The sequence below is a fragment of the Peromyscus californicus genome, unplaced genomic scaffold, assembly GCF_007827085.1.
Source record: "Peromyscus californicus insignis strain IS unplaced genomic scaffold, ASM782708v3 Scaffold_5__1_contigs__length_169319896, whole genome shotgun sequence".
Classification (NCBI taxonomy): domain Eukaryota; kingdom Metazoa; phylum Chordata; class Mammalia; order Rodentia; family Cricetidae; genus Peromyscus; species Peromyscus californicus.
The window spans coordinates 112,285,230-112,357,318 of record NW_026294573.1 but is presented as its reverse complement, the minus strand read 5'-3'; the positions used below and the strand labels follow the sequence as shown (position 1 = coordinate 112,357,318).

Here is a 72,089-nt window from a genome sequence, read left to right as displayed (position 1 = left end):
GTACCACACTCTCTTGCTGCTGGGAGCCCAGACGCTAGAGGTGGATGGAGGAGAGTTCTCCAGAGAACATCGCCAGACTACTGCTGCATCTTCCCCAGATCCCTCAACCTACCTATCCCTTCATTTGTAAGTTACGCCATTAAATAAATCTCCTTTTAACTACATGGAGTGGCCTTAATAATTTCACCAATACCCTCCCACTACTTCTCCCAATTCTTCCTCACCTCCCCACCCACCCAGATCCACTGCCTTTCCATCTCTCACTAGAGAACAAACAGGCTTCTAAGGAATAATAAGACAAAACCAAACACATAGGAATAGGACAAAGCAAACAGAAGGAAAAGAGCCCAAGAAAAGGCACAAAAAACAGTTACAGACACAGAGACCTGCTCATTTACCCACTCAAAAATCCCATGAAAACACAAAACCTGAAATCTTTAATATACATACAAAGGACCTGTAGGGATACATATGTGTGTGTGTGTGTGTGTGTGTGTGTGTGTGTGTATATATATATATATATATATATATATATATATATATATATACAAAATATATATTTAAAAAGTGAAAGGTAAAACAAAACAAGCAGACAAAAGCCCTGACACACCATTACGAGACCAGGGACCCCCAAAGATGCCACTGAGTTTGTTTTCTGTTGGCCATCACTGCTGGGCAGATGGCCTCCCCTTAAGAATAGTTTATTTTCCCAGTGAGACTTCCTCCAAGTAAACTAAATTTTCATTTGTGAGTGGTTATCAATTGGACGTAGCTTCTGGGTTAGGGATGGGTACGTGCATCTGCTTCTCCTTTCAGCTCTAGGACCCCATCTGGTGCAGACCCATACAGGCTGCCTCAGTCTTTGTGACCTCATATATGTCTAAGTCCTGTTGACTGGAGGGTCTTGATGTTGGTGTTCTCTACCCCCTCTAGCTCTTACACTCTTTCTACCTTGTAGCTAGAGTTTTCCTTCCTGGCCCACAGTCAGGAAAAATCTCTCTCACCTGCCAGTCCCACAGCTGCTCAGACCCAACCAAGTAAACACAGAGACTTATATTGGTTACAAATTGTATGGCTGTGGCAGGTTTCTTGCTAACTGTTCTTATATCTTAAATTAATCCATTTCTATAAATCTATACCTTGCCACGTGGCGTCTTCACATGCTGCTTGTCATGGCGGCGGCTGGCAGTGTCTCCTTCTGCCTTCTTGTTCTCTCAATTCTCCTTTCTGTTAGTCCCGCCTATACTTCCTGCCTGGCTACTGGCCAATCAGTGTTTTATTTATTGACCAATCAGAGCAACATATTTGACATACAGACCATCCCACAGCACTACCTCCTCTTCCACAAGGTTCCCTGACCCCTGAGGTGAGGGATTTGATGGAGACATCTTTTTTAGGGCTGAGTGTTCCAAGGTCTCACTCTCTGCACATTGTCTGGCTCTGGGTTTCTGTATGTGTTCTGTCTGCTGCTAGAGGAAGCTTCTGTGATGCTGCACCCACCATTATAGATCTCAACCCTCTGAAATTGTAACCCCCCATAAACACTTTCTTCTATAAGATGCCTTGGTACTGGTGTTTCATCACAGCAACAGACAGGTTACTAACATACTTGACCACTGTTTCCTATTGTCTTGGTTATTCGAACTGCTTTGTCATATTTTCTAAATGAACTTACTGAGGTAGAATGTCAGTACATGCATCAACACATGCCTCATTGGGGCAAAACAAGAAACATGCTGATTTTTGATTTTTTTTTTTTTTTTTTTGAGACAGGGTTTCTCTATGCAACAGCCTTGGCTGTCCTGGAACTCACTTTGTAGACTAGGCTGGCCTTGAACTCACAGAGATCTGCTTGTCTCTTCCTCCCAAATGCTGGGATTAAAAGTGTGTGCCACCATTCCCAGCTAAGAAACACACTGAAATAAATTTTAACTGGAATGATTTTCTAGATGTGTCAGAGAACTTAACATATTTAAATCACTAAGAAAGTGTGCTGGCATTGACTAGAATAACTGAAAGTCCAGAGGAAGGCCAGTTTTATTATTAGCATAGATAAGAGCATCCACTTCCTTAGCCATTGGTGCCTGTGGTGGTTTGAATGAGAATGGTCCCTATTGGCTCATATATTTGAATACTTGGTCGGTCCCCAGGTAGTGGAACTGTTTAGGAAGGATTATGAGGTATGGTCTTGTTGGAGAGGTGTGTCACTTGGAGTTAGGCTTTAGGGTTTCAAAGATTCAAGCCATTTCTAGTGTCTCTCATTCTGTCTCATGGATCTCAGGACGTGAGTTCTCAGCTAATACTCCAGAGCCATGCTTGCCTGCCTGCTGCCATACTTCCTGCCATGATGGCCCTGGACTCTAACTCTCTGGAACCAAGAACCCCAAATTTAATGCTTTTTTTTTTTATAGGTTACCTTGATCATGGTGTTTTGTCACAGCAATTGAAAAGTAACTAAAACAGATTCTATTCTCTGAATATGCCATATGCTAGCCTTCTCATTAAGATGGAATTGAGCAACTACAGTACTTCTGAACTACATATCCACAAAAAACAACAACAAAAAAACCTGTTTTTTTTTTAAAAGAGTTCCCTCTTGAGATTTAGAAACTACCATCCAGAGGCTTTTTAAATGTCTTATTGCCACACCTGAACCAATCTCATTCCTTAGACTATGCCATTCCATGAAACTGAGTTTACTCTATCAATCACAGGACTGCCATGTCATTTAGAAGCATCAAACAGTGGCCAGAGAGGACACCATTATATTCAACCACACTATCACTGTGCCAGGACTACATAGAAAACTGTCAGACAAAACTATGATATGTCTAGCTAAACTGAAGCTTCTTTATTTCAAAATTATTCAAAATAACAGAAACAACAGAAGAAATAGCAAAGAAGATGTAACAACCTTGAATCTTATAGTAAGATATTTGCCAAACATTATGAAGTTGGGATGGAGATAAAGGACATCAAAGGGTTAACATATGCTTTCTTAAACCGGTAAAACAGAGTTCCAGCAAGTGTCACTCTCCCAAAAGCCTTATTTGAGGATGCTGCTCTAAGAAAAGCAAGGTGTGACTGTCTAACAAGACTATTGGTGGGGCACACAAAAAACTGGTCTGTGATTTGAGAGAGGTTCAAGAACCAGACCAAGAATATACTTCGGGGTTTCTGAATGGAAGTTTTAAAGAATAAAAGAGCATACAAACGCAAGGAAAACATTTAACAGTATAACAACAACAACAACAAGAAAATTTTTCTGGAATAAGTGACAAAATTAAATCTACAAGTTGAAGAAAAACTTGGGGGTGAGGGCTTCACTTACTGGCAGAGCACTCCCCAGAGCTAGTAAAGTCCCAGGTTTGACATTCAGCACCTGCCAAAGCCAAAGCCAAATAAACAAAATACAGAAAGAAAAGCTTAACCCAGAAAAACATGGTACAAAATAATCAATACCAAGCTATACCTCAGTAAAGCTATACATCTTCAAGAGCAAACAAACAAAAATTGGATATTAGGCTCATTCACAGAAGTATCCTAGTAAGCAGAAACAATCAGGTTGAGCTTGTGATTTCTTTCTGTAAGAACTGATTCCATATCAAAGTTTCTATTCATGAATTTGGGGGCTCACAAGGAAGCAAGTTTATTCGGTTTGAATACAGTCAAGAAGCAGCAGTGACTTGATAACAGGGTGCCCTAATAAGTCTCATCTACAAAGTATCATGAACTAAGCATGGTTAAATTTGTGACTGGTGAAGAATCAGTAGTCTTTCATATTGGGCAGAACATAAGGTGATTCGATTATTTTTATGGTTTGGAAACATCCATGCTTTGCTTGACATTGATTCTTATGAAGGTACTTACATTTAACACAAGAACAGCCTAGTTGTGAGTGTCCGGTGGGCTGCTAACTACCAAAGACTGCAGTCTTTCCAAGAGAAAGTTCTATCATACAGACAAAAGCCCATACAACCTATCTTAGAAATTATGACTCTCCTTTTGAACTTGCACTTTGAAAAAAAAAAGTGTAAAAGTGGCCAGAACGGTAAACTATGAAGATTTCATTATGTTTTTTTGTTGTACAGTAGTTACAAAATTATTTGTAATTCTATTCAAAGACAACAGACTAGATGTAATTATAGATAATGAAAGAAATATCCTGAGAATGGGGATTGCTTTCCTAAGTTCACACACAAGCTGTGTGCCAGAGACACAATGCATTCCTCATCCCTCTAACCTTAAACCCTGTAGCTATTGACAAGTGTTGATACAATTTCAGATACCTGTTATTTTCTACTCTAAACGCAAAACAGGAATCGAAAAACCCACCTACAACAACAGCAACAGCAGCAATAATATAGAAAGTAAAGTTTTGTAAGAAAGCAGTTAAGGTGCTATGAGACTCTCCTTGTCTCAAATTTATATTTTTCTTCCTGTTTTGTTGTTCTTTGAGCTGATCCAAACTAATTGGTTTGAAATGAGCTTGTTTTTCCATAGGTTACCAGCCCCATTGTTGAGTAAAACTTAACAAGTTTCTCCAAAATATAGCAAGGCACCCATCTGGATGATATAAACCAATGATCAAAGAACAATGTCACACAGAGACAGCACTTGGAAGTTCCCCCCCTCGATCTCTTTATGATGTATAGAGTGATGACCTGGGATCCCAGGAGAAAACAGCAGCTGCTTTGGACAACAGTTCTTTCTGATTTCCTTCTCTTGTATTACCCTTTAGCTAGAACATCACATGGAAGATGCCACATGGACAATAACATTTCCCAAGAGTCAGCTCTGTCCTTTACAGATTTTACCTCATTCTCTAAGAGGATCATGACTACTAGAAGAAGGGTTGAGTTCTTAAGTTTATAATCTTTTCTTGCATTAATTACCCTGGGTTCTAAATCTTGCATTGCCTTCTGGGATGTGGAAGCAACAGAAGAAAGAGAAAAGCTTTAAAGTAGATTAAGGGATTGGAGAGAGAAACAACTTGGCTGTAGAGATTTTAGCCATCCAAGCACTTAGTAGCTGAGCCATCTCCCCAGCCCTAGAAAAGTTTTTTTGTTTGTTTGTTTGTTTGTTTTGTGTGTGTGTGTGTGTGTGTGTGTGTGTGTGTGTGTGTGTGTGTATGCTAGAATGTGTTCAAAGTCATTGGATCATGTCTGACAGATGTCTGATTGGTCCCCCTGTAGGTCATGGCCTTCTTTCCAGGTGCCAATGCAGGCTTGGCCTTGTTTCATGATCCAGATGAAACCCTTGTCCCTAGGAGTGCCATCCCCCTCTCCTGCACACACACCCCCTGCAGCAACTTCTACAGGAACTTACCTCATCTCATTGTGGAACAACTTATAATTGGGCTATGGGATATATTGACCCTGTCTTATCACCAAAATAATTTTTTTTGAATCATAAGCCAATGTTCTTTGAAAGCAGAAATCTCATACAAGTTTCAGATCCATATTCACAAATCTTCAGTGGTCACAGAGACTGCTGGGGCAGAGGTGGATGAGGTCCACATCACGTAGGTGTATTCATCTCCATTATCAAGGGAAACAAAAATAGAAGATCTTGTCAATCTTTTTTTTAATGGTGATTCCCGATATCTTCCTCTTTGGAGAGAAAATCTCTGTGGGAGGTCCCTTGCAGCAGAACAAAGTCATTTGTGACATTATTATAGTTAAATCAATATTACTAATCAGCTTAACATGAAGGCAATTGTCCTCAGTGAAAACACTGAGGCATGTTTGAAACCTCCTTAATTACCCAGTGGGAGACTCTTGATGTTTTGACCAACACCACAGACCATCCGGTTGTTTTCTCAGGGAAATTAGCACCACTTCAAGCTGTGGCTCCTTGCTTAAAATTGCTGCCTACCAAACCTCTTTGTCACCCACTCTCATCCGACTCCTCCATTTTGCATTGTAAGCAGTTACATCTGTAGTACCTTGTGTTTCTTTTTACCTTTTTTGTGGTCAATTTAATAGTTGGGGTTTGTCAGTTTCAACCAAAGTGTCTTTATCTATCAGTGATATAAATTATTCCTTAACTGTCTGTACTAAGCTCTTTCCTCCTGCTCCTGGGTTTCACTTCCTTACTTGAGAAGGTCATTTCTTTGTTTTTACATGATTCTGTTTACATAACCCTCACTTTTCTACATAGGGTTTTTCATTTCAGTCTAGGTTTAAAACTAAGGTCCATACACTCCTATTTACTTGTAGTCCGTTGTTTCTGATAACTTCCTGCTCTCCTTTTGGTTTTTCAGGTAGCCAACATAGGGACCTGAAATGTGCTTATAGCAATAGGTTCTAGAGCTATGACCTTCAGACTTCTGATGTAACAGGAAGCTTTCATTCCATTTCACTAAATGCTTCAACACAGCTTCTTTTAGATTTTACCCAGCATCTAACCTATGGAGTTGGATGCATAATATTATTGGGTTGCATGTGTTTGCCTATTAAAAAAATAAAAAAACCAGCCCACTTACATCCATAATTGCTGCTTGTCATATAAGCATTCAAGTATTATACTCATAAAATGATAGTTCATAGGAAGGAAGCTAAGTGTGAAGTCAGAAAACCAGCTAAATTTTATCCCATCATGAAGGTGAATTCTTCTACCTCCTCCAAGTTCATTTCTTCATCTTGAAAAGGAGACTAAAGTTGACCTTGCACAGATAATGTAAGATTCAATGTCATCATGAGACAAGTGAAGAAACTTCTAAGGTCTTTTGTTTACAGTTACACTCAAGTGAATCTCACATGGCATTAGGAAAGTTTGTTGAAATACTTTGAGGCAAAAAGATAATAGATACTCAAGAGCAGCAGCATACCCTCTCTCCAGCCCTTTTGGAGTTGGTGATCCTCTTTGCATCTTAAGAATGCAGCAGGGAATTGTTCCACAGCTGCTGTCAAGTCGTGTGAGCATTAGCCATGCAGCAGAGAGCATGTCACAACATTCCTCTCCGTCCTCGGTTACTTCTTTCTGTGATGTTTACTCTCTTCTGGGATGTTTCCTGAACCTTTGGTGGGTGGGGGTTCATACAGATGCTCCACTTATGGCGGAACACTCACAGTTGCCTATTTTCAGCCCTCTGAATGGCTACGAGTCTGCAATAAAAAATCTTCTCTGACCAAGGTTGACAAAAGCACACATATATGGATACAAAAGGGAATTATCATTTTCTTTCTCCTTCCATCTATCACTCTTTACTTGCTTTTTAATTCCATCGTTCATGGTTATTTATTGTGAAGCTGCTTTTACCACTTTCAGGGATAAAGGAGATTATAAAAAGAGGTTCTACATGGAAACAACCCAGATGCCCTTCAACTGAAGAATGGATAAACAAAATGTGGTACATATACACAATGGAATACTACTCAGCAGAAAAAAAACAATGGCATCATGAGGTTTGCAGACAAATGGATGGATCTAGAAAAAATCATCCTGAGTGAGGTAACCCAGACTCAGAAAGACAAACATGGTATGTACTCACTCATAGCAGGATACTAGACATGAAACAAGGATGAATTGTCTGCTACTTACATCACCAGGGAGGCTACCCGGAAAACAGGACCCCAAGAAAGACACAGGGATCGCCCAATGAGAGAGAAATGGAATGAGATCTACATGAACAGCCTGGACATGAGTGGGGGTAATGAAAGGCGAGGGTCGAGGGAAAGAGAGCTTGGGGGAGCGGGAGATCCCAGCTGGATCAACAACAGAGAGGGAGAACAAGGAATAGGAGACCATGGTAAATGAAGACCACATGAGAACAGGAAGAAGCAAAGTGCTAGAGAGGCCCACAGAAATCCACAAAGATACCCACACAACAGACTGCCGGCAATGGTCGAGAGACAGCCCGAACTGACCTACTCTGGTGATGGGATGGCCAAACACCCTGATTGTTGTGCTAGAAACCTCATCCAACTACTGAGGGATCTGGATGCAGAGATCCATGACTAGGCCCTGGGTGGATCTCTGGGAGTCCAATTAACGAGAATGAGGAGGGTTTATATGAGCGAGAATTGTTGAGACCAAGGTTGGATAAAGCACAGGGACAAATAGCCAAATGAATGGAAACACATGAACTATGAACCAATGGCTGAGGGGTCCCCACTGGATCAGGCCCTCCGAATGGGTGAGACAGTTGATTGGCTTGATCTGTTTGGGAGGCATCCAGGCAGTGGGACCAGATCTTGTGCTCATTGCATGAGTTGGCTGTTTGAAACCTGGGGCCTATGCAGGATTGTTTGGCTCGGCCTGGGAGGAGGGGACTAGACCTACCTGGACTGAGTCTACCAGGTTGACCTCAGTCTGTGGGGAAGGCTTTGCCCTGGAGGAGATGGGAATGGGGGGGGGGCGTTGGGGGGAAGGTGAGGGGGACGGGAGGGGGGAGAACAAGGGAATCCGTGGCTGATATGTAGAACTGAATTGTATTGCAAAATAAATTAAAATAAATTAAAAAAAAAAGAGGTTCTATCACTTAGTGACTCAAATAAAATATTTCTTTTCCTCTTTTCTACAGTTTAGAAGTAGGTGTGTGGTCTGGAATGGGTATTCTCTCCTGTCCAAGTGGCTATTTGGGAATCCTTCATCTCATCCCTCCCCTTTCTTATAGTGAGAGCTATAGCACAGGTACCAGATGGAAGCCCACGTTTCAGCCCACTTTCAGGGCAAGGAGAAAGCTGAGATGAGATTTTTAGCTGTGTTGCTGAAAAGAATGATACCATAGAGAAGTCCCCTCCAGTGTCATACATCCTGAAATTGATAGTGATACATCAGTGAAGGACTTCACCAGAAATGCCGAACTGAAGCTCTAGGAATCAATTTGAGTTGGACGTAATATAGACATCTGTGAGATTTAAACCATGGGAAAGGGATGGCAGAGAGGTAGATGGAAAACAGTGTTCCTGAAATACAAGGGAGGATCTTTGACAGAATAGGAACTAGCTGACATGGAAGCAAATGAAAGGAAAAGCAAGTATAGAAGGAAATAAAATTTGTGCCATTTTATTATCTGTTATCAAGTTGTTTGTATAAAAGAAAATAATCTTTTAACAGTTCTGACTCTTACTGAAAAGCAAAGTGAGATGTTGGACATAATTTTTTCTTTCTTTTTTTCTTCACTATTGAAAAGAAATGCCAAAAGGAATAGAACTGTCTTTGATATTTAAATTCTACACTTTGTAGAATAAATGATAGGTATTAAAGTTTTTTTTATTATAAATAGAGTTTAGGATCCAGCAATTATTGAAATCATACTTTTGTAGACATATGTGCTAACCTATTGTTCATCATAACTGTCCATGTATTTCTACACATAAGCTTACCTGACATCAACCTTTAATCAATAGTGTGTATTTTCACCCAGAGTGTATCACACAGGACACTGATTGGAAAGCTGGTCTTAGTGAGGTTCATAGGTGGCAGTGCTGACCGGTGCTTTCTACACTCATAGTAAGATTCCTTCTTGAAGAATGCAGCTAAAAAAGGTTTGTGCTGAGCTAACCATATGCTCACTGAATCTCTTAACACTCACATACATGTTTTTTCCATGAAAATTGTACGTTGAGGACAATAGAAATACTACAGCTCCACTTCTGCACATTCTCCTCACCCTTTAAAAAATAAATACAGCTTTCTTTCAAGAATTACTGAGACAAAACTCAAAAATCTTTCATACGAACAAGTTAGGTTTAAGCACTCTCAGAGAGGTATTGCAATATTTGTATTATTATTCAGTACCCCAAGGTAACACCAATACGTGCTTTACAAAGAAGAGAAATTATCTGACAAAATGAAATCATGTTCTTCCAGAACAAACAATATAAAGCCCTAGAGATGGACAGGAAAGAACATGGTACAGGACACATCCTTTTGTATACTCTGGGGAAAGCACCATGCAGCGTGCAGTTATTACAGTTAGAAGGCCAAGGAGTGCATATGCTGGGTGTTTTTGCAGCTGGAGTAGGGGCTGTGCTGATGTGTATGGGTAGGAGAGTCTGGAGGGCAGATATAGGGTACTGTCCTGGAGTTCTGAGAGCCTAAGGCTGAAGGCTAAAGATTCCAGAGGAAGGAGTGAGGTGAGGTGTAGGATGGGAGCTTCAGAGAGGGCACAGGAAAATGGTAAGCAGGTGCAGAGTCACGGAGAGGCTAGAAGGGGAAGAGAAGCCCAAGAAGAGTGTGGTAGTGTCTGGACAACCAGAAAGGAAAGAGGAATTGTGGTATCATTTGGCACACTTGAAGTACAGAACTGACGAGAGAGGCCAGTGAAGAGTTTGTGCCAATCAAGGCAGGATGTGATGACTTAGGTGTTCAAAATCTAACTTTGTTCTTCAACAAGAGTCAGAAACTGTCAAAGACAAACAATTTTCTATCATACAAACAAACTGATCACAATTATAAGACTCACAAACCTCAAAGTCTAAATAGCCACATAATTGGTTCTGTTATTTTGAAATAGCTGATAGACCACTTGAAGTCTGCCTAATATCTGGCTTGTGAGTCTCTGCATCTGTTTCAGTCTTAAGTTATGGACTCTTCTATGGCCCTGACCTAGAGTGATGCATTTGTACCATTTGCTGAAAGCAGCCAATACAGAAATTGGAAGAAATCTCTCAATATCTACCATAAAGGTTAGAAGCAACCACTTTCGGTTATTGGCTGATAAACATTGATATTTGTTATCTGAATCAGTTGGAACCAGTGACCTCCTAAAGGTTCCAGAACCTCCTAAAACAATGCTACTAAAGTGAACCCTTTGGGGACATTTTTCTTTTCTTTTTTTTGTGTGAGTGTGTTGCAGAATAATTGTTTTTTTTCTTTTTTTTAAATTTTAATTAATTAATTAATTAATTTATTTTTCTATTATCAGCTTGATACAGTATAAATTCTTATCCTAATAGTCAAATGTTTCATTGAGGCTTGCCCAGTAATTGAGTAAAACCAAAATTTATTATAAGCCACAGTCATCCTAGGCTCCCCACTGCTATATAGCCTCCCTGGTTCTGTGGGTTGCAGTCTGATTGTTCTTAGATTTATGTCTAGAATCCACTTATGAGAGAGTACATACCATGTTTGTCCTTCTGGGTTTGGGTTACCTCACTCAGGATGATATTTTCTAGTTCCATCCATTTGCCTGCAAATTTCATGCTGTCATTGTTTTTCTCTGCTGAGTAGTACTGCATTGTGTATATGTACCACATCTTCTTAATCCATTCTTCAGTTGACAGGCATCTAGGTTGTTTCCAGGTTCTGGCTATTACAAATAGTGCTGCTATGAACATAGTTGAGCATGTATCTTTGTGGTATGATTGAGCATTCCTTGGGTATGTGCCCAAGAGTGGTATGGCTAGGTCTTAAGGTAGATCGATTCCCAATTTTATGAGAAACCCTCATACTGATTTCCACAGTGGTTGTACAAGTTTGCACTCCCACCAACAGTGGAGGAGTGTTCCCTTTGCTCCGCATCCTTTCCAACATTGACCATCATTAGTATTTTTGATCATAGCCATTCTGACAGGTATAAGGTGGTATCTCAGAGTAATTTTGATTTGCATTTCTCTGATGTTTAAGGATGCTGAACATTTCTTTAAATGTCTTTCAGCCATTTGTGATTCTTGTTTTGTGAATTCTCTGTTTAGCTCTTTAGCCCATTTTTTAGTTGGATTGTTCAGTATTTTGATATCTAGTTTTTTGAGTTTTTTATATACTTTGGAGATCAGTTCTCTGTCAGATATAGGGTTGGTGAAGGTCTTTTCCCATTCTGTAGGTTGTCTTTTTGTCTTATTGATCATGTCTTTTGCCCTGCAAAAGTTTCTCAGTTTCAAGAGGTCCCATTTATTAATTGTGCTCAGTGTCTGTGCTGCTGGTGTTATATTTAGGAAGTGGTCTCCTGTGCCAATGCATTCAAGAGTACTTCCTACTTTCTCTTCTATTAAGTTTAGTGTAACTGGATTTATGTTGAGGTCTTTGATCCACTTGGACTTGAGTTTTGTGCATGGTGACAGATATGGATCTATTTGTAATCTTTTACATATTGACATCCACTTATGCCAGCACCATTTGTTGAAGATACTTTCTTTTTTCCATTGTATAGTTTTGGCTTCTTTGTCAAAAATCAGGTGTTCATATGTGTGTGGATTAATGTCAGGGTCTTCAATTAAATTCTATTGGTCCACATGTTGGTTTTTATACGAGTACCAAGCTGTTTTTATTACTGTAGCTCTTAGTAGAGCTTGAGATCAGGGATGGTGATGCCTCCAGAGGTTGCTTTATTATACAGGATTCTTTTAGCTATCCTGGGTCTTTTGTTTTTCCATATGAAGTTGAGTATTTTTCTTTCCAAGTCTGTGAAGAATTGTGTTGGGATTTTGATGGGGATTGCATTGAATCTGTAGATTGATTTTGGTAAGATTGTTATTTTTACTATGTTAATCCTACCTATCCATGAGCATGGGAGATCCTTCCATTTTCTGATATCTTCTTCAATTTCTTTCTTTAGAGATTTACAGTTCTTATCAAAAAGGTCCTTCACTTGTTTAGTTAGTGTTATCCCAAGGTATTTTATGTTATTTGTGGCTATTGTAAAGGGTGATGTTTCTCTGACTTCTTTCTCAGCCCTTTTATCATTTGTGTATAGGAGGGCTACTGATTTTTTTGAGTTGATCTTGTATCCTGCCACTTTATTGAAGGAGTTTATCAGCTGTAGGAGTTCCATGGTAGAAATTTTGGGGTCACTTATGTATACTATCATATCATCTGCAAATAGTGGAAGTTTGACTTCTTCCTTTCCGATTTGTATCCCTTTGATCTCTTTTTGTTGTCTTATTGCTCTAGCTAGAACTTCAAGTACTATATTGAATAAATATGGAGAGAGTGGACAGCCTTGTCTTGTTCCTGATTTTAGTGGGATCGCTTTGAGTTTCTCTCCGTTTAATCTGATGGTTGGCTTGCTGTAAATTGCCTTTATTATGTTTAGGAGTGTTTCTTGTATTCCTGATCTCTCTAAGACCTTTATCATGAAGGGGTGTTGGATTTTGTCAAAGGCTTTTTAAGCATCTAATGAGATGATCATGTGTTTTTTTTTCTTTCAGATTGTTTATATGGTGTATTACATTGACAGATTTTCATATGTTGAACCATCCTTGCATCCCTGGGATGAAACCTACTTGGTCATGGTGGATAATTTTTTTTGATGTGTTCTTGGATTTGGTTTGCCAATATTTTGTTGAGTATTTTTGCATCAATGTTCATGAGGGAGATTGGTCTGTAATTCTCTTTCTTTGTTGCATCTTTGTGTGGTTTGGGTATCAGGGTAATTGTAGCCTCATAAAATGTTTGGTAATGTTCCTTCTGTTTCTATTGTGTGGAACAAATTGAAGAGTATTGGAATTAGTTCTTCTTTGAAAATCTGGTAGAATTCTGCACTGAAACTATCTAGTCCTGGGTTTTTTCTGGTTGGGAGACTTTCTATTTCTTTAGGGGTTATTGGTCTATTTAAATAGTTTATCTGGTCTTGGTTTAACTTTGGTATATGGTATCTATCCAGAAAATTGTCCATTTCTTCCAGATTTTCCAGTTTTGTGGAGTACAGGTTTTTGAAGTATGACCTGATGGTTCTCTGGATTTCCTCATTGTCTGTTGCTATGTCTCCCTTTTCATTTCTGATTTTGTTAATTTGGATAGTCTCTCCTTGCCTTTTGGTTAATTTGGCTAGGGGTTTGTCTATCTTGTTGATGTTTTCAAAGAACCAACTCTTTTTGTTTCATTGATTTTTTTGTATTGTTCTCTTGGTTTCTATTTCATTGATTTCAGCCCTCAGTTTGTTTATTTCCTGGGGTCTCTTCCTCCTGGGTGAGTTTGTTTCCTTTTGTTCTAGAGCTTTCAGTTGTGCTGTTAAGTCATTGGTATGAGATTTCTCCATCTTTCTGTGTGCAGTTAAAGCTATGAATTTTCCTCTTAGCACTGCTTTCATAGTGTCCCATAAGTTTGGGTATGTTGTATTTTCATTTTCATTGAATTCTAGGAAATCTTTTTTTTCTTTATTTCTTCCTTGACCCATTGATGTTTCAGGTGGGCATTATTCAGTTTCCATGAGACTGTAGGCTTTCTATAAATTTTGTTGTTGTTGTAATCTAACTTTAAGGCATGGTGGTCCGATAAGATACAGGAGGTCATTACAATGTTTTTGTATCTGTTGAGATTTGCTTTGTGACCAAGCATGTAGTCAATTTTTGAGAAGGTTCCATGGGGTACTTAGAAGAAGGTATATTCTTTTGTGTTAGGATGGAATGTTCTGTAGATAACAATTAAGTCCATTTGAGTCATAACATCAGTTAGGTCCTTTAATTCTTTGTTAAGTTTCAATCTGGTAGATCTGTCTTTTGGTGAGAGTGGTGTGTTGAAATCTCCTACTATTAATGTGTGGGGTTTGATGTGACCAGTACCCTCTACATATATTCATGGTTTCATTTTTGTTCTATATATTGAGGAAATAGTTCACTCATGCCCTCATTGGAGAGTCATGAGGTATGCAGCATACTGAAAGCTTGCTAAGTCCTGAGTAAAAAAGGTTCAACTTATTTTAAAGAAAAGACACATGTCAATTTGAATAGTTTTAGTATTAACTACTGTATCAAATAACTTGTAAATCTCTATGACTTAAAATAGTGAGGTATAATGTATGCTATCTACTGTTGGCTGACTAAAGATCATGTGTCATACAGTTCTCTCTCTGGAACCCAAGCCATCAGAGTTCCAAATGTTTTCTCATATCAGTGTTCCAGCCTCAGGACAACCCAGAACTTTGGAATGTGGGCTAATGACTTACTGGTCAGCACTAGGCACACAGCCCTACCTACCAAAATAGCTAAGAAGTACTGTCCTAGCACATGCCAGAGGTAAGCAGTGAGAAGTAGTCCAAGAAAGAACAGCACTTTACACAACTAGTCTTGTTCAATAATTGAACTCTAATGGCTGTGGAAATATAGTTGGAACTCACTGCCTTTCTGGCTTTAAAAACAAGGACTGATATAATTACTACTCAACAATTTTTAGCCTCCTTACTAAAGGTGCAAGACCATACATACTCAGAAATAAGAACTGGAAGGCTGATTGTTGTTTAACATTTGTCTGAGGTAGGTGTTACAAAATTGTCTTTTAGGAGATTATATGAAAACAATCTCTTTTCACTTAAGGTCTCCAATGGAATTCCCACAACAGACAAAAATCATTTTCTAACTAGTTGATCCTTTCTTCTTTCAGCTAAAACTGCCATGGAACAGAAATAAACAGGGTAACTTTATAATACCCTTTTTCTGTCTGTTAAAGCAAGGTGTGCCATAAATGCCCATTTATAATGTCTTCTGCCCAGTGGATATCATAAACCCTAAAATAAAGCAATGAAGTTAGCATAGAATTCATCTAAACAGAGAAAAACAAAGTTTAGTCTTAAAAGCAATTGCTGGAAAAGACTACTGAGTATAATTCTTAATGCTTTAACATCTTGTTTGATTAGCTGGCTGCATTGTGTCACAGTGGTACGACACAAGATGATTGTGTTCTTTCTATATGTCACCTGAGCACGAGGTACTTGTTAGTGGTCATTATAGAGTTTCTAAGTCACTGCTTCTAGAAGAAATACAAACGACTAAATTCATGTCATTTTCTCAGCCACCTCCAAGTCTTTGTTTAGTTCTTCCATCTGTATTTCCTCTACACAAACATAATCAAGGTACCTAATAAACTGCTTTGAGCAGTGCTTAACACACAGTAGTCACCAAGCCTTTGTTGTTACCACTGCTTCATGTTTTACAAATGATATTTTGTATGTTACACACCCTGCAGAGACTATGAAGTATGATTTACTTTACTGGTTCAGCCCAGTTCTCCCAAGTGGGAAAAAGCTCACTTTCCAAAGAAACTTCAATGTTATAGTTTTCTTATTTAGGACAAAAAAGGCGAATGGCACATGACCTCACAGTGACCAAAGAGATGAGAAACTATTTCTATATACATCTACATAAGTAACCTCAAGCTATCATCAGAAGCAGGAAATACCAAGAACTAATTAAAAGAGAATTTGTCAATTGTACTAAGAGCTGGACTGAATAAACAGCTCTGTCCCCACACTGTATTACCACCATCGAAGTAAATTCAATCCAACATCATTGAAGTATTTCAGTTTTCAAATATATTTTATTTTTATAATAATGAATCTGATACTCTCTAATTGTCTTTGGTTTCTTATATGTCATTCACACATCATTCATTCCATTCACTTAAGGCATCTTCTTCACGTCCAGCTATATCTGTTGGCGACTGGTCAAGAGAAGTCGAGTCTTTGTACCTCATAGAGCTCATCTCAGAATGTATCTCAGTACTTGAAGCTTTCGCCCCCCAGAAAGATTTCACTGCAGCCCTGGCAGAAAAACAAAAGCAAAACACAAAGGCCACAGTTATAAGGAAAAAACAAACTAAATGAGGTGGATGCTTACATCTCCATTGTATAGAAGTGCCTTTTATTCACAGTTCAGCTCCACTTGGAATAATCCATCTGCACTGTGACTGATGCACCCTCAGATCTGCTGGGTGTAATACATATACAGGCTGTTTTTTCATTTAAGTGAATTGGGAGGTTACAACAGCCAAGTTTTAAAGCAGTGAGAGCTACGGTTAAGTGACAAAAGTATTCATTTTTTCTTTTTAAACAATTGCCTTGTAAAACTGTAAAAAGCACATCTGAAAGTTCTCCCATGGCTGCAAAGTATGTCAAGTTGTTGTTTTTAAAGGCATCCATATACAAGATGGGGTAGCCTGAAAGAAGATAGCATCAAGATACATTGAGGGGACACTGTGGGGCGCTGATCTGGGCTTCACTGCAAATGAATGGGGATTGAGGAAGATGTCAATCAAAGGTTAAAGTGCACCCCAGCTATTCACCTACCAATTTATGATGATGAAGATCAATACAAAGATCACAAATATGCAGATAATGACTCCTATGGTCAGCACAAAAACTAAGACTGCATCAGTGTCTGGTCTGGTTGCTCTTCTCATTTGCAGTTCTAAAAGTAGAGAGACACATATGATGACTACTACTGGAAAATCAGTGGGGAATGGCTATCTAAATGGACCACTGTGTAAATGTTATTATGTGGAGCTATGTTTTCCCTTCTCTGAGATAAATAAAAGAGTCTGTGCTGGCAATAGGGTCGGGGTGTACTTAGTTTCCTAACAAACTGAGAGAGAACGTTTTCAACCTCACTATCCTAGCTACTGTTTCTTGGATTTCTCTCAGATTTCAGCCTGACTATTCATTTTCCAAGTGGCTTATTTTGATAAGCTGAAGTTTTTACTTTTGACACAGTGTGATTTACTCAATTCCTAACAAACTGAGAGAGAACGTTTTCAACCTCACTATCCTAGCTACTGTTTCTTGGATTTCTCTCAGATTTCAGCCTGACTATTCATTTTCCAAGTGGCTTATTTTGATAAGCTGAAGTTTTTACTTTTGACACAGTGTGATTTACTCAATGTTACTTTTTATGGTGATTGTTCTGAGTCATGGCTAAGAAACCTTGCCTATTACTGAATCACAAAGAGCTTCTCCCATTTCCTCTTTAAAGCTTTACAGACTTAAATTATATATGCTTAGGATTATGATATAGCTCTGGTTTTTTAAATACAAGATTGGGATTGACACTCATTATTCTCCATACAATATTCACACACTACTCCCAGGTCAGGCATTTCCTTTCTGCAAATAAGGCTGTTAAGAAGGCAGAGCCAGTCTACAGCATGTATGATAGCATCACTATACTGTAAACTGGTGAAGAGAGCTGATCTACAGTGTGTATGACAGCATCACTATAGAGCTGGTCTACAGCATGTGTGTTAGCATCACTACACTATAAACTGGTGAAGAGAGCTGGTTCAAGAGCATGTGTGATAGCATCACTGTACTGTAAACTGGTAAAGAGAGCTGGTCTACAGCATGTGTGATAGCATCATTATACTGTAAACTGGTAAAGAGAGCTGGTCTACAGCATGTGTGATAGCATCACTACACTATAAACTAGTAAGGAGAGCTGGTCTACAGCATGTGTGATAGCATCATTGTACTGTAAACTGGTAAAGAGAGCTAGTCTAGAGCATGTGTGATAGCATCACTACACTATAAACTAGTAAGGAGAGCTGGTCTACAGTATGTGCAACAACATCACTATACCGTAAACTGGTGGAGAAACAGCTGTGTTATATATTTTGTGAATTGCTAGCTTTCCTATGGTTCTTTTATTCTCCAAATTCTAAAACCATACAAAAATAATCCACAGAAAAGGGCTATCCAACTAAATACTATATTATACAGGTAAGTAAAACAAGGACCAGGGAGGTTTAATTATTTGTGTAAACTATGAGCTGACTATTTTAACATTTTAATTTACTACATTAAATGTACACTAACATTTAATTTACCACTCCATGAGAAGTGGTCTCCTGCATATCAGTCTCCTGGATTTGCTCTTATCCTCTTAATGCCATGGATTATAGCCAGCTTTTCTCGGTAGTCAGATAGTAGAAATGCAATCTGGTGACCTCCCTTTCAACAGTCCTAAGCACAACTGCAAAGGTGCATTTTTATATTTATTCCAAGGTTGTCAGATTAAGAAAAATTTTAATGATTTCGGATTTGTACAAAGTGGGAGGTTTTTAAAACATAGAGACAATGTTTAGGATTAGGTTCTGAAGAGAAATGCAAAATTAGTTTGTTTTATTCACTAGCACCCAATGTCAGCCAAGAGAGAATGGAGAGTAAAGAGTATGGGGATTTTCATTCCTGAGGAGAGCAGCAAGGACCATGTGGACTACTTGTATATCTAATTTTTTTTTGAAGAAGGCTGAATTTACTCTTAAAAATTTTAAATGAAATTAAAATTAATGAAAAATGGGTTGAATTTCAATACTTAATGTTTAGGTAAATATAGCTTATGCATATATTATTTCTTATCACTACCATAAACTGGGTGACTTGGCAACAGCATAAATTTGCTTCCTATTCTGGAAGCTATAAATAATAAAACCATTGGTGGGATTGGTGGGGCTCAATGAGTCTTGTGAAGGCTGGGGGCGGGGCACTGTGCTACCTCCTCAGCTTCTGGTGGCCTCAGTCTGGATCTGCTCCCGTGTGCCTGTCCCCACCCTGCCTCTTTCTCATTCCTCTTCCTCCTTCTTCCTTTATTCCTGCCTCTCTTCTCTTAATCCTCCTTCTTTTTCTTCTTTCCTTTCTCCTTCCACTGTCCAAAGTTCCCTTTATGTGGACAGCAGTCACAATCTCATCTTAACTGATTACATCTTCAACGACCGCTTTTTCAAGTGTATCTACAATCTAAGCACTAAAAACTTAGGACATCAATATATCTTTTAGGGGCACACAAGTAAATCCCAAAACAATGCCATATTGTAAAAGACAATAATTGTGAGTGAAAACATGATACAGAAGTGAGAAAGAAAAAAATAGGAATGGGAATTTTTCCCTTCTCTCTCTGAGACGGTGTTTTTCTATATAGCCCTAGCTGTCCAGGAACTTACTATGTAGACCAGGCTGGCCTGACACTCACAGATATTTGCTTGTCTCTGTGTTGGGATCCTCAAGTGGTGGGATTAAACACATATGCCACTATATCTGGTAGAACTTTCCATTAGCTCCATTTATCCTAAAAACATTTCTGTTACATATTTGGTTCATTCCAATACTGAATGATGTGGATATTTGTAATAATATTTGTTTGATGTCTATTGCACTGGTGAGCAACTTGCCATTTTCAGAGAAACTAATGGGTCCTGAAATATTCTGAAGGTATTTTGTTGTTTAAGTGTGCGTGGACTAAGTGGCAGAGTGAGCTCTCCATCCAAGGGCTGCTACAAGACAAAAGTCAACCTAGTCTCAATAGAGGACAAGGATTTGGTGTCTGTGTTCTAACCCTTAGCTTACACATTAGCAGACATATATTACTTTCTACTTGTGAAAATTGCTAACTACTGAAAGGTACCTATTAGGGGCCAGATAGTGAGGACTAAGTACACAAATGGCCAGACACCTATAACATCATCAACTACGGCAGGTTGAGAATGTTTATAAAGCTTGATGGTCCTCCAGTTGTCCAATCTTCTTGTGCTTTTTTTAATAGTTACTTGCTAATGAAATTATCTTTTTGATGATGTCTCAACATAGTGGTTATTAGTTTTTACCTTGAAGATGTTTTGCAAGTTGCCATCTAAAAACAGGTCAAGAAAGTTTAACTCGTAAACATTCATTTTTAAACCCTCTCCAAAACCTTTTGCAGCTTAGTTTCATTTCAGTAAAGGACATTGCAAGGCCTGGTTCTCCAGAATGCAACGAAAGTTTTTTAGACTAAAATAGCTTCAAGAAAAGCACAGACCCCCTAAAGTTATCTATCACTTCTAGAAGGTTTATATATAAAGAGTTCTCTGAGAATAAGAGCTCTAGAATCTTTAATAATTTGATGGCTAATTTGGTTGTCAACTGACTACATATGGAATCAACTAAAACCCACGCAGCCAGCACACCTGTGAGGGATTTTTCTTGATTGGATCATCTGAGGGGGAAAGACTCCTCCTAAGTCTGGGCCACACCTTCTAGTAGCAGCTCACATAAAATGACACAGAAGAGGGAAGCTTCTGCTTTTGCCTGCTTGTCCTCTCTCTTGTTGGCAAGTTCATCTATCCTGCTGCTGGGCCATGTCTTTGCTGGTACTAGACTCTACTTCTTTGAGGCTCCAATTTAGTCAGAAGATCAGTCGAGGCATCCAGCTTTATGGACTGAACAACTACTGGATTCTCAGCCTTCCATAGGGAAAGAGCCATTGTTGAACTCCCTGAACCACAGCCTGTAAACCATTTTTACTAAGTCCCCCCCTTTACTATTCATTCTATCAGTTCTGCTCCTCTAGAGAATCCTAACACAAGTGAGTTCTCAAAAGGACTTGTGACCAGATACTCCAACCAATAGAGAGAGCAACATTAAATATAGTTAAGAGCAACTAACCCCAAGGAAACAGTTACCTGGACACAGAGGATGCCACAGGTTAAACTGAATGAACATGGACATAAATTTTATTTCTCAGGAGAAACAATTTCTAATATGTAAAGCCATGTTCAAGGCTAGATCAAGAACTTTAATACTGAACAATCAAAATATAATCCAAAGCCAGTCTTGATGCACACACCTTTAATTCCAGCACTCTGGAGGCATAGACAGGCAGATGAGCTCTAGGCCAGCCCTGTCTATATAGTGAGGTCCAGGACAGCCAGGGCTACCTAGAGAAACCCAATCTCAAAACACACACACACACACACACACACACTTCAAATGGATAACTTCTTTTTTTTTGTTTTTTGTTTTGTTTTGTTTTTCGAGACAGGGTTTCTCTGTGTGGCTTTGCGCCTTTCCTGGATCTCGCTCTGTAGACCAGGCTGGCCTTGAACTCACAAAGATCTGCCTGCCTCTGCCTCCCGAGTGCTGGGATTAAAGGCATGTGTCACCACTGCCCGGCCCTCAAATGGATAACTTCTTAAGAGAAATGCTCTGATTTTATTAGTCTTAACTATATTTTTTTTTCTGCAATCACACATGACAATCCATTTGTCTATCTTCACTTTTATGGTGGAAATAAATGCACCAATATATTTCAAGTTGAAGGTCTGAGTTTTGTTTTGTTTATTTAAGGTCAACTCTTTTGGTTTAAAGATTCACTTAATTATGTATATGGGTATTTTGCTTGCATGTACGTCAGCACACTGGAAGAGGGCATCACATCTCATTAGAGACTGTGGTGAGCCACCATGGGAGTATATCGGAGTACAGCAGATTGTACTCAGGACTTCTGGAAGAGCAGCCAGTGCCCAGGACTGGCTTTTAAAGGAACAGCTTCATTTGAAAATTCATGGGCCACCTCCATACAGAGCTACTGAATCAGAAGCTCTGGGGTGCAGCTGGTAGAAATTTGTATTTTAAAAAGTCCATCAGGCAGTTTCCTGAAAATAAGTTTCAGACATAAGCAAACCAAAACACTACTGGATAATTACCATTTGTTGTATAGACTGTGAACTTAACAGACGCTATTATTTCATTATTATCCAGGGTGTCACACTCGAAAGCCATGGGATGAAGTTCTCTTTGTACTTCTAGGACTGCTGAATCATTTGCAAGTATAACAGGTTGCTATTAAAAACAAAACAAAAACAAAAACAAAACGTATGAACAGTCTTGACTGGGTTCACTGATTGCGAATGGAGACAGTGAAAGGCAAGCAGGACTGGTTGGATCACTGGCAAACACAACAGGTGACAGCATAAGGAGACATCCCTCTAACTAAAGGAGAATTGCTCACTCCCCTAGCCTACTATGTAGTTAACTGTACATATATGACTTAGAACCAGATAATCTAGACTTCAACTCTCAACCCTGTTGACTATGGACAGTATGTTCTGTGCTAGATTTGTCAACTTTACACAAGTTAGGGCCATCTGGAAAGAGGGAACCTCAGTTGAGAAAAGGCCTCTATGAACTGGCCTGTCGGCAAGTCTGTGGAACATTTTCTTGATTAATGATTGATGTGGGAGGGCCCAGAGCACTGTGGGTAATGTCACTCCTGGGCAGGAGGTAGTCTTGGGATGTATTAGAAAGTAGGCTGAGCAAGTCGTGGAAAGCAAATTTCCGAGGTTCTGCGCAGGCTCCTGCACTGGTTTCCCTCAGTGATGAACTTGGAACTATTTCCTTCCCAGTTTGGTTTTGGTCAGTGTTTTTCAAAGTGGAAGAAAAGCAAACTAAGACACTTTCTATAACTCAATTATTTATCTGAAAAATGACACAATTATTATTTGTTGTTGTTTTTCAAGTTTCTCTTCAGATCGTATAAATCTTTCACCTTTTATATATTTTTAAGTTTATGGGGTTGTTTTATGTCATTTAAGTGAACTCTTATCACTCAGTTGATATCGGGCACTTATAACATCTTTAATTAATGTTAACTATTATTTTTCATGCCATGCCTATATAAACCAGTAAGAATTTTGATGCCAAAACAAAATACATCATAAAATGTGTGAATTTAAGTTATGATTATAGATGACCCTAAGACATATACTTTAATCTGACAAAAATTTAATTCCAATAATACAATAAAGTTGTATGATGTTTAACACCATTTTTCAAATTGCTTTCTTAAAACATCAGAACTAGGTATCAAATGTTATCAGCCATTAAAAACACCAGATTATACACATTATTTACTTACTTGGTCTGCCTTTAGAAGCTTCCACATATATCTGAAACGATTTTCAGGAGATATATGAACACATGACAGTCTAACACTTTCAAGACTCTCAGAAATTGGCCTTCCCCCTGGGGGGAAAAAAGGAAAATAAATAGACAAGTACCAATGGGCAGAAAATTGATTTATCTGGCCATATTCCTTTTTTAATCAACAATTCTTAATTATATCCTCAACCAATAATTTAATTATTTCATCAACCAGGAGACAGCACTATCAAGACACTGAGCATATATTATACACATACATCCACATCCATATATATATTATACATAATATGAGGGTTAGACTGGTTATGACAATCCAAATTTCTAATCTCTCCAGTAAAATAAGCAGATTCAAAGTTATGAGATCTCCTAAAGACCCCGAGAAGACAACAAAAGGCCAGACTAGTGTCCAGGTCTTAGGTCCTATCTCCCTACAGTGGAAAATAAGAAACACTACTGTAAGGAAAACTCTGTATTGTCTGAGAACCCTTTCTCATATGCCATGCTACTATAAAAAGCCACCCTCAGAAGTCAATTAGATGCCAAGGACACTGAATCTCGTAATTTGGAGTCTGACTATAAAGAAGTCACCAAAAGAACCAAGTGAGGAGACAACAGGGCTCTTGATTGGAATGCGGAAAAAGTGAGGAAGAGGGAAAGGCATATCACTTAGTGATATGTTACTTTGAACCTGGTGATCTGCCCATGGCTTCTAATTTAGGGTTATGAAACCTCATTTAGAGACACTGAAATGTCAGAAAAGTATAATTTGATACAGACAGCTCCAAGTTCCAAATTTAAGGTTATCAATCTACAGATAAAATGGCATGGCCACAACATCAGAAGTGTTTCACTCCAGGGCACAGTGAAGCTCCAGCCTATCTCATACTCTCCACACCACTGAATGTAAATCAAGTCAGGCTACTTAGAGCTCTGACTGTCTGGAGAAGGGGTATTTCATTTTTTATTATTTCTTTTTATCAGTTGATTGTCTCCTTGTATTCAGCAGTAGGTTGAGGTTAAAGATATTTCCCCAGCATAAACCCTCCTTCAGATAATAGGGATTCAACTCACAGCCACAGTCAACAGGTCCACGGCATTCTTCCACACGAACAATACACTTGGATTCACCTCCAGGGCATCCATTGGTTAAAATAACTTCTCTGATACCAACACCTTTAGTTAAAGAAATGAGTAAATATTTAAATAAAAGTAACTGCAAAGGGTTGTTCTTCCCGTCCAAGTCTGTATTTTCTTTAGTTTAGTTTTGTTGTGAGACTGTTCTCTTAATTTTGGAAATTACATCCCTAAATTCAGTATGAGTACATGTAGAGCTTTTGTAGACTAGCTACTCTGGTTATTTCTTAAAACAGTGGTTCCCCAAGAAAGTTTCATAAGCTACAGGTTGCTATTCCCATCAGAAAAAGGATTCTATGCTCACATGCACATTTTAAAATGTTACAATAAAGCAAAAGGATCTCTTCAGTATGGAAGTTTTTTGAAACTTTTAGTATGCTAATAAATATACTACCATGCATAATTTTTCATTGACTAAAATATAAAATTTTTACTTTTCAATATCTTTGAAATCAGAACTCATTCGTAACTGTGCATGTTTTAAATTGATAGAATTTTTCTTATTAAGAGTACCAAAAATATTCTTCCTATAACCTATAAATTCAGATATGATATAATACATAGGATTACACAAATGTATTTGATCATGGAACTTTTCAGCATTGGGGTTGGAACTTCTGGAAGAAATTCCAAAATCATATTTTACCATAAAATATGCTTTTTAATTTCTGTATTGATAAATTCTCTGTATCACATATAGATGGGATAAACTATTAACTACACTTCTAGTTTCAACAAGATACTCTTTCTGAAACTGTCACACATTTTTCAGCAAGAAATCAAATCGTTATTAGCTGATTCTAGAGTGTATCTGCTTTCTAATCCTGTTCTATGAGTTGTGTAACAGTCTAGGCAAAGTCTGCCTCCAGCTTCCCTGTTCAATTCCCCTTTTTAGCCCCTAATAAGGTGGTAATCATGAGCCCGTTCCACAGAAAGGAAAAGCTGAAAATGACAGGTGGCTTACAAACGTAAGAGCGCACGCACGTCACCCAGAGAGCTTTCTAAAGTGCAAATCTTGACAAAGTCTGCAATCCTCTGTTTCCAACAAGTTCCTTGGTGATGCTACACTTTTGAGGGCTAAGAAAGTGAACCCCCACAAGATCAGAAGGAACGTTGGAAGATTACTGGAGTTGTTATAAAAAGAACTCTACTGTGGAAAATTCTCAAGCAGCAACAACAACAGCAAAAGACGACTGAACACGCTCAGGCTGGTCCACGAGGATTCCTGTCCTTTGGGCTGTCACTACAAAGCCAAGGCTAGAACTCCATTTTAAGCTAATTAGAAAAAAGTGCCTGCCAGGAACTGGAAGTATGGGTGTGGGGAGAGCTACTGCCTTCTGGGCATGGGATTTTAGTTTGAGGTATTGAAAATGTTCAGGCTGCAAATAGATCCATATCTGTCACCATGCACAAAACTTAGGTCCAAGTGGATCAAAGACCTCAACATAAATCCAGCTACTCTGAACCTGCTAGAAGAGAAAGTAGGAAGTAGTCTTGAACGCATTGGCATAGGAGATCACTTCCTAAATATAACACCAGTAGCACAGACACTGAGAGAAACAATCAATCAATGGGACCTCTTGAAACTGAGAAGCTTTTGTAGAGCAAAGGATACGGTCAACAAGGCAAAAAAGCGACAGCCTACAGAATGGGAAAAGGTCTTCACCAACCACACATCTGACAGAGGACTGATATCCAGAATATATAAAGAACTCAAGAAATTAGACATCAAAATGCCCAACAGTCCAATTAAGAAATGGGCTATAGAACTAAACAGAGAATTCTCAACAGAGGAAACTCAAATGGCTGAAAGACATTTAAGGAATTGCTCAACATCCCTAATTATCAGGGAAATGCAAATCAAAACAGCTCTGAGATGTAGCATGAGTCTTAAAAGTTCTTATTAATAAAATCAAACCCGAGGCCAGTTATTGGGGTCAATGCTGGTAGATCAGAGAGTCAGAACAAGCCACAGCTTTCTCACCTTGCCAATTCCTCAGCTGGTCCTGTTTCCTCAGACTGGAAGCTTCTGTGTCCTCATCCCAATGGCTCTCAGCTGAACTGCTGCAAGAAGCCTAAATGCTTAACCAGCCAAATCTTAACCAGACCAAATGCTGCTAGTTTCTGGTCCTCACGCCTTATAAACCTTTCTGCTTTCTACCACCACTCCCTGGGATTAAAGGCTGCTTTCTGGGATTAAAGGCATGAGTGAGTCACCATGCCTGGCTGTTTCCAATGCGGCCTTGAACTCACAGAGATCCAGAGGGATTTCTGTCTCTGGAATGCTAGGATTAAAGGCGTGTGCTACCACTGCCTAACCTTTATGTTTAATATTGTGGCTTTTCTGTTCTCTGACCCCAGATAACTTTATTAGGACACACAATATTTTGGGGAACACAATACCACCACACTGAGATACCACCTTACGCCTGTCAGAATGGCTAAGATCAAAAACACTGAAGACACCTTATGCTGGAGAGGATGTGGTGCTAGGGGAACTCTCCTCCACTGCTGGTGGGAATGCGAGCTTGTACAACCACTTTGGAAATCAATATGGCACTTTCTTAGAAATTTGGGAATCAATCTCCCCCAAGATCCAGCTACACCACTCTTGGGCATATACCCAAGGAATGCTCAGTCATACCACAAGGGCACTTGCTCAGCTATGTTCATATCAGCATTGTTTGTAATAGCCAGAACCTGGAAACAACCTAGATGCCCTTAAGAATGGATAAATAAAATGTACATATACACAATGGAAAACTACTCAGCAGAGAAAAACAATGACATCATGAGGTTTGCAGGCAAATGGATGGATCTAGAAAAAATCATCCTGAGTGAGGTAACCCAGACTCAGAAAGACAAACATGGTATGTACTCACTCATAGGAGGATACTAGATGTAAAACAAAGATGACTAGACTGCTACTCACAACTCCAAGGAGGCTACCTAGAAAACAGGACCCCAAGAAAGACACAGGGATCACCCAATGACAGAGAAATGGATGAGATCTACATGAACAACCTGGACGTGAGTGGGGGTAATGAAGGGCAAGGGTCGAGAGAAAGAGAGCTTAGGGGAGCGGGAGATCCCAGCTGGATCAAGAACAGAGAGGGAGAACAAGGAATAAAAGACCATGGTAAATGAAGACCACATGAGAATAGGAAGAAAAGTGCTAGAGAGGCCCACAGAAATCCACAAAGATACCCCCACAATAGACTGCTGGCAATGGTTGAGAGACAGCCCGAACTGACCTACTCTGGTAATAGGATGGCCAAACAGCCTAATTGTCGTGCTAGAAACCTCATCCAATGACTGAGGGAACCAGATGCAGAGATCCATGGCCAGGCTCCAGGTAGAGCTCCAGGAGTCCAATTGGCGAGAAAGAGGAGGGTTTGTATGAGCAAGAATTGTTCAGACCAAGGTTGGATAAAGCACAGGTACAAATAGCCAAATGAATGGAAACATATGAACTATGAACCAATAGCTGAGGAGCCCCCAATTGGATCAGGCCCTCTGGATAAGTGAGACAGTTGATTAGCTTGATCTGTTTGGGAGGCATCCAGGCAGTGGGACCGGGTCCTGTCCTCAGTGCATGAGTTGGCTGTTTGAAACCATAGACTTATACAGGGACACTTGGCTCAGCCTGGGAGGAGGGGACTGGACCTGCCTGGACTGAATCTACCAAGTTGAACTCAATCCTCAGGGGAGTCTTTGCCCTGGAGGAGATGGGAATGGGAGATGGGCTGGGGGAAAGGGGGGGCGGGAGGGGGGAGAACAAGGGAATCCGTGGCTGATATGTAAAATTAAATTAAATTATAAAATTTTAAAAAAAGATAAAAAAAGAAAATATTCTACAGCTAATGCTGATGGAGTGTTAGGCCACAATACTTGAAAGTGGTTAGTTATATAGTAACTTATATGTTATGTATATTTTAGCACTCACATAAAAACTGTCAGTTTTGGTAATCCTTTTATAAAACTTTGACCTAAAAAGAAGTCTGATATAGATGTGTACAGACTAGAATCTCGTCACTGTCATGTTTCAAAGTTAGGATAAACAATGTCATTTGTTAATTATCTACTGTCTTCTCATCATGCTGATTCCCAGCAATGGTTACAGAAACCAAGGGACTTCCAGCACTAGCAAGATCAGCTTCCTTGTGAATTGATCAGAACTTCAGATCCTTAGGCCTCCCCATAGCCCTAGGTTGTTAGAAAGTTTGGGTTAGCCCAGCAATTATAACATACTTAGGGTAGCTGTTTAAGAACCAGTGGGCTCTATAGCACATGTATCCTGAATCCCAATCCTACTTAAGAGATTTTGTTTAAAATCTCTCTTCATGGAATGGACAATGTCACGTTCTTTCACCATTATTCACCTTACAAGCTAATACTTCTTTTCTCCAAAATATAATACAAGCTAGACAAATGGAATATTTGTAATAGTCTACTGCAAATAAGCCTATTTCTTGGCAGGTTTGCCAAAGTAGTGTGGGAAGGCATCTGTTAGATGCACTGAAGATCTCTCATCTTTGAACATCTGTGAAACAGAATTTTAGTTAAATGAAGATGGTTTATATGCAAAAATACCCCAAACCTGAAAAATATACCTTTTGAAGCAATTACCTAGTGTTGTGCGTAAATTATAGTAGTAGGCATAGAAAGCAATGAGAGATGATAAAGTATAAGTAGCACAGAAATCACAAATAATTGGCATTTTATCTTGGTAGAAATCATGGCAGGTTATTCCTTTGGTCTATGCTACTTACCACATGTGACTGTGCACATTCCAAATTCTACTTCTTTGACTATTGTTCTGTTCTGAACTAAACATAAAGTTAAAAAAATGTTATTTAACCATATGAAAACTTTTATAAGTGACAGACATCTTACTTGGGGGTTGAAAGGTACAAGTAATTGTCATATGGGCAATAGAGGATTTTTTAAATGTTCTATTAAAACCAGGAAGTCAAAGTTGCTCCTCACATAAACACAGCTATCATCATTCTAAATCAGAGAAGCCTAACACTTTAAGGACATTCATTAAGTTAGAAATAACTCAAGGTTTGTTTTTGAATCTCATATATAACACAAGCCTTTTCTTTTTTACTAGCTCATACATAGTGAATTAAAACTCAGCTGAAAAAGTATAATAAAACATACATACAACAGTCTTTGAACTTTAGGAACCATTTTAAAATATTCTCTATTTTCTATAAGAAAAGAAAAAGAAAATAGTACAAAACAATTTACATCCCCAAATAAGTCTTCATACCAAGTATACATCAAAATTTAAAAATTTACAAATAGATTTCATTCATTCACTTTGCAGGTTTGATGGCAGATTTCAATGTTTATAAGAATCCATTCCAATGTTTTATTCAGCAGGATAATCTATAATCCATACACTTATTATGTAATTGTTTGAGTATCTAATTATTTGAGAATCTTAGTAGTCTTAGTTCTCAATCACATTTTCTTTTGACTTTCCTTTTGTGATTTGGGAGTTTATTTGGGGAACAGGATCTTGCTACACAGCACAGATTGGCCTTGAACTCAATGGTCCTCCTGTCTCAGCTTCTCTAGGATTACAAGTAGGAGCTACCATTTGAGGACATTTCCTTTTCCCTCCTAATCATTAGCCTGCATTCCTATAGCTGTAACATGTAACCAAGTCTTCAAAAACACAGATTAAGACTCAAATCTCAACAGAAAAAATACAGGATGCGCTGCTAAAGGAGAATGTTGAAAGTGAAAGGCACTAGGTCTCTAAGGAACAAATCACACAGACAGCCCATTCAACTTGAAGTCCAAAACACTGCTTCCGCCACTAATTTGCTGCTTGAATTTGAGTGAAGCAACTCAATTTTGCCAGACCTAGTTAACCCTTTGAAAAATTGCAAAGCCTATCTTACTTGATATTTAAAATTGAATAAAATGGTGTATGAAAACATTCTATAAACTGCTTAGGACTGTGTACCCACTAAAGACCCAATAGTTAACCCAATTCAAACTCATTTTGTAGTTATTAATTTCATACTCTAATTTTTCCCATTTTCAATATTGTAAAACATTAATAGTTTCACAAACACTTTGTTCTGTATTTGCAAGCATCAAATACAGTACTGTGAATACTGAGCAGGTATATGATACATGTAATTTAAATCAATATTGACTTGGTTAAATGATTTGAACTAACATGATGATCAATTTGAATTGACATTTTAATACTTGGAATGCTTGAATACTTTCGGTTGGCATATTATGAGTCATAAGCTAAAAACTGGACGCTCAGCATAAAAACATGTAGAAGAGAATGCCTACTGGACCACTTATGAACCATCAGTCAGTCAGCTCTATTATTCACTACCTCTGCTACTCTGGGAAAATTGGTAGTTCCTTCTCACTTGAGTTGCCTCAGAGGGGGAAAAGAAGGACAAGGAGATGGAACCAGACAGTTTCCAAAGATTCTTTCAACTTCGGTTTCACTGGGTCAATCAGTCACTTTATAAAACCGTAAATCCTACAATGGTGGGTCAAGAAAGTGATACATATCTGGACTTCCATGTGGCATTTGTCAAAGTTTCCCATTATGTTACAATGTATCAAATGAAAAACAGTCTGGCCTCAGTTCATCAGGAAGTCCACAGGTGCTAATTAACTGGATGGTGTCAATGCAGAGGTAATAATGTGTCAAAGATCTGTGTCTTCCTCAGCATTTTATTAATAACCTGTAAAGGGAACCTTGATAACATGCAGACTGAATCAGGGGTCCTGAAAATATGCCTGATTATAAGTTTGGATTTAAAGTGGCAAATAGGCCAAATCTAACAAAATGAAACCTCAGATGAAATTAAAGTCTTATAGGCTGAAACCTCAACTGTCCAAAAATACTGTGTGGTGTGTCATGAGAGAAGGAAAAGTAAAAACCATCAGTGAGCTCAACAGTGAATTCAAAAGGAGGCTAGAATATGGTAAGGATTCCTAAAGCGTCCCCAAGCCTCGCCCCCACACAGCCTGCGGCAATCATCCTGCTGCACAGTATGACTAGTGGCACACACCATCAGGGGACAACCAGAACCCTCAAACTGTTTCTCGGGCGGCGGGGGGGGGGGGGGGGGGGATTGTAAGGTGGATATTTCAGGACTTTTATTCTTTCTTAGATTGAAGGACATAGTTTTTACTTTATTTTTATTGCACTACTGGGTATTAATCTAGGGTCTCAAATATTCTACGTGAGTGTCCCACCCTGAGCTGTATCCTCCCCTGCTCCTCATTTTGTTTTTGAGACAGATTTTCTTTCTTTCTTTCTTTCTTTCTTTCTTTCTTTCTTTCTTTCTTTCTTTCTTTCTTTCTTTCTTTCTTTTTCTTTTCTGGGTTTTCAAGACAGGGTTTCTTTGTGTAATAGTCCTGGTTGTCCTGGAACTTGCTTTGTAGGTTTTTGTAGACCAGGTTGGCCTCAAACTCACAGAGATCTGCCTGCCTCTGCCTCCTGAGTGCTGGGATTAAGGGCATGTGCTACCACTGTCCCAGATGAGACGGGTTTCTTTAAGTTACCCGGCTGGGGTATGGAGCTTGAATTCACTTTGTATGCCAAGTTGGCCTTGAACTTACAGTATTCTTGCCTCAGCCTCAGCTGGGATATAGTCCCATGCCACCAGGATCAACCACAGTTGTAGTTTAATAGAGTAAAACTGATTTTATAATTCACTATGTATTTCTACTGGACCTTTTAATAAGCCTAAGAGCATATCGATATAGAATGTTTGTATTTTAAAAGATATATAAGGCACAGAAAGGAGGAGATAAGTTAATCAAACATACTCTGTTGTTTCTTTTATCTTGAAATATTGTTATTTCATCATTGGTCACCAATATTTCCAACTATACTTTAAAAACTACAATTATCAAATTGACGACTGATTGCAATTGTCTAGAAAGATGAGCAGTTATGAAATAAACTGAAGCTCTGTGGTCACTATCTCTTTCCATTCTCTTCATTCACTGCTCTGCACTAGTTTTAAGGAACATGGGACAAGTGTCTAGAGGTATCCTCCTGTGCAGTCGGTTTCTGGTGAACAGTCAGCAGAGCTCACCAGAAATGAACAAAGTTGGGATTTGACAACTGGGTTTTTTGTTTTGTACTGTTTGGTTTTTGTTAATGATGGTCAGGGAGAAAATGGACAGGTAAAATTTTTACAACTAGTAAACAAAGATAAACAGAGACAGTTAGCAATGTAAAGGGAAAACAATTAGTTACCTAATCAAAACCTCAGTGACACATGGCATGGTGGATGAATAGTCTGGATTTTCTCTAACTTAATAGGTAGACATGGAGTTTTTTTTAAGATGAAGAGGACATACAGTATATCTTCCAAGAGGAAGGGTTTTCTCCTGAAATATTCTACTACAAAAACCCAAATCATCTTGTTTTCCTAAAATCACAAGGACAGTATTCTTTCCTTTTTCATGTTTATACATCAAATTAACTCGACAAGATTTGTAAGTAGATAAATCATGACAGCAGGTCTCTATGCGGGGACTCAAAGAAAATAGATGATGTTGACATGAATAAAACTCGTTGACTAATCTTCCAATTGTTTACAAATCTAAAACTGTAAATGCTTTGCAATTATGCAGGAAAAACAGCATTCTCTCCAAAGAAATGTGTGCCTTTCATATTTTTCAGAAGTATTGTGTTTTGACAATAGGGCAAAAAGAACCACAATAATGATGAACCAGACTCTATTAGAGATGCTGCAATTGAATTTACATGATGGCTACATTCCAGCTTCATGTTTAACAGTTGAGAATTTAGGTGCATTCAAATTATTTGCCCAGTTTAGGAGTGTGTATAGCTTCAGAGGTAGGGCATCTAAAAATCAGGGCATTATAAGATTGAAATTTCTACTGAAGCTTCTCACAAAGTGTTTTTGCCAGACCAGCCCCTTTTTTTTGTGGACTATCAGGAAGCAGACTTTAAAGTAAAAAAAAAAAAAAAAAAAAAAGAAAGAAAGAAAGAAATACACTAGCCAGTAAATGATGAAAAGAAAGAAAGAAAGAAAGAAAGAAAGAAGAGAAAGAAAGAAGAGAAAAGAAAAACGTTTACAGATCCACTAGGCTACAAGGATCATGCAAATTTACCAAGGTTCTGAAATGTTCATATATCTATCTGTTTACACTTCCGGGCTCTTAGTCTACCTAGGAAAAAGCACTTAGGTGTGAAACTGTACATCTAAAATTTCAGAGGACACATGAATTCTCAGAAGTCCAGATGTAGAAACTGAAGCACTACAAGAACAAGTGCACTTAACTTTTGAATTTGAATGCAAGAGATTATAAATCCATCACATCCATAAATTCACCTCAACATTATTTGGCACTTTACAGCTAGAATTTTCCCAGTTTAATATTAAAGTTGTTCAAAGAATAGAAGCAATGCTTAGCACATAGTCTCTTCTATAGTCCTTTCTTTCTCCCATTTCCAAAGTCAAGGAGCTCTTCAAGGTCTCTGTAATGTTGGATCCCCAATCACCCCCAGACAGTCAATTTCTTTCTGATGCTCAGAGTCACTGTCTGTCATCAGGACATACAAGGACAGCAGGTGCAGCACCCATGCTTTATGTATAGATTGAGAAGACACAAGAAAAACAAAGATATCAAGACTATGTCTGCTGGGCCATTTGTGGGGGTAGGCAATCACCCTCCTTTAGAAGTCTGCCAACTTGCTCCTGACCTACCAGCGAGTGAGTTACTCATGAATATGTACAACTGTTTGTAAGGTTCTCCTGTTTAATGAGCCAGGAGTATAAGCAATGTTTATGAACCAGCACAGGTTTGTGTTAACACATCATCGGGCAGTGACGTCAGTACTTGGATCCTTCTGTTTTCTACTACCTCGGTCCTTTGAAGGACAAACACCACATGGCCTGCTGTCAGGGTGCTGACGGCTGCACCAGGATCATGGGAGCTTTGGGACAGTTTTGTCAGTATGTTCATTTAGATCTGTCACAGTAAAAGGAATCCTGACTTCCCTTGAGTTCCCATCTCAAGAACAGGAAAGGAAGAGGACGGCAAGCATTTTGGAAATTTAAAAATGCAACAACAACAAAAACAACCTCCTAGGGAAAGATTACTGCAGAGTAAAACAACAAGCACACACACACACGTGATTTCCCATGGTGAGAGGGTACCTCATTTCTTAAAAACGTGATTTCCTTCTCCAAAGTAACACTTGAATGTCTTTCTATAGCAATTTCAATAGTCGTGCTTATTTTCCTGGAGCCCTAGACAGTAGCACCTTGTGTTTTAAAGGCTAGAGATGCACCAAGTGGGTAAACTCGGGGCTGGTGTGTATGCCAGAGAACTCTACAGAAGGTGACACTGGTAGTCCTTGTCTGAGGAAAGGGTGGGCTTCTGCCCTCTTGGGGGGCCTCACGTGCCAGGAGCCACTGCCCTCACCCTCTTCCGGGGCCTCGGCCTCGGTCGAGGGCTCGTTCTCCGGCACTTCGGTGTCGTTATCGGTGTCCTCGTCCACCTCGCCTTCACCATCGCCCTCGTGGCCCATGCCGGGCTCCTGGACCGCGGCGGCGGTGACATTGGCTGCCCGCGAGGCCTGCGGGCCCACCAGGAGCAGCCAGGCGACGACGGCCAGCAGCAGCCCGGCAGGCCAGCCCGCGCCCGCGGCGCGCATGCTTCTCGGCCTCACGGCCGGCCGGCCGCCCAACGCACAGTCGCAGCCCAGGCTCTGGAGGAGAGGCGCTTCGAACCGCACAGCGGTCACCACCAGGCGCCGCGCTGCGAAGCCCTGCCTGCCTGGCGACCATTGAGGCGTCATCGCGCGTCACCCCGTTCGAGACCGGGCCCCCGGGAGCCGGAGCTGGGCCGAGAACCCCGCAAGAACGCGCGTGGGGGGCGGGGAAGGGGTTCGCGGGAAGGGGTCCGGGGCGCCGGGGGGAAGGGCGGGGCTTCCGGCGCCACTTCCGGTCCCTCCTTTTCTCCCTGAGCGAGCATGTGTGGATGGTCATCCTTGTTCTCTGTGCTGCGGTCACCTGTTTCTGATGTCACCTGGCTGAGTTGCTTTATTAATCTAGTCACTCACCAAAGACCTGGGACCTCTTGCTTCCTTCCTTCCAAGACATTACTTTTTCTTTTTTTTGTATTTCTTAGGCTTAGGTGTTCAGAGCTAGACTCTGCCCACACTTCAGGTGACTTGGTTTCAAAATTGCCTGTCCTTAACATCCAAATTGGACTCGTTGCAGTCCTTTTTAAGTATGAGGCATAGGGGATCCACAGCTGCAGGTGGGACTGATCTGCAAAGCATGCAGGGGAGCACTTGCTGAGAATTTCCTGGATGCTGCTCAATCATATGTTTACCTTTTGAACACTGTGCAGCCTTGCCAGCTCCACGTGGGGCTTCTAAGCGATAGACAGGGGCGGGACAGGAAACGGTTAAATCGTCAACTTTTCGCCCCATTGTATTTTTGGACACCTACATTTGGGATGTAGGGTTCAACTTTCAGGGAGATTCTTGAGTCCTGTTATCGAAAATCAGCTCTAGACCAGCTTTGATTTGGAAAACAGCTTCAGATGGCTGTGCCAGAGGTCAGTGATCAGACCCAGAAGAGGTACTGTCACAAATACTCCACAGATCCCTATACTGATTTAAACTAAGAATCTGCCCTGCTAGTTACGTTTTTTCGCTAAGGTTGAGTCAGACTGGAAGCCAAAATTAATAGCTTACTATTCCTACTTGAATCAGCAGATCTTAGAGCTTGTAGTTTCCCACTACCACATTCAACATGCACTTTTATGTCACAGGAGTGAAGAGTGAGGTTCAATTGCATTCCTTGTATTGGTTATGTTTTCTCTGGTCTTTAATTCACATTTCTTCCCTGGCAGTAGAAACATAAGGACTTTGAGTCAGAAAGAAACTTAGAAATCATCATATTCTGAGTCCCTCATTATTAGGCCAGGAGATGAATAACTGGACAGATTAAGTGACAAGCTCAAGACAGCTGGAGAAACTGGGTCTCACAAGCAGAGCTCTGAAGTGTGTAGTGATTCCTGTAATTCTGAGTTAACAGTGAAGATGTACTTAGTGCAGGGCTAGAAATTGGGAGTTCAATGACTGACAAAAATTAGGATTGGTATGCGTCTTAGTTAGGGTTTCTATTGCTGTGAAGATGCACCTAATCACAGCAACTTTTATAAAGGAAATGTTTAAGTGGGGCTGGATTACAGTTCAGATGTTTAGTCTATTATTGTCACGGCAGGAAACCTGGTGGCATGCAGGCAGACTTGGTGCTGGAGAAGGAGCTGAGAGTTCTACATCTGGAACTGCAGGCAACAGGAAGTAATTGTCACACTGGGCATGGCTTGAACTTCTGAAACCTCAAAGCCTAGGCCCCAGTGACACATTTCCTCCAACAAAGCTACACCTGCTTCAACAAAGCCACACCTCCTAATAGTGCTGCTCCCTATGGACCTATGTGGGTCAGTTTTATTCAAACCACTACAGTATGTTTTTAAATCTGGTTTCAAATTTGATTTTATCTGGTAAGTGCCATGTAAGAGCTTGTTGCTGTTACTGGAATTTTTTAAAAGATACAGGCACAGTAATGCTTTGAGATTCACTATTTAAATTCCTGTGGCATGGGATGAAGAGTCACATGCTACAGAGAGCAATGAGGTGTGAACTGGCTTCTGGAACATTTGTAGATCTAGTCTCAGTAGACTTAACAGTAAGTGGGTAGGTAATAGATTCTGTCAGGGCTACATGTTTGTAACAAAAGGACACATTTTTATTTTTATTTTTCCTCACAAGGGTTTTAAAATCCAAGAGCTTCTAAAATTGTCAGCATTAAAGTTGACCATTGGCAAGGCATCTCTGGGAGTGTGTTTTAAATGAACTAAACTACCATAAAATATTATGGCTCTTGAGAATATTGTGCAGGACATCACATTGAGAAATTTTAAAATGATCTTAAGAAATAGAGACCCTCTCGAAAAACCAAAAAAAAAAAAAAAAAAAAAAAAAAAAAGAAATAGAGACCCTTGTTTCATGGTTAAATTAAGTAATAAAATGTTTTCTTTTGCTGACATTGGGAAGAAAATAAAAAAATGTGCCTTCAAATAGAACATCTAAAAAGATATATTGCATTGTGACAGGCCAATTGTTGAGTGTTTCACCTTCAATTTTAGTACCTCTTTTCCTCAAGATACTAATCTTTTGAAGCAGAAGTCCCATATATCCTAAATTCAAGAAAATGTTAATAACCTCATAAATAAACAGCTCCAAAGGGAACCCAGATGGACCTTTAAAATAACTCTGAAAGATATTAAAATTGTATCCACAATAGCAACCATATTGTGTTACTTGTATAAGAAATTTCACTCTAGTAGAATAAAAGGCATAACTATTCTGTAGAGTAGTGAACTTACACACTCTCACACAGAAAGCTTTCTTTGTGTTGGTTTTCTTGTAACAATGAGGACTGAACCAGTGTTGGGAATGGAACCTATAGCCTTGGAATTGCTAGGCAAGAACTCTACCCTGTGTTAATGTTCCCAGCCTTGAAACTTACACACTGTCTAAGTGAAGCTATGTAAAGGGTAGATTATTAGCCAGAAAATCCGGAAAAGTTGTCCCTACTCTGGCCTGTGGACATCAAATAACAGTCATTTTAACATTGTCCCCTAGTTTATAGTGCTGCCTCTCATTACCCAGTTTACTGTGCTCACCCTACCTTCCCCTGCCACAGCTCTAAGAGGCAAGGATGAGAACCCCAGTCTCCTCTATCTGCTCCACCCCATCCATTCTATCTGTTGAGGTTAATTTTAATCTTCAGTTTGACACAGCCTGGAGTTACCTGAGATGAAATCCTGAATTGAAAAATTATCTAGATCAGATTAGTCTGTGGAAATGTCTGTGGGGGTTGTCACTTTCTTTTTAAATAAAATGATACCTCACAATTAACTTTATTTTTTATTAAAAATAGATTTTCTTTTCATTTAATATATCCTCATTATGGTTTCCAATCTCTCTACTCTTCCCAGTAACTCCCCACCTCCCCTCCCATCTTGATCCATCTCCTTACTGTCTCCCATTAGAAAACAAAGCTGCTGCAAGGGAATCTCCCAGGAATCTGCAAAAATGACCCCAGCCAAGACTCTAGTGATAGTGGATACATAGTCTGAACTGGCCAGGCAAGTTCCTTCCTTGACCAGGCAAGACTTTAAATGGAGCAAATGTGAAACCAACCCAGCCACATAACCTTCAACCTACAGTCTGTCCTGCCTATGGGATGTACTGGGGTAAGGGTGGCCTAGAGATTGGGGAAGTGGCCAACCAATGACTGGTCTAGCCTAAAATCCATGCCAGGAGAGTAAGCCCACCCCTGACACAGGCTGGAGTACCAGGACCCACAGGCTGGTTGACCCAGAAACCTAGGATAGAACCAAACATGACTATAGAAAAAATTTCAATGTAAAGATGCCTAATGACATTCTGCTATAATCATAGATTGGTGCCTAACCCATTTGTCATCAGAAAGGTTTCATCCAGTAACTGATGGAAATAAATGAGGAGAACCACAGCCAAACATTAAGCAGAGCTCAGGGAATCCTGCAGAAGGGGAGGAGAAAATGATTATAGGAGCCAGAAGGGTCAAGAACACCACAAGAAAACCTACAGAATCAACCAACTTGGGCTCATAGGGGCTCACAGACTGAATCAACAACCAGGGAGCCTGCTTGAGACTGACCTAGGCACTATGCATATATGTTACAGTTGTGTAGCTTGGTCCTCTTGTGGGACTCCTAACAGTGGGAACAAGGTCTGTCTCTGACTTATTTACTGCTTTTTTGGGACTCTACTCTTCATATTAGATTGCCTTGTCCAGCCTTAATACATGGAGAGGTGCTTATTCTTACTGCAACTTGATATGCCATGTTTTGTTGATACTCATGGGAGACCTGCCTTTTCCTAAACAGAAACGAAGGAGGAGTAGATTGGGGGTGGGAGGTGGGAACAGAGAAGGGTTGCGGGGAGGGACTGAGAGGAGAGAAAGAAGGGGAAACTATGGCCAGGATGTAAAATAAATAAATAAATTAAAAAAAAAACAAGGCTTCTAAGGGACAATAATAAAATACAAAGTAAAATATAATAAGATAAATATAGTGATTTGAATAAGAATGGCTCCCATAGACTCATATATCTGAATGTTTAGCTAGCAGGGAGTGGCACTATTTGAAAGGATTAGAAGGATTAGGCAGTGTGGCCTCACTGGAGGAGGTGTGTACTGGGGGTGGACCTTGGGGTTTGCCCTCAGTTAAATGTGCTTTCTTTCATAAGAGTTGCTTTGGTCGTGGTGTCTCTTCACAGCAACAGAACAATGACTAAGACAATACAACAAAAACAAACACATTAGAATAGGACAAAACAAACAAGCAGAAGAAAAAGAACCAAGAAAAGGCACAAGAAACAGATACAGACACAGAGACCCACTCATTCACACACTCAGGAAGCCCATAAAAACACAAAACTGGAATGTTGTTAGAGTTTTCCTGCCTGGCCCACAGTCAGGGCAAATCTCTCTCACCCGCCAGTCCCAAGCCGCTCAAACCCGACCAAGTAAACACAGAGACTTATATTGGTTACAAACTGTATGGCCGTGGCAGGCTTCTTGTTAACTGTTCTTACAGCTTAAATTAATCCATTTCTATTAATCTATACCTTGCCACGTGGCTTGTGGCTTACCGGTACTTTACATCTTCCTTATCTTGATGGCGGCTGGCAGTGTCTCCCCCACCCAGCTTCCTGTTCTCTCAATTTTCCTCTCTGTTAGTCCCGCCTATACTTCCTGCCTGGCCACTGCCAATCAGTGATTTATTCATTGACCAATCAGCAACACATTTGACATACAGACCATCCCACAGCACCTCCCCTTTTCTTTTCTTAAAAAGGAAGGTTTTAACCTTTACACATCTCCAAAGTCAGCTTGGTATATTTGGGAATTTGGGCGTAGCTTCTCTTACTACTTCCTGCTGGAGGGGGGCGCTGTATCTTCTGGGGAAACAAAGAAAATTTTAGGATCATGGAGTAGTCCGTGAGGCTGTATCATCTGAGCCAGTTGTCTTGAAACGGTTCTGGATGTTGGATCATCTGGGCCATGGTGTCATCGGAGACCTTTCAGCGGGTCTTGGCTGGTCAAACCTGATGTATCTTACTCTGGAACAAATCCATAGCCTCTTGCTTTTTGTGGAAACAAAAGAGACTCTTTTCCAAAGCAACATATCCTTACATCCAAATTTTGAAGTCAAAGTATCTTTAAAATATACGTACTGGTTTAACTCAGCTTCCTTTACAATCAAACATCTCTCTGTAGTTAAGAATCCCAAAGACAGCACAATCCAGACTCTCTGTGTAATAGTCATCTCTACGTGGCTTATTTTTTATATTAATTTTACTGTCTCTTTAAAGACTTTATTTTTTAAAACCATGTATTTGTTTCTATATTGTATATATCACCTTTTTTTTGTCTCTTTCAAGCCTACGTATATTTTACACACATTTTAAACTATTACATCTGAATCTGTCTTATTGTGAATCTATTGCTTTAAGCTGCAGCAGCTGTGGCTGCTGGCTCCGCCCACCGCAGCTTCCCAACATGGCGTGGTACTTTACCACCAGCTCTGGGTGCTATCGTGGGTCTATGCTTTTATCCAAGCAGCGTGTAGCCCAGAAACCTCTTTTTTTGTTTTGTACTAGCAAAGGCTAAATCCACAATGTAGCTTAATGTGCCACTTGCAGAGGCCTCATTCCCGCCATACTGCAGGTCGAGTGCGCACGCCAGCAACCCGCCAGTAGCTCAAACCGGCAGCTGCCGCTCATTTGAGAGAGACAATTAGGAAGCTGTTTTTAGCTCCGTTTTAGAATCTTTTTTCTCAGGTTTTAGGTGGAAACTCTTGCCACCACGTTGGACGCCATTTGTTGTTAGAGTTTTCCTGCCTGGCCCACAGTCAGGGCAAATCTCTCTCACCCGCCAGTCCCAAGCCGCTCAAACCCGATCAAGTAAACACAGAGACTTATTTTGATTACAAACTGTATGGCCGTGGCAGGCTTCTTGCTAACTGTTCTTACAGCTTAAATTAATCCATTTCTATTAATCTATACCTTGCCACGTGGCTTGTGGCTTACCGGTACTTTACATCTTCCTTATCTTGATGGCGGCTGGCAGTGTCTCCCTCTCCAGCTTCCTGTTCTCTCAATTTTCCTCTGTTAGTCCCGCCTATACTTCCTGCCTGGCCACTGCCAATCAGTGATTTATTCATTGACCAATCAGCAACACATTTGACATACAGACCATCCCACAGCACTGGAAGTCATGTACTATACATGGAAAGGACTTGTAAGGTTAAAGACACATACACACACACACACACACACACACACACACACACAGAGAGAGACAGAGAGACAGAGAGAGACAGAGACAGAGACAGAGAGACAGAGAGAGAGACAGAGAGATATTAAAAATATTTTTAAAAATACTGAAAAAAGAGAAGTCCCTGGCACAACAGTATGAGATAAGAAACCTTTATTGAGTTCATTTTCTATTGACCATCTACTACTGGGTGTGCGGCCTACCCTTAAGAGTAGTTTGTTTCCCCAGGAGGCTCCCTTGGAGGAAAGTAAATTTTCATGTGCAAGTGGTTATTATTTCGGAGAGAGCTTCTTGCTTAGAGATGGGGACTTGTGTCTACTTCTCCTTTTAGCTCTAGGACCCCATCTGGTACAGATCTAGGCAGCCCCTGTTCATGCTGCTTCAGTCTCTGTTAGCTGGTATGTGTTTCTGTCCTGTTGTGTTTGGAAGGCCGTGTTCCCTCGGTGTCCTCCATCACCTCTGGCTCTCACACTCTTTCTGCCTCCTCAGGATTCTCTGAGCCCTGTGGGAAGGGATTTGATAGAGTCATCCTGTTTAGGACTGAGTGTTCCAAGGTCTCTTGATCTCTAGATATTGTTTGGCTAAGGGTCTCTGTATTTGTTCACATATGCTGCAGGAAGGAGCTTCTCCGATGATGGCTGAGCAAGGCTCTGATATGAGTATAGCAGAATGTCATTAGGAGTCACTTTATTGTGATGTTCATTTAGTAGAACAGCAGCATTTGGTTTTACTCTAGGTTCCTGGCCTATCTATAGTATCAGATATGCGTTCTGTTTTGGGGAGTAGGCCTTAGGTCAATCAGGTATTCCTTGGCTACTCCCATAAGCTTTGTGCCATCATTGCACTAGTGTGTCTTTCAGGCAGGACATCATTGTAGATTGAAGGCTCTGTAGCTGGTTGATGTTTACATTTATCCTTTAGTAGTGTGCAGAGTACCTTCCAGTACCAAGAACACTAGCCAGTAGGGGTGAAGGTTCTAGGTAGGCACCAGATTGGCTTCTCCATGTTCAAGAATTATGTAGCTTTGTCTTTAGCAATAGGGCCTTGTCATAAGTTTGTGGAAAGCAACCTATATATAGCCTTGGCAACAGTCTGGGTTGTTTGGGGATTCCCACTGGACTCCTTTGGACAACAACTAAATCAGATTTAACACATTAATGGTACTAGAAACTTCATTTGGTGACAAAAGATGTCCATTTGAGATTCTGTTTCCCAGTATTTGGAATTTCATTTACATTGCCTTCTTATATGTATTTTAGGAAACTTCTGCTGCATTAGGTTCCCATACTACCCCTCAGATGGTTTCTAGTGACAGCTGTCTCTCCCCATATTTTCTCTCATTCTCCCTCCCTCCAACCCCACTGATTCTCCTTATTCAGTCCCCCCATAGCCATCTATTCTATTTTCCTTTCCTAGGGAGATCTAACTGTCCCCACTAGTCTCTTACTCTATACCCAACCTCTGTGATTTTATCAATTATATCTTGGTTATCATTGCCTTAACAGCTAATATTCACATATTAGTGAATACATGCCATATTTGTCTTTCTGGGTCTGGGTTACCTCACTGAGGATGATGTTTTTCTACTCCCATCAATTTACCTGAGAATTTTGTGATTTCATTTTTAAAATGACTAATATTCCATTGTGAAAATGTACCAAATTTTCTTTATCCACTCATCTGTTGAGGAACATCTATAAATTGTTTCCAATTTCTGGCTATTATGAATAAATGAACAATGAACACAATTGAGCAAGTGTCTCTGTGGGAGGATGCAGCATCTTTTGGGTATATGCCCAAAAGTGGTATAGCTGGATCTTGAGGTAGATCAGTTCCCATCTTCCTGAGGAATTGCCATACCAATTTTCATGGTAGCTATACAAGTTTGCAGTCCCACCAACAATGGATGAGTGTTCCTCTTACTTTACTTTCTCTCAAGCATGTGCTGTCATTTGTTTAAAAATGCTACATGTACAAAACAAAGAAAAAATATTAAAAGCTACAAAGGAAAAAGACCAAGTAACATATAAAGGCAGACATATTAGAATTGCACCTGACCTCTCAATGGAGACTCTAAAAGCCAAAAGGGCCTGGACAGATGTTCTACAATGCCAGCCCAGATTACTATATCCAGCAAAATTATCAATCACAATAGATTGAGAAAAAAAGACATCCCATGATAAAACCAAATTTAAGCAGTATCTGTCTACAAATCAAGCCCTACAGAAGGTACTAAAGGAAAACTTCAACATGAAAATGTTAACTGCACCCAAGAAATAAATAAATAAATATGGTGATATTTTATTTGTATTAAAATGTTATTTGTATGTTAATAAATAAAGTTGCCCGGGGGTCAGAGCTATTAGCAAGCCATAGGAAAGCAGGGCAGTGGTAGCGTACGCTTGTAATTCCAGCACTTGGTAGGCAGAGCTGGGTAAGTCTCTGTGTGTTCAGGGATACAGCCATTATTGGATACACATGCCTTTAATCTTAATACCAATCATGGAAAACCTGGAGGCCTATACAGACAGGCTGTGAGGAGGCGGTCATGTGGTTGGGTTTACAACCAATGAGAAGGCAGGACAGGAACTCTATATAAAGACTTTAACACAGGGGTAGCTCTGGTTCGGAGAGGTAGGACCACCGCAGGAGGAAGGGTAAGATTTTAGCTCTTAGCTCTGACCTCTTGGCTTTCTTCTTTGCATTGGTTCTGTGTTTCTTATTTAATAAGAAGGTTGGATACATCTACAAATAATCCCAGTCCAGCAAAGCAAAAGAGGAGGACAATATAACACATCTCACAACAAAATAGCAGGAATCAACAAACACCACTTGTTGATAACTCTCCACATCCATGGTCTCAATTCCTCAATAAAAAGACACAGACTAAGAGAATGGATGAGAAAACAGGACCTCTCCATCCTTCTGCTACATCTATGAAACACACCTTAATATCAAAGATAGACATTATCTCAGAGTGAAAAGATGGAAAAAGATATTCCAAGCAAATGGGCTTAAGAAGCAAACCGGTGCAGCTGTTTTAATATCTGACAAAATAGACTTCAAGCAAACACTAACCAGAAGAGGTAGGGGTTGCCTTATTAGTCAATGCATGAAGGCCCAGCCCACTGTAGGTGAGAGCACCCCAGGCCGGTTGTCCTAGGCTATATAAGATTAGCTAAATCATCAAACCAACAAGTAACATTTCTCTGTGGTGCTTCAAGCTCCTGCATGAGTTCTTGCCCTGACTTCCGTCAGTGATTAAACTATGACCTGGAAGTATAAGCCAAACAAAACTTTTCCTTCCATAAGTTGCTTTTCATCCAAGTTTTTATCACAGCGACAGAAGAAAAAGCTAGAACCCTAGCCACCTGTCTTGGCTTTACCTTCTTTCCTGAGCTGGCCTTGCTTGGATTTTCTTGACATTCCTGCAGGCAGGAAAATTGTCCTTTATCCTGTTGCACTCCATCTACCCTACATGACTCCATGCTCTGAAAAGGAATAAAATTTGAACTTTTGTGTTATAAAAACAAGACAACCAAGTCATAAATAAAAGATTGCCATAAGATAGAAAAAGAAATGGGTAAGGAAGAAATTACAAAGGGAAGAGTAACAAAATAGAAAGATTGGATGTCAAAGCTGAACGGAGAGGAGGAAAGAAAGAGAACCAGGGAAATCATCAAATGTTTTGGTGAAGCAGGCGTAGTTAGAAATGGCGTCAGAAGTAGGATGGCCTGCTGGCACAGGCCTATAATCTTAGATACTTGAGAGGCTAAAGCAGGCAGATCATTGTTTCAAAGCTTTCCCGGGTTCCAAAGCAAGTTCAAGGCCAGCTTGGGTAACTTAGCATGACCCCGTCTCTAAGTAAAAAGGCTGAGGCTGTATCTCTGGTGGGACACTGGCATAGTGTGTCTGTGTTCTGGGTTCAACCTCCAGCACTGCCAAAGACTTAGGAGGAAATATGCAGTGGGCAGTTTGCCATGACGGAACTGTTGGAACAGGGGCCTGCACTTTTAGGCCAAATCCCAGAGCCGCATCAGGCCAGATCTCCCGGAAGCTCTTTCTGGGATGGACAGGTAAGAGTTTTTGACTTCGCGCCTCCATGCTCCCTGTCACATATGATATGTTGAAGTGAATCAAGTGATGTAAACTTCTTGCCCTTCAAAAGGTTATTAAAAAAGTCTGCTCTCTCCTTCGTTGGAGTTATTGCTCTGGAGAAAATTTCCTCAGGGAGGTGATGGGAAGACTGGTCACTGCCGAGGCTCCTCTGTCCTTCTCTACTGTCTCTCTCAGGATTCCCCTTTTCTCTCTCCTCTCTCCTCGCTCCTTTCCTCCTTACTCCTCTCTCCCTTCCTCCCTTTCCTCTCTCCTCTTTCCTCTCTCTCCCTCCTCTTTCTCTGTTTTGTTTGGCACCGTTAACCTCCTGTGCCCCACTTTCTCTTGATGGCTGTACACTGGAGGAGTTTTCTGGCAGGAACTATAGAAAGTCCCCTGGAGTTCTTGAACACAGCAGTCATCATATATCCTTGCAACGTGTCCCGTGGAGTAGCTCTCCTGCTCCCTGGCCAAGACTTCCTCTCTAAAGACTTTCTGAAGACAACAGAATTTGCAAGGTTTTAAGTGACAAGCAGTCACAAAGGATGTTCTTTCTATTTCAATAAGAAATTTTGAAAAACCACTGAAAAGTAAATAATATTCCAGAGAAATGTGGCCATCTTTTGTGACAGAAATAAGTATGACATTATGAACAGTTTTAATAAAACGCACATTGTACTCTCAAATTCTTCTCTTTATAGGGCTGTGGAAGCTCCATTTTTCTAAGACTGAAAAAGTGCCCTCCCTGTGGTGATTCAGCCTCACTCGGTAACATATGCCAGGACGGATACAGAGTTATATAACTTGTACAGATACTGAGTTTTCCTTCAGGGTTTATGATCCCAGCTTTCAGTTCTTTCCCTCTGAGTCTACAATAAGAGCAAGTGCTCCTGTTTGGCTGTTGAGGAACGGAGGCTACCCACAGCTCCCTGTCAGTTCTGCTCTGCTCTCACGCCTGCCAACCCCAACTCAACAGCTTCCCTGCGTTTAGCTACCCCACACTAGATATGCCCCTATCCTGCTTTTCTAAATGTGGCCTCCCAGCTGAAAGCCTACATAGTCTTAATTTCTGAATTTAAAAGTTCCCTTGAAGTCCGCAGTTCCTTTGTAGAGTTCCTTCCAATTGTATTCCCTGGCACCAGCAGAGCACAAACCTCCTATGTATTAACACTATACAGTACCCAGTCTAGAAAAATCTACCATCTTTTGATATTCTCGGAGCCATTTATCAGAGCTGTTAAACATTTCCCACATGCGGGCAATTAGAGGGACACATAGAACTGGATGTCTTCAGAAAGGCTGATAGAACAGGGTGGACTTTCTGAGGAAGGGTCCTTCGGGAACAGAGGTGAGTAGAAATTTACGAGATTTACCTTGAAAACACTCGGGCACTTTGAAATTCAATGAAAAATTTTTGTCTCTAAATTACACTTTTAAAAAACTGTCAATAGACCTTGCGGTGGTGGCACACACTTTTAATCCCAGCTCTCAAGAGGCAGAAACAGGCGGATCTCTGTGAGTTCAAAGCCAGCCTGGTCTACAGAGTGAGATCCAGGACAGGCACCAAAACTACACAGAGAAACCCTGTCTGGAAAAAAAAAACTGTCAATATTGAGATACAATGTCCTAAAATGAACTGAACCCATCTGAAGTATATATCTTGAGCAAATTTTACATATATGTGTACAACTATGAAAACGCTACCAATTGTCAGTGTAGAAAGCATGTTGTTGCCCCAGAAACTCTTCCTATCTCTTTTTCTTCTCCATGCCCTAGGCAGCCATGGATTTGTTTCTTTAATGAGCAGATTAATTTTTGTATTGTTTTAGATTTTATAAAAATGGAATCATGCAATTGTATTCAGGGTATTATTTTGAGGTTAATTTATGTTATTTGTGTGTGTGGTAGGTTATTCCTTTATACAGGATAGTATTCCATTGAATCAATAATAATACAGGGCATTGTTCCTTTCACCGTTAGTGAGTATTGTAGAGATAATTCCAATTTTCTTTTACAAACAAAGTTCTTATGAACCATTCTGCACAGGTTTTTCTATTGATTATTTGCTCTGGGCAAATATCTGAATATAAAATTATTATTAAATTATATAGTAGGTATATGTATTCCTTTGTGCTGGCTAGTTTTATGTCAACTCGATACAAGCTAGAATTGTTGGAGGGAACCTCAACTGAGAAAATGCATTCTTAAGATCAGGCTATAGGAGCCAGGGAGCCTGCATGGGACCAACCTAGGTCTTCTACATATATGTTGACAGTTGTGTAACTTGGTCTACTTGTTGAACTCCTAGCAGTGGGAGCAGCGACTGCCACCAACACTTTGACTGACTTTTAGGAACCTATTGCTCATACTGGGTTGCCTTGCCCAGTCTTTTTTTTTTTTTTCTTGCCCAGTCTTAATACAAGGGGAGGATCTTAGTCCTGTGTCAATTTGATATACCATGCTTTGTTGATACCCATGGGAGGCCTGCCCCTTTCTGAACAGAAATAGAGGAGCAGCAGATGGGAGGTGGGGTGATGGGGAGGTGGGGGAGGGAATGAGAGGTGAGAAGGGAGAGAAAACTGGGGTCTGCATGTAAAATAAATGAATAATTTAATTTTAAAAAGATGAGGCTGTAGGTAAGCATGTAGGGCATTTCTTGATTAGTGATTGATGTAGGAGGGCCAAGCCCATTGTGTGTGTAGCCAATCTGGGATGGTGGTCCTGGGTTATATAAGAGAGCAAGCCATGAGGGGCAAGCTAGTATGCAGCACCCCTCCATGGCCTCTGCATCAGCTCCTGCCTCCAGGTTCCTGTCCAGCTTAAGTTCCTGCCATGACTGCCTTCAATGATGAACAGTGATGTGGAAGCAAAAGCCAGATAAACCCTTTCCTCCCCAACTTACTATTGGTCATAGTGTTTCATTAGAGTAATGATAACTCTAAGTAAGACACCTTATTAACAGCTTCTATGCTTTTAAATCTCTGCCATCAGTATATGAGAACTCTAATCCTTCCATATATACATTCTAATAGGAAGAGTCATCATGGGAAGTCTTCAGCAGAGTTACAGTTGGATCCTGACATTTGGCATCTTTCCACAAGCTTCTTGGCCATTTGTGTAGTCATGTGAAATGTCTGTTCAAGTCTGCTGTCTACTTTTGGTCCTCTTTCCTGAGACTTAAGAGCAGGTGTTACACTGGAGATGTACTGTGGGGACCCAACAGTTATCTGTTCTCTGCATTCTGACCAGTTGTGGCTTTCAGCAAAGTTGCCATCTGCTTCACAAAGAAGCTCCTTTGATGAGGAGTCTATCTTCAGATAGGTTGAGATTTATACTGCAATTTAGGAAATTAGAATGCAGGTGAGAATTATAATGGTTTAGGAAAATGGCGGTTACAGGTTCTTCTCTAGGGTCCATTACCTTATCAGGCATGGGTTTGCAGTACCAGGCAGTGAATTCCCTCCTATTGAAAAGGCCTTAAGTACAATAAGATGGCTGTTGATTACCCAAGAAATAAGTGTCACTATTGTATCCTTGGGGATAGCTTGTATCCATGCTGGCCATTTTTGTGATTCACAGGTTTTACAGCTGGTAGTACTGTTAATTGCTTTTCTTCCTTGGCAGCTTGTATTGTATTTTCAGATACTATACAAGCTCATTCTCAGAAAGGAGCCTTCTAGGCCAGTTCCAGCTAGAATCTTCTAAATCTTTTGTGTGAAGTCTGTGGTGCCTTCATCCATGGGGTCTTAGCTTTAAGTTCCTGGAAAAAATCAAGGGCAGTGGTAATAGTGTACATCCACCCGGAAGACCCTTAAACCCCCTGATCAAAAACTTGAAGTGACGTTTCCCATGCCTGATATGGGGTTTTCCTAGGTAGTCTATGGCTCTACATGGCATAAATTCATTTAAATAAATTATTTATATTCGTATATTCACTTATATGTATTATATTTGTATTTTTAAGTAAACATAATATAATGTTTCCCTGCAGCTTTTTCAGTCATCCACAACGTCCCTATTCAATTTTCATGACAGGCTGAGTGTTCACAATCCTTGTATAATGTCACACAGAAATGTGAGGGCAAATTTCTTTGTCTTCACTGTTTTGACGGAAAGCGTTCATTCTTTCGCTGTTAAGGATATTAAATTCACGTGTTTAGTGGTTGCCTGTTATGAGTTTGAGGATGTTCTATTACTAGATTTGGGAAAATAAATTTTAAGAGGGATGTTGGTTTTTGTCAGTTGTTTATTCCTGTGTCAATAGAAGGTTTTATTTTAATTTGTTACTATGAGAAATTGTGTTGGTTTTCTAATTCTAACCCCATCTCGCAACCCTGGATGAAAACTACTTAGTCATGATGTATTATTCTATTATATATTGCTGTATTTAATTGGATATTTTCTTTACTAATATATTTATATATTATTTTTGAAGGATAGTGGTTTATAATTTCTTATAATATCTTTAGTTTCTATCCCTGAAATACTGATCTCAGATTGAGTTGAAGTGGTATGCTTGCAAAAATTTTTGAAAGGCCAAATCATTGCTCTTTTAAATGTTTGATGGAATAATTGTCTTGGATTTTTCTTTCTAGGGAGATGTTTTTTAACTACAACAGTCATTTATATAATAGATATGATGATATTCAGGTTGTTTTCTTTTATAGTATGTTTTGTCTTTCATAGATTTATTTCAACCAAGTTATCAAATTCGTGCAGATTAGTCTTAATAATATTTCTATAATCTGGTTGAAGGTTTATCATTCTTATTTATTTATAAACTCTCAGAGAACCAGATTATGTTCCAGAGACTTTCTCTTGTTTTGTTTTGAGCCAGGGTCTCACTACTTAGCTCTGGATGGCCTGGCTCTCACCATGTAGACCAGTAGTTCTCAATCTTCCTTATGCTGTGACCCTTTAATACAGCCTCTCATGTTGTGGTGACCCCTAACCATAAAATTATTTTCATAGCTAACTTCATAACTGTAATTTTGCTATTGTTATGAATCATAATATAAATATCTGTGTTTTCCAATAGTCTTAGGTGAGCCCTGTGAAAGGGTCATTCAAGCCCAAAGAGGTCATGACGCACTAGTTGAGAACTACTGATGTAAACCAGATTGGCCTCAAACTCACAGAGATCACCTGCCTCTGCTTCCCAAGTGCTGAGACTGAAGGCATGCGTCACTTCTCCTGGCTTCCTCTTATTTTTATGTTGTCGATTCACTGATACCCACTTTCACCCCTTTCATCTCATTACTTTAGACTGCATTTGCCCTTCTTTTTTTTTTATAATGCTTTAGATGAGAAATGATATCCTTGATTTGAGGTCATTCTAATTCTTAAAATATAGCCTTATTATAAATTTCAACATAACTGTTTTAGTTTTAACCTACAGTTTCTGATCTCCTGTGATTTCCTTTACATTCAAAACAAAATATTTTCTGATTTTCATTTAAATTTCTTTTTTAATCTATGGATTATTGAAACATATGTCATTTGATTTTCAAATATTTGAAAAGTTTGCAGATTATTGAGTTCCTAGTTGTATTATGGTCAGAGAACATACTTTTTATTTTTTGAATCTTTTTAAATTGTTGAAATTTGTTCTATGTGCCATGATATTTTCTATATTGGTGAATGTTTCATGTGCTTTGAAAATAACATGCTGTTTATTCTTGTTGAGTGGAGGGTCCTATAGATGCTGACTTGGCCAGGCAGGTTGATGGTATTTGTCAAGTCAACTGCCTCTTTGCTTATTTTACATTGACTTCTTCTGTCAAATTTGAGAGAGGGGATAGATATCTCAACAATAATTGTGTCTTTGATTAATTCTTCTTGCACTTTTTCACTTTTCATTTCTTTCTGATGCTCCTAATTAGTATACACATACTTAGACTTTTTTACAGTTTCATTTTATTTTATGTGCCTGGATGTTTGCCTGCATGTATGTCTGTATACCATGTACATGCCTAGTACCCATGGAATGCAGAAAAGAGTGTCAGATACCCAGGAACTAGAGTTACAGACAATTGTGAGCTGCCATGTGGGTGCTGGGAATTGAACCTGGGTCCTCTGGAAGAGCAGTCAGTGATTTTAATTGATGGCACATTTCTCCAGTCTATATAATTAGGATTTTTATGTTCTTATGATTAATGACCCCTTCTTATATTAAAATAGCCAATCCATCTGTCTTTTGGTTAACATCAATCTGCTATTTCTCTTTCTACCAATTTATTTTTAACCTAGATATAAATATGAGTTTAAATTGTGTTTTAGCTAGGTAATATTTAGTTGCTAGTTATTTTTAAAAATTTAATTTAAAGACAATTGTGGATGCAGTTACAATAAATAATACAGAAAAGTTCTTTCTGTCTTTTGACTAGTTTCCCTAAAGGTAAAATCTTACAAAAATATAACAAAATATCATCCAGGATATTAACTTTAGGACAATCAAAGTGTCGAGCATCCACATCACCTCATTCTGACTTCCATTGCCTTTTATAAGTACACCCACTCTTTACCTCTTAAAACCCAGAAATCATGAATATGATCAATTACTACAATTTTACCAAATTAAGAGTGGTATCATGTGGAGTGCATCCCATTGGGATTCTCTTTTAAATTCCGTGTCTTTCTCAGCATAATGTGGCATATCAATAGTTCCTTTTGAGCATAGTTTGCTTAGCTTTTCATTCACTGAAAGCATCCAGGTTATTGCTTGTTTTGGGCTATTACAAGTACAGCTTCTATGAACATTCATAGAGTTTTGGCTGAGCATAGTTATTTTCTCAGTGATAATGCTAGGAGCACAATTCCAAGACTTGTGTAAATGAATGTAGAGTTGTTTTTTAATCTAGTGCATTTCTTTTCATTGTTATTTAAAATAATTTTCATATAGTCTATTTTTATTATATTATTTTGCCTACCCCAACTCCTCCCATAGTCTCTCCACCTCCCTGCCCACCCAACTTTATATTTTTTCTCTCTCAAAAAAGAAGCCCCCCAAAAAATCAAAACAAACTAAAATTCAATAAAAACCAAAAATACCAAAACAAAAGAAAAACCACACACAAAAAAAACCCCATGGAGTCCATTTTGTGTTGACCAGCTACTCGTGGGCATGGGACTTGCCCTGGAGTGTGGCTGATATACTCAGTGACACTCCATTAGAGAAAGCTGATTTTCCCTTTTACAGCAGGTATTAATGCAAATATCTTCTTGGTTGGGGTGGGACTTTCTGTATACTTCCCTTTCTCAGTGCTGGAATTTTGTCTGGTTTGATCTTGTGTAGGTCTTGTGCCTGCTGTCACAGTCTCTGTGAGTTCACCTGTTGTGTCCAAAACATCCTGCTTTCTTTGAGCCATCCATCACCTCTGGCTCTCAAAATCTTTCTGCCTTCTCTTCTGCAAAGATCCCTGGGCCCTTATGGGCAGGGGTTGATAAAGACATTACATTTAGGCAGAACGCTCCAAAGTCTCTCACTTTCTGCAAATTGTCCAGTTGTGGATCTCTTTGTTAACTACCATCCACCTTGAAAAGAGGATTTTCTGATGAGGGCTGTGTGATGCATTAATCAATGGGCATAGCAGCATGTCACTAGGAGTCATATATCGTTGCTGCATTCCTTTAGCAGAATAATGCTAGAAAATTTCCTCCTAGGTCCATGCGTTGTCTATTCTCAGGTCCTTGGTCACTTCAGCAGCGTCAGGGATGGGTCCCATCTCGTGGAGTGAGCCTTAAATCCAAGCAAGAAGTGGTTGGTCACTTCTGTGACATTTGTGCCACTGTTGTACCAGCATATCTTACAGGCAGGTCTCTGTTATAGGTTGCAGAGTTTGTTGCTGGGTGATGTTGATATTTACTTTTCTCCTCTGGTAGCATACTGAGTACCTTCCCAGTACCACGAATGCTAGTTAGTAGAAGTGAAGCTTCTAGTGGGAACCAACTGTTATACAGCAGTTTACTACAAGATTTAAACATTCTGTCCTTCAGAAAAGCTCACTAAGATGGGAAGTAAACAATTCAAAATAGCCTTAGGAAGTCCCTGAAACTGAGTAGATTCACTAGGTTCTTCCTCCCTTAAGAGTATATTAAAAAGTAAAGACTACTGAGAATCACTCTCAGATGAGCCAAGCTGCAAAGACTCTGAGGTAACCAGCCACCTGGAAGAAGCAGAGACAAGCCAAACTGCCTAGAAAAAAACAGGCCAGCTGAGTTGCCTAGAAGAGGCTCAGACCAATGGAAAAGGACATTCTTTAACCTGTTAAGCTGCCTGAAAGCTGTGTAATATGCTCCAGGTTTCCAACTTTTGTGAGCTGTCACTCATGCTGGTGTGGTCTTTGGAGATACATCTGTCTCCGAGTCATTTCTGCTCCTGTAAATAACCTTTCACCTACATTCCTGTAAGTAACTTCAAAAAATTTATTGATTCACCTAATTGTACTTTGGTGATATCTGTACTTTGATCTGTTGTGGGCTCCCTATCTGGAGTGAGAAGACGTGTGTGTGTGTGTGTGTGTGTGTGTGTGTGTGTGTGTGTGTGTACCCATGTTCAGTGATAAAAATGACTGGTGTCTTCAGCAATGGGGCATGACCACCAGGTTGTAGAAGATAACCAATAGCCATGGCAATAGCCTGTAATGTTGGGTGTGGGAGGTTTATGAGTTTTATTGGTGGCATAAGATGCCTAGTTGGGGTATTGCCTCAACTGTTATTCAAATTCTTTTCACATATGTGTGGATCAGGAAGCTCCTACAGTAGTAGGTCTCTACACGACTTTTCAAAAGACCTTTAGTGATAGTTATTCCTCCCCATTTTCCATCCTTTGACTTGCCTCTCATCCCCTACCCTATCTAATCCTTCTATTCTAATTTCTCCCTTGTCTATATATAGCACTATAGTCTCTTTTTCCTTCCTCACCCCATCCCTTATTAGCTGCCTAACCTCTGTGGTTATTGTAATTGAAGAACACATAACTAAAGCTTAAATGCTAACATCCAGATGTAAGAGAAAACATGCAATATTTGACTTTCTGGGTCTGAGTTACCTCAGTCTGGATGATTATTTCTAGCTGCACCCATTTATCAGCAAATTCCGTACTTTCAGTTTTCCTAACAGCTGAATTTTATTACATTTTATGAATATACCACATTTTCATTATCCATTCTGCAGTTGATGTACATCTAGTGTGCTTCCATATCCTGGCCATTAGGAATACAGCAGCAATGAGCATGGTTGAGCAAGTGTCTCTGTAATGATTTTTTTTCTAGTTTCATTCATTTGCCTGCAAATTTCATGGTGCCATGTTTTGGTTTGATTTGGTTTTTAACAGTGGAGTAATACTCCATTGTGTAAATCTACCACATTTTCCATTCTTCTGTTGAGGAACATCTAGGTTATTTCCAATTTCTGCCTATTATTAATAGAGCATCAGTGAACATAGTTGAGGAAATGCCCTTGTGGTAGGATGAAGCATCCTTTGCATATATGCTTAAGAGTGGTATATCTGGGTCTTGAGGTAGATTGATTCCCATCTTTGTAAGGAACTGACATACTGATTTCCATAGTGGCTGTACAAGTTTGCACTCCATCAGTAATGGATGAGTTTTTCCCTTATTCTACATCCTTGACAGCATGAACTGTCACGTGTTTTACTGATCTTAGCCATTTTTACAGGTGTAAGATGGAATCTCAAAGTAGTTTTGACTTTCATTTCCTTAATGGCTAAGGATATTTAACATTTCTTTAAATGTTTCTGTGCCATTTGAGATCCCTCTATTGAGAATTCTTGGTTTAGATCTATACCCTATTTTAAATTGGATTACTTGGATTTTTGATATATAGTTTCTTGAGTTCTTTATATATTTTGGATATTAGTCTTCTGTTTGACATGAAGTTGGTAAAAATTCATCCCATCTTCCCATTCTGTAGGTTGCCACTTTGACTGAATGACAGTCCTTTACCTTACAGAAACTTTCCAGTTTTGTGAGATCCCATTTATTAATTGTTGATGTTACGGCCTGCATTAAAGGTATTCTGTTCAGAAAGTCTTCTTTTGTAACAATGAGTTCAAGGATATTCCCCACTCTCTCTTCTATCAGATTCAGTGTATCTGGTTTTGAGGTCTTTGATCCATTCAGAGTTGAGTTTTGTGCAGGGTTATAAGTATGGATCTATTTGCATTCTTCTACATGCAGACCAGTTTGACTAGCACTGTTTGTTGAAGATGCTGTCTTTTTTTTCCAGTGTGTATTTCTGGCCTCTTTATCAAAAATTTGATGTCCATATTTGGTTTATGTTTGAGTCTTCAATTCAACTCCATTGATCAGCATGTCTGTTTTTATGCCAATACCATGCTGTTGTTATTACTATAGCTTTGTAGTACAACTTGCAGTTGGGAGTGGTGAGACCTCCAGCAGTTCTTCTATTGTTCAGGATTGTTTTAGCTATCCTGGTTTTTGTTTTTTTGTTTGGTTTGGGTGTGTGTGTGTGTGTGTGTGTGTGTGTGTGTGTGTGTGTGTGTGTCTGTGTCTGTGTGTGTGTGTGTGTCTGTGTTTCCATATGAAGCTGAGAATTGTTCTTTCAAGATACATGAAGAACTATGTGGGAATTTTGATGGGGATTGCATTGAATCTGTAGATTGCTTTTGGTGTGATGGACATTTTACTATTTACTACTAACCCTACTGATCCATGAGCATGGGAGATCTTTCCATCTTCTGATATCTTCTTCAATTTCTTTCTTCAAAGACTTGAGGTTTTTGTTTCATAAGTCTTTCATTTGCTTGATTAGAATTTCCCCAAGATATTTTATATTATTGGAGGCTACTGTGAAGGGTGTTGTTTCCCTGATTTCTTTCTTAGTCCATTCGTCATTTGTATACAGGAGGGCAACTGATGTTTGTGAATAAATTTTGTATCCAGCTACTTTGTTGAAAGTGTTTATCAGCTGTAGGAGTTTCCTTGTGGAATTTTTCAGGTCACTTATATAGATTATCATATCTGCAAATAATGATACTTTGACTTCTTCCTTTCTAATTTGTATCCACCTTGATCTCTTTCAGTTGTGGTATTGCTCTAGCTAAGATTTCAGGTACTTTATTGAACAGGTATGGTGAGGGTGAACAATCTTGTCTTAGTCCTGATTTTAGTTGAGTTGCTTTGAGTTTCATTTAACTTCATTTAAGTTGATGTTGACTTTGGGTTTGCTGTAAACCACCTTTATTATGTTGAGATATGTCCCTTGTATCATTAATCTCTCCAGGACTTTTATCGTGAAGGAGTGTTAGATTTTGTTGAAGGCATTTTCTGCATCTAATGAGGAGACATGTTTGTTTGTTTGTTTGTTTTTCAGTCAGTTTGTTTATATGGTAGATTATACTTATTGATTTTCATACATTGAAACTTTCTCTTCCCTGGAATGAGGCCTACTTAATCATGGTGGATGAACTTTTTATGTATTCTTGAATTTGGTTTGCAATTATTTTATTGAGTAATTTTACATCTATGTTCAAAAGGGGAATTGGTCTGTAATTCTCTTTTTTGTTGGGTCTTTATGTGGTTTGGGCATGAGAGTTAACTGTGGCCTCCTAGAAAGAATTTGAAAATGTTTCTTCTGTTTCCTTTTTGTGAAATAATTTGAGTATTGGCATGAATTCTTCTTTGAAATCTGGTAGAATTCTGTATGAAAACCATTTCTTGGGCTTTGTTTTCTTTTTTGGCTTGGGAAATTTTCAGTGACTGCTTCTATTTCACTAGGGATCATAGTTCTGTTTAATTGCTTATCTGATCTTGATTTAATTTTAACAAGTGGTATCTATCAAGAAAATTATCCATTTCCTTTAGACTTTCCAGTTTGATGGAGTGCAGTTATTTAAAGCATGTCCTTGTGAGTCCCTTGATTTCTAGGGGTCTGCTATTTTGTCCCTTTTCATTTCTGATTTGTTAATCTGGATAATCTCTCTGTGTATTTTAGTTAATCTGGATAAGAGTTTGTTGATCTTACTGATTTTTCTCAAAGAACAGACTCTTGGTTTGATTGATTATTTATATTTGTTTGTTTCTATTTTATTGATTTCAGCCCTGAGTTTGATTAGTTATTGCTGAATGCTCCTTTTACATGTGATTTCTTCTTTTTGTTCTAGAGCTTTCAAGTGTGCTGTTAAGTTACTAGTATGATATTTCTCATACTAGTATTAATTTTTTTGTGTAAGCACTTAGTGCTATGAATTTTCCTCTTAGTATTGCTTTCATTGTGTCCCATAAGTTTGAGTATGTTGTGTATTCATTTTCATTCAATTCTAGAAAGGCTTTATTTCTTTCTTATATTTTTGACTATAAGCCTAGCTTTTAACAGCTGTACCATATTTACAGCCCTTTAATTTCTTTCTTGACCCATTTATTATTCAGTAGAGAATGTTCAGTTTCCATGAGTTAGTAGTTAGTACTTTCTGTTGACTTTGTTGTTGTTGATATCCAGCTTTAATCCACGCTGGTCTGATAGGATGCAGTGAGTTATTTTAATTTTCTTGTATCTGCTGTGACTTGTTTTGTGTTCAAGTATGTGGTCAATTTTTTAGAAAATTTTATGAGGTGCAGAGAAGAAGGCATATTCTTTTGTGTTTGGATGAAATGTTCTGTAAGTATCTGCTAGGTCCATTTGTTTTAGTACGTCTGTTAGCTCCAGCATTGCTTTGTTTAGTTTTTGTCCAGATGACCTGTCCGTTGGTGAGAGTAGGGTATTGAAGTCTCCCACTATCAGTGTGTGAGGGCCAATGTGATTTAAGCTGTAGTAGTGTTTTGTTTTGTTTTGTTTTATAAACTTGGTGCCCTTGTGTTTAGGGCATAGATGTTAAGAATTGAAATGTCATCTTGGTGGATTTTTCCTTTGATGAATATGTAGTGTCCTTTCCTATCTCTTCTGGTTAGTTTTGGTTTGAAGTCTATTTTGTTAGACATTAAAATGGCTGTACCAGCTTGCTTCTTAGGTCCATTTTCCTGAAATATTTTTCCAACCCTTTGCCCCAGGGTAATGCTTTTTGATGTTAAGATGTGTTTCTTTGATGCAGCAGAAGGGTGAATCTTGTTTTTTGCATCTATTCTGTTAGTCTGTGTCTTTTTATTGAGGAATTGAGAACTTTGATGCTGAGGAATATCAATGACCAATGATTGTTGATTACTGCATATTAGAACTGTCTTCATTGTGTTCCTTGGGACACAGTTAGTATGTTATGTCTTTATTTTCATTCAATTTTAAAACATTTTAAATTTCTTTCTTGATTTATGTTTTAACTATTTTTTTACTCAGTAATGAGTTCAGTTTTTATAGGTTTATATAACTTCTGCCATATCTATTGTTGTTGGTATCCAGCTTTAATCCATAGGGGTGAGATAGGATGCAGGGTGTTATCTTGTATCCATTGTGACTTGCTTTGTGTCCAAGTATGTGGTCACTTTTGGAGAAAGTTCCATGAGTTGATAAGAGGAAAGTTTATTCTTTCGTGTTTGTGTGAAATGTTCTGTAGAAGTTGACTAAGTCCATTTCATTTGTAATATTATTTAAATTCAACATTTCAAGGCTTTTTTTCTGGATGATCTATTAGCAAGGGTAAAATATTAAAGTTACTCACTATCACTGTGCAGCTTCAGTATGTAAATTTATCTGTAGTGGTGTTTCTTTTAAGAACTTGGATGCTCTTATGTTTGGCACATAAACATTTAGAACAGCAATATCCTCTTGATGGATCTTTCTTTTGATTACTATTCAGTTTCCTTCTCTGTCTCTTCTGATTAGGTTGGTTTAAAGTCTGCTTTGTCAGATAAATGACAACATCTGATCCTTGGTCTATTTACTTTAAATATCTTTTTCTGCCCTTTTACCCTGTAGTGATAGCTATCCTTGATGTTAAGGTGTGTTTCTTGATTGCAGCAGAAAGATGGATTCTGTTTTCTAGTGCAATTTGCTAGTCTGTGACTTTTGGGGGTGGGGGTTTTCACCATTAACACTGATAGTTATTAATAAACATTGTTTATTATGCTTTGTTATGATGTCAGTGTTTTTCCTTTTTTAGTTTACTGTTATGAGATTATTTCTCCCTGTGTGTTCTTGGATGTAGTTAACCTCTTCAGAATGAAGTATTTCTTCTAGTGCCTCTGTAGAGCTGGATTGGTAGATAGAAATTGCTTAAATTTGGTTTTATCAAAGAATGTATTTCTTTTTCCTTTGATTATGATTGATAGTTTTGATAGGTATAGTAGTCTGAACTGGCATCTGTGAACTCTTAGAGTTTGTGGAACACATTTTACCAGTCCCTTCTGGCTTTCAAAGACTCCATTGAAAAGTTAGGTGTAATTCTTATAGCTTTGCCTTTATATGTTACTTGGCCTTTTTCCATTGTAGCTTTTAATATTATTTATTATGTACATTTAGTGTTTTGACAACCTGTCATGGGTAATTTCATTATGGTCCTGCCTTTTGGTGTTTCGGATGCTTCTTGTATCTCTAAAGGCACCTCCTTTAGATTGGAAAGATTTTCTAATTTTGTTTAAAGTATTATTTGTGTTAAAATATTGTCTGTGTATTTTTTTCTTCTCCTTCCTCTATACCTATTATACATAGATTTTTGTTTTGTTTTGTTTCAAAATGTCCAGGATTTTCTGGATGTTTTGTGCCTGGATATTTTTTTATTTGACAATTTCTTTGACTGTACTATCCATTTTATCTACCTAGTCCTCAACATATGAGACTTACCCCTGAGGCTTTACCTAGTCTTCAACACCTGAGGCTTACCTCTGAGGCTTCTGTCTGACTTCATAATTTTTCTTTCCAGTCTTATTTCAATTTGAGGATTTTTTTTAGTGATTCTATTTCTCTGTTATATTCTATTTTTATATCTTGTATTGTTTTCTTTATTTCATTCAACTGTTTGTTTGCCCTTTCACTGACAGATAGAGGTTTTCTGGATGTTGTACTCCCAACAGTCTTTGCTTACATGTAGTCCACAGATCCCTCTGGAAAGAAACCAAATTGATAGTTTCAGTCCATACTTCACTATCTGTATACACTTTGTTTCCTTCCTTGTGGTGGTATTTTACTTGTACTGAAATGTGATTTTAATTGTATGTTAATAAATAAAGTTGTCTGGGGGTCAGAGCTATTAGAGCCATAGCAAGTGCGTGGCGGCAGTGGCGCACGCCTTTAAGGACCTGGAGGGCGGTACATTCAGGCAGTGACGAGGCAGTCACATGTGGGTTTACAACCAATGAGAAGGCAGAACAGCTAGACTATATAAAGACACACACAGGAAGTAGGTTCCCTTTTCGGAGAGCTCTCTTGGCTGGAGAGGATCCCTGAATCAGAAAGGGTGAGGCTCTTAGCTCTGACCTCTTGGCTTTCTTCTCTGAATTGGCTCTGTGTTTCTTATTTAATAAGACCATTGGTTACATCTACATTTGGTGCCCAACGTGACAAGAATCCATTAAAAACCGCTTAACTTGGCTTGGCGGCAGGTCCGGTTTCCTGCCAGGGCGGCCAGCAGGTCCGGTTTCCCGCCAGGGCGCCCGGCTCCCTAGCCCGGGCCCAGGTCGGCTTGGCCTCAAGCCGGACTAACTTTGAGTTACTTGCTTAAAGCCGGTGCTACAGACAATTCAGGCCTGCCCTGCCTAGCAGGGCCCCTGCCTGTAAAGCCAACACACGTGGTTGGAGCTTAAGGTAGCCAGAGCCAAGGCTTGACTAGGCTCAAGCGGGAACACGTGGCTGGATTCAAGCTCTTAGGCAGAACTTGCTGCTACGGTTCTTGCGTGTTCTCTCTCTCTCTCTCTCTCTCTCTCTGGATTCACACCTCGGACACTAGGTGGCTGTTTTGAAATTCCCTTGGATTGGTACTGTTCTATGAGGACTTGGTAAGTCACTTAACATATCAGATATTTTAAAGGAAACTATTTAAAAGAGAAATTTTTTTCCACATTAAAAAAAAATGGGTTTTCTGTGTTCATTGGAAGAAAATTGGGCTTTGTTTGCAATTTTAAGCAGTCTGACAATGGAACAGCTATATGAGAAGATTAATGTTGATCAAATTATGCATTTTATTACTATGCTTATTCTCATTTTACTATTTAAAAAGATAGTCAATTTAAGTGCCAGGGTGACAGCTTTAGAAAAACTTGATAAACCTGTAAAAACTCAGACAGAAGAAACTAACAGTGAAGTTGCTTCAAGATTGGATCATAGGGTTACAGAAAGAAAGCCTGTTTTCACACAGTCACCCTTAGTTTGTCTAGTAACCATACAGGAGTTGCCTGATCAAATGACTACACAAAATATTTGGGCTCCAATTGAAATGTTAGATTTACGAAGGTTTAAGGAGGCAATAGTATCTTATGGCATGCATTCCCCATATGTAAAGCAAATGTTAAACTCTTGGTCAACATATAATAGGATTGTACCACAGGACTGGCGGGAGCTGGCACAAGCTGTTCTTGAACCCAGTCAAAGGCTTCAGTGGCTAACTTGGTTCAAGGATGAAGCTAAAAACATAGAAAAACAGTGGAGGGATAAAGGAATACAAGTCTGCCAGGATCAGCTTATTGGAGAAGGTCAATATGCTTCAGCACAAGCACAATGTTTATATGATGTCCAAACCCTAATTTTATGTCGAACAGCAGCCTTGAATGCGTGGGACAGAGTTGAGGAATCAGGAAAAAAAACCGAGTCATTTACAAAGGTTGTACAACTCCCAAAAGAATCTTTCACAGATTTTTTACAAAGACTGGCTTCAGCAGTAAAGAGAATGGTCCCGGATTCAGAAGCTAGTAAGATAATAATTAAATCTTTGGCCTTTGAGAATGCGAATGCAGCATGCAAAACAATAATCAGGCCGTTAAAGGCAAGATCTGCACCTTTGGAAGATTGGATTAGAGACACGGTTAATGTTGAAGCTCATGAGCATGATGATACGTGGGTAGGAGAAGCAATTTCAAAAGGTTTGAGGAATGTTAGATGTTTTGGATGTGGAAAGCAAGGACATTTGAAAAGGGACTGTAAACATGTCATTCCTAGAAACAATGTTTCTTCAAGGAACAATGGCAACAGACTGCCCCTTCCTTCTGGAGTATGCAGAAGGTGTGGTAAGGGAAAACACTGGACCAACGAGTGTAGATCAACAAGGGACAGACAGGGTAATCCTTTGACTCAGTCTTCGGGAAACTCCCAGAGGGGCCTCATGCAGGCCCCAATAGCAAATCCAGTTCAAACCTTTCCTGCAGTCATAGAGGAAACCCCTACTCAGAGCAATTAAACAACCAAATGCCTATTGGAATAAGTCATGCTGGTCAGGATGATGAAACAGAGAGAATAGAAAATTCAGGAGAAAACATAAAGAAAATTTTTTGGCAAACTTCTATTAATGAACAAAGACCAAAATTATCGATAAAAATAAATGGTGTTTTGTTGTCTGGTCTGGTAGACACAGGTGCGGACGTTACCATAATTGCACCAGAATTTTGGCATCCAACTTGGCCTCTTCAGGAGGTAAACATTCAACTGTTAGGAATTGGGACATTATCTCAGGTGAAACAGAGTGCAAGATGGCTCGAATGTATAGGTCCAGAAGGACAGAGAGCAAAATTAAAACCATATGTGGCTAACATAGATATGAACCTGTGGGGTCGAGACTTGTTACAACAATGGAATACTCAGATTAACATCCCTCCAATCTCAGAAACAAATCATAAACTAGCACATGTTTCTGAGAGAAATATTAGAAGGCATTATTCTGAGTGGTCACCAGCCATCCATATTATACAAGAACAGGGCACAACAACTGATGATCTTCCAAAAATAACAACAGCTCTACCTTTAAAATGGTTAACAGACAAGCCTGTATGGGTCCAGCAATGGCCTTTAACAACAGAGAAACTCCAGGCTTTAGAAGAGCTGGTAGAAGAACAGTTAAATGCTCAGCATATTGAAGAATCAACCAGCCCTTGGAATTCTCCTGTATTTGTTATTAAGAAGAAATCTGGTAAATGGAGAATGGTAACAGACCTTAGAGCAATTAACAAAGTAATTCAGCCAATGGGCTCTCTACAATCTGGAATTCCTTTGCCTACTCTGTTACCAAAAGGATGGCCTCTCATAGTTATTGATTTAAAAGACTGTTTCTTTTCAATACCCTTACAAGAAAAAGACAGAGAAAGATTTGCTTTCACAGTGCCTACTTGTAATAATTCTCAACCGGTTAAAAGATTTCAGTGGAGGGTCCTCCCACAAGGAATGTTGAATAACCCAACTCTGTGCCAATATTTTGTACAACAGCCATTGGAAGTGATACGTAAAAAATTTCCTAAATCTATAATTTATCATTATATGGATGATATTTTACTAGCTGACTCAAATGCAGATACTTTAGAAAGAATGTTTGAAGAAGTAAAGAAAATTTTGCCTTGCTGGGGATTACAAATTGCTCCTGAAAAGATACAAAGAGGAGATTCTATTAATTATTTAGGGTATAAAATAGAGCTACAAAAAATTAGACCCCAAAAGGTGCAAATTAGGAGAGATAGACTACAGACTCTTAAAGACTTTCAAAGATTATTTGGAGATATTTCTCATCTACGAACTATTGTTGGGGTAAAAAATGATGAACTGCATAATTTGTTCAAAACCTTAGAAGGTGACAAGGACTTAAATAGTCCAAGAGAATTATCACCTGAAGCTGAGAAAGAATTGGCCTTGGTAGAAAAGAAAGTACATGAAGGGCACGTGGATCGTATTGATCCAAAGCTGGATTGCATTTTGGTTATTTTACCTTCTTGGCATTCTCCTACAGGAATATTAATGCAGAGGGAAGATATTATATTAGAATGGATATTTTTACCAAATAAACCAAATAAAAAATTAAAAACTTATGTGGAAAAAAATCTCTGACTTGATTTGGAAAGGAAAATTGAGACTTCGTCAATTAGCAGGAATAGACCCAGCAGAAATTGTCATACCTTTAACTAAGGAGGACATTGAAAAATTATGGACAGAAAGTGAACCTTGGCAAAGAGCTTGCAGTAATTTTTTGGGAGAAATTAACAGCAAATATCCCAAAAGTGATAGAATTGATCTTATAAAGAGAGCTGATTGGATCTTGCCTCGAATTGTACGGGAAAAACCCATATCTGGAGTTCGTACATTTTATACAGATGCCAACAAACAAGGAAAGGCAGGTTACAAATCAGAAAATTTAAGTAAAGTGGTTCAAAGTCCTTTTAATTCAGTTCAAAAATCAGAATTGTATGCTATTCTGTTGGTATTAATGGATTTTTCAGAACCTCTCAACATAGTAACTGACTCTCAGTATGCTGAAAGAGTAGTATTACATATTGAGACTGCAGAATTTATCCCTGATGCTTCAGAATTAACTTCACTATTTATTCAATTACAAGATACAATCAGGAAAAGGAGTCATCCTTTATATATAACTCACATCCGATCCCATACTGGTCTGCCAGGCCCTCTAGCACAAGGCAATGATGAGATTGATAAATTATTGATAGGAAATGTGCTGGAGGCCTCAGAATTTCATAAAAAACATCATGTCAATAGTAAAGGTTTAAAAAAGGATTTTTCCATAACCTGGCAACAAGCCAAAGAAATAGTAAAGAAATGTCCTACTTGTTCCTTCTACAATCAAACACCATTACCAGCTGGATGTAACCCAAAAGGTACTCAAAGGAATGAAATCTGGCAGATGGACGTGTTTCACTTTGCAGAATTTGGAAAACTGAAATATGTACACCACACTATCGATACTTATTCAGGATTTCAGTGGGCAACTGCTTTGAGTTCTGAAAAAGCTGATTCTGTAATCACTCATTTGCTAGAAGTTATGGCCATCATGGGTATACCTGCACAAATCAAAACTGATAATGCTCCATCATATGTCTCTGTTAAAATGAAACAGTTTTTTGCTTATTACAATATAAAGCATATTACAGGCATACCACATAATCCTACAGGTCAAGCAATTATAGAAAGATCAAACAGAACTCTAAAGGATATGCTAAATAAACAGAAAGGGGTAACAAAAACCCCCAGAAACAGACTGCATAATGCTCTATTAACTTTGAATTTTCTTAATGCCAATGAGAAAGGAACAACAGCTGCAGAGAGACATTGGATAATAGAAAAAACTACAGAATTAAATCAGCCTATATACTTTAAGGATGTGCTGACCTCAGAATGGAAACCAGGGTATGTGTTACGTTGGGGATGAGGTTTTGCTTTTGTTTCTACAGGAGAAGATAAGTTGTGGGTACCATCAAAATTGATAAAGGTTCGATTTGAACAAGAGAAACCTCTTAATTAGAGGAGGTGATAGTTCTTCAACCAGCATGAACATCCAATTTAAACTAACTTATACCAGTAACACATGTCTTTTCATTTAATCAGATAATAACTTGCCAAAAAGAAACATCCCCAAAAGTAGTCTTGGGGAAAGGTTTTTGTTTTTGTCTTTTAGGAGAATGAAGGTTAAGGAATCTGAAGAACACTGGACAAATGAGACAACTGAAGAAAAGGGACAAATCATCTATCCCAGGAAACAGAGTGAAACGGCGTATGGGTATATATTATCTAAAAAATTTTATGTCTTCCTAAATGTTTGTTTCTGCTTTTCTCTAAAAATTTAACACTATTGGTCTTCTAATAGTCCCAGTTCAATTAAAATTTAAAGCTGACTTTAGAGTTGGAGAATGGCTCTCTCCTTCTTTAAAGTCAAGCATGTTGTTAAAAGGAAAATGCAAACCCCCTGTATCATGCCAGAATAAAAGAGCCATCTTCTGCTATGGGACAGGAGAAAAGCCAAATTAAGTAAGGGGCTATTCTATTACTAATCTCAACTCTTTGATTCTATTCTGATTCGTTAAAACTTTTCTTAAAGTATAAATTTTATATCAAAATTTACAAGATTAATATATATAGATATATAGTTATATATACATTTTAAACTTTAAGATATAAATGGTCATATAGAGTACTAATTAATTCTAGAAAAAAGGCTTCAATTAGCTGCATATATATATGTCTTTGTGTTCAAGTCTCTTATCAGTTTTCTGCAGGAAATCACGGCCAGGCCTAACATCAACTGAAGTCTCCAGGAAGAAGTTGGGGCTCCACAACAACAACAATTCCACGTGGACAATAATCACATCATTAAGCTGACAAACATCATCTACAGATCAGCTTTGAACTACAAGGTGCTCAGAGCAATTTTGAGATGACTAGCTGAGATGATCCACTCTCAAAGACTACTTGAATAAAGACTTGAGATAAACCCTGAACTTTGGCATTATACACAGACTGGATAATGAAGGACATAGTTACCTTTCCTAGAATTTGACAATTAACATAAAATTTTTCTTTCAGGATAAAGATAACTTCGCCCATACCCAGCAGGAAGCAATTTTAAGAATACAACGCCCACATTCCCAAAGAGGTGGTGTGGGGCGGGTGGTTTTTGGTCTTTTTAATGGGTTTTGGGTCTGGGACAATTTTCATTGTTTAGGGGGTTGGTTACAAGTTGTTGTCAAGGGTTTGGAAAAAGGCTAAGCAAAGGAGATTAGATTTAAGGTTCTTGTTTAAAAAAAAAGAGAAAGAAAGGAGAAGAAAAAGACAATTACTAGTTTTAAATACTTTACATTGGATTGGATTGTTTTATATTGTATACAAATTAAATATATTGAAATTGATATTGTTAGAAAATGCTATATGTATATCTCTAATTGTACTTATACAGTTCATTTAACAATGCAATTTTCTGATCCTTGAATGTTATTATTACCAACTATTAGGATATAAAGAAATGAAAGTTAGTAGTTAGACATTACAATAGAACTTGTAGTCATATTAGATATGTTTTAAAAATTGAGCAGATATATTTTAGACAGGTCATCTTCAAACCTTTCAGAGATCTACAGAATATGGCATTTAAAATGTTTTAATAACTTGGAAAAATTTTCTTTTTTGTTATGATTATGAGACATGTCGGCTCCTGGCAGTACCAATCTACTTCAGAGAAAATATGGGCATTGAAGAAACTGCATATGGAGTTAACTTTCATTGTGGCAAAAGTTAGCCACTGGACAACAAAGTATCCTTGAATCAACTGCTGACAAAATGGACAGATAGGACATGAAACAAAGGACTACTGATTCTTGCCAAAACAAGTGTGGTTATGGCTTTATCAAAAGGCATCTTCTGAGGCCAGGACAATATGGCACCATCCCTGAAGTGGCCTTCACAATTCGGAAAAGGTACAGTGCCCTTTTCTTCGAAGGCAGCTGAACAGGCAGTGGGCCGATGGCTTCTGATGTGCAATGGAACAGCAGCTGAAACAGTTATTCTTGAAGAGTAACTAAGCTCACGCCTCGCAACAGTAAACTGGCATTTGACAGAGGGATGTGGAGAAGAACGGGATGCTGAGATGAAGCCATATATACACAGCCAAGAAGAATGGACAGCTGAATTAAAAAACCAACAACAATTTCCAGAATTTAAAATCCTGAATCATGACATGACACTAGTGGAATTCAGGTGTTTCTGGTACATGGACTGCTCTCACCCAATGTGAGGTTGAACTGTTGACCTTGTGTACATCCTACTTCACAAATGAGTCTGTCAGATATGCTAAGCCTATAGGCTGAAGATGATGCCCCAGCATTGCAGAGAAACCTCAGGTGACTGTCCAGGCAGCTGGCTGTTTCTGTCAACTCACAAATTTCTTGGAAGTTGCTTGCATGCACTTTCTGTTTTTATTTTTGTTAGCTAATATTATTTCCTTCTTGGGTCTCTGAGGGAGTTGAAGATTAGTTAGTTAGAGTTGAAGATTAGGTAGTTATAGTTGAAGATTAATTAGGATAGAAAGTGAATTAGATACATTTTGGACTTAACAAAATAGGATAGATAATGAAATTATTTTCTCTGAATTTGTCAAATACAAATGGACTAGGCATTGTTTAGACATTTATTACTTGTATATATTGTATATAGTCATTGTACTTTTGTATATAGTTTTTCTTTTGTTAGTTATAACTTTTTCTTTTTTTTCCTTTTTATTAAAATAGAAAAGGGGAAATGTGGTGGTATTTTACTTGTACTGAAATGTGATTTTAATTGTATGTTAATAAATAAAGTTGTCTGGGGGTCAGAGCTATTAGAGCCATAGCAAGTGCGTGGCGGCGGTGGCGCACGCCTTTAAGGACCTGGAGGGCGGTACATTCAGGCAGTGACGAGGCAGTCACATGCTTGGGTTTACAACCAATGAGAAGGCAGAACAGCTAGACTATATAAAGACACACACAGGAAGTAGGTCCCCTTTTCGGAGAGCTCTCTTGGCTGGAGAGGATCCCTGAATCAGGAAGGGTGAGGCTCTTAGCTCTGACCTCTTGGCTGTCTTCTCTGAATTGGCTCTGTGTTTCTATTTAATAAGACCATTGGTTACATCTCCATGGATGATGTTGAGTGGAAGTGATGAAAACAGACACCCTTGCTTCGTTACATTTGATCGTAAGAGGGAATCGTCTAGCTTCTTACCATAAAGTTTAGTATTAAATAATTGCAGTACAAATCAAGATGTTATTGGACATTGGAAGTATGAAAATTTTGGGGACTCCCTGTACTTTCTGCACAGATTTTTAGCAAACCTAAATTATTAAAATATGCTAATTTTTTAAAGTAAGATTTTATACACATATGAAGTTCACAGTAAAATTAAGCTAAAAGTACACAAATTTTTTACCTATAACCTACCTTCACATACACTATAGTCCTTTCCATTATCCACTCCCCCTCTATGCAGGGGTACATTTGTTAGATTTGGTGAACCTGCATTTGCACATAATTATCACTCAAAAGTCCATAGTTTACACTAGGGTTCACTAACTGATAGTTCATAGTCTGTGTATTTGAGAAAATTAATGATATGTATGGTGGTTTGAAAGAAAATGCCCCCCCCCCCCAGAGGGAGTGACACCATTAGGAAATGTGGCCTTGTTGGAGGAAGTGTATCACTATGGGGGCGGACTTTGAGGTCTCTTTTGCTCAAGCTTCCCTCAGTGTGACTGACAGTTGACTTCCTGTTGCCTACAAGATGTAGGATTCTCAGCTCCAGCACCACATCTGCCTGTACACTGCCATGCTCCCCTTCACGATCATAATGGACTGAACCTCTGAAACTGTAAGTGAGTCACCCTCAATTAAATGTCTTCTTTTTTTTTTTTATTTTGCAATACAATTCAGTTCTACATATCAGCCACGGATTCCCTTGTTCCTCCCCCTCCCGTCCCACTCACCTTCCCCCCAGCCCCCCCCCCCCCCATTCCCATCTCCTCCAGGGCAAAGCCTTCCCCACAGACTGAGATCAACCTGGTAGACTCAGTCCAGGTAGGTCCAGTCCCCTCCTCCCAGGCCGAGCCAAGCAATCCTGCATAGGCCCCAGGTTTCAAACAGCCAACTTATGCAATGAGCACAGGACCCGGTCCCACTGACTGGATGCCTCCCAAACAGATCAAGCCAATCAACTGTCTCACCCATTCAGAGGGCCTGATCCAGTGGGGACCCCTCAGCCATTGGTTCATAGTTCATGTGTTTTCATTCATTTGGCTATTTGTCCCTGTGCTTTATCCAACCTTGGTCTCAACAATTCTCGCTCATATAAACCCTCCTCATTCTCGCTAATTGGATTTCCAGAGATACACCCAGGGCCTAGTCATGGATCTCTGCATCCAGATCCCTCAGTAGTTGGATGAGGTTTCTAGCACGACAATTAGGGTGTTTGGCCATCCCATCACCAGAGTAGGTCAGTTCGGGCTGTCTCTCGACCATTGCCAGCAGTCTGTTGTGTGGGTATCTTTTGTGGATTTCTGTGGGCCTCTCTAGCACTTTGCTTCTTCCTATTCTCATGTGGTCTTCATTTACCATGGTCTCCTATTCCTTGTTCTCCCTCTCTGTTGTTGATCCAGCTGGGATCTCCCGCTCCCCCAAGCTCTCTTTCCCTCGACCCTCACCTTTCACTACCCCCACTCATGTCCAGGCTGTTCATGTAGATCTCATTCCATTTCTCTGTCATTGGGCGATCCCTGTGTCTTTCTTGGGGTCCTGTTTTCCAGGTAGCCTCCCTGGTGATGTGAGTAGCAGACAAGTCATCCTTGTTCCACGTCTAGTATCCTGCTATGAGTGAGTACATACCATGTTTGTCTTTCTGAGTCTGGGTTGCCTCACTCAGGATGATTTTTTCTAGATCCATCCATTTGTCTGCAAACCTCATGATGTCATTGTTTTTCTCTGCTGAGCAGTATTCCATTGTGTATATGTACCACATTTTGTTTATCCATTCTTCAGTTGAAGGGCATCTAGGTTGTTTCCATGTTCTGGCTATTACAAACAATGCTGATATGAACATAGCTGAACAAGTGCTCTTATGGTGTGGTTAAGCATTCCTTGGGTATATGCCCAAGAGTGGTATAGCTGGATCTTGGGGGAGATGGATTCCCAATTTTCTAAGAAAGTGCCATATTGATTTCCAAAGTGGTTGTACAAGCTCGCATTCCCACCAGCAGTGGAGGAGAGTTCCCCTAGCTCCACATCCTCTCCAGCATAAGGTGTCTTCAGTGTTTTTGATCTTAGCCATTCTGACAGGCGTAAGGTGGTATCTCAGAGTTATTTTGATTTGCATTTCCCTGATGATTAGGGATGTTGAGCAATTCCTTAAATGTCTTTTGGCCATTTGAGTTTCCTCTGTTGAGAATTCTCTGTTTAGTTCTATAGCCCATTTCTTAATTGGACTGTTGGGCATTTTGATGTCTAATTTCTTGAGTTCCTTATATATTCTGGATATCAGTCCTCTGTCAGATGTGGGGTTGGTGAAGATCTTTTCCCATTCTGTAGGCTGTCGCTTTGCCTTGTTGACCATATCCTTTGCTCTACAAAAGCTTCTCAGTTTCAAGAGGTCCCATTGATTGATTGTTTCTCTCAGAGTCTGTGCTACTGGTGTTCTATTTAGGAAGTGGTCTCCTATG

At 39.2% G+C, this 72,089-nt stretch overlaps 1 protein-coding gene across 1 annotated transcript; it reads right to left on the bottom strand.

Annotated features, from left to right (window-relative positions):
- Positions 1-16,253: 16,253 nt before the first annotated feature.
- On the bottom strand, positions 16,254-35,319 carry Spaca1 (sperm acrosome associated 1). Its single transcript, XM_052716804.1, has 7 exons — positions 34,946-35,319; positions 29,254-29,310; positions 24,419-24,520; positions 23,322-23,428; positions 22,111-22,246; positions 16,949-17,069; positions 16,254-16,423 (listed from the first exon to the last, which is right to left on the bottom strand). Exons 1-7 carry the CDS (start codon positions 35,175-35,177, stop codon positions 16,267-16,269), a joined length of 912 nt encoding a protein of 303 aa, XP_052572764.1. The 5' UTR covers positions 35,178-35,319; the 3' UTR covers positions 16,254-16,266.
- Positions 35,320-72,089: the final 36,770 nt, after the last annotated feature.

Excerpts from the sequence above, each read along its gene's own strand:
- Spaca1 (XM_052716804.1), bottom strand. The coding sequence starts at position 35,177 with ATGCGCGCCGCGGGCGCGGGCTGGCCTGCCGGGCTGCTGCTGGCCGTC. Across the intron at positions 29,311-34,945 it reads GGCCGAGGCCCCGGAAGAGG|TTCAGAACAGAACAATAGTC; the intron begins GTGAGGGCAGTG and ends CTTTATGTTTAG. Across the intron at positions 17,070-22,110 it reads CACAGTCTATACAACAAATG|AACTGCAAATGAGAAGAGCA; the intron begins GTAATTATCCAG and ends CTCTACTTTTAG.